At 43.3% G+C, this 70,829-nt stretch overlaps 3 protein-coding genes across 5 annotated transcripts in view; 2 read left to right on the forward strand and 1 right to left on the reverse strand.

Annotated features, from left to right (window-relative positions):
* The first annotated feature begins 2,216 nt into the window (after positions 1–2,216).
* Positions 2,217–30,433, forward strand: KHSRP (KH-type splicing regulatory protein). Of its 3 annotated transcripts, XM_032209865.1 has the most exons (20): positions 2,217–2,539; positions 9,289–9,385; positions 11,152–11,190; positions 11,354–11,399; positions 11,974–12,023; positions 13,130–13,201; positions 17,136–17,193; positions 18,146–18,317; positions 18,477–18,575; positions 19,549–19,647; positions 20,053–20,155; positions 21,024–21,124; positions 23,923–24,064; positions 24,146–24,306; positions 24,392–24,507; positions 25,807–25,895; positions 26,039–26,236; positions 27,461–27,538; positions 28,168–28,325; positions 29,656–30,433. In XM_032209865.1, exons 1-20 carry the CDS (start codon positions 2,333–2,335, stop codon positions 29,662–29,664), a joined length of 2,094 nt encoding a protein of 697 aa, XP_032065756.1. In that variant the 5' UTR covers positions 2,217–2,332; the 3' UTR covers positions 29,665–30,433. The 3 variants fall into 3 exon arrangements, with proteins under 3 accessions (XP_032065756.1, XP_032065757.1, XP_032065758.1); XM_032209866.1 differs by lacking the exon at positions 13,130–13,201; XM_032209867.1 differs by lacking the exons at positions 2,217–2,539; positions 11,974–12,023 and having other exon boundaries at positions 9,297–9,385.
* A 2,146-nt stretch (positions 30,434–32,579) lies between these two features.
* Positions 32,580–41,877, reverse strand: LOC116503871 (adenylate kinase isoenzyme 1). Its single transcript, XM_032210560.1, has 5 exons — positions 41,817–41,877; positions 38,575–38,774; positions 35,683–35,796; positions 34,470–34,664; positions 32,580–32,968 (listed from the first exon to the last, which is right to left on the reverse strand). Exons 1-5 carry the CDS (start codon positions 41,875–41,877, stop codon positions 32,879–32,881), a joined length of 660 nt encoding a protein of 219 aa, XP_032066451.1. The 3' UTR covers positions 32,580–32,878.
* A 3,720-nt stretch (positions 41,878–45,597) lies between these two features.
* Positions 45,598–70,829, forward strand: part of GTF2F1 (general transcription factor IIF subunit 1) — a 32,754-nt gene continuing 7,522 nt past the window's right edge. Inside the window, 10 exon segments of the mRNA XM_032211406.1 lie at positions 45,598–45,676; positions 50,913–50,977; positions 53,189–53,235; positions 56,947–57,019; positions 61,378–61,571; positions 62,340–62,510; positions 64,905–64,972; positions 64,975–65,088; positions 67,294–67,438; positions 69,122–69,180. Coding sequence (XP_032067297.1) covers positions 50,966–50,977; positions 53,189–53,235; positions 56,947–57,019; positions 61,378–61,571; positions 62,340–62,510; positions 64,905–64,972; positions 64,975–65,088; positions 67,294–67,438; positions 69,122–69,180 — 883 coding nt within the window. The 5' untranslated portion in view covers positions 45,598–45,676; positions 50,913–50,965.

Genomic DNA, 70,829 nt, shown 5'->3' on the forward strand with positions numbered 1-70,829 from the left:
AAAATCTTATATATCCAACATACTGCCCTTAGTACGATGTAGCTATATGTTATGTGGTTTAGAAGAATACTACAACATAAAAACCAAAATTGCTTGTGTGTTGTGTGTGTAAAAAGAAATTCTCTTGGGAGTTACAGCCTCAAACCATTATGTTTAGTCCGTTTAAAGTTACAATAGCAATGAAAAAAATGACTTTTACTGATTTATGACCATTGCAGAATTCCCATGGTCACATCATCAAAATTCAGGCGCTTGGCAATTGACAGTTTCACTGTGTCCCAGAGGGATGTGCGATCAGCATTTGTAACCTTTCCAGCTGGCGTCTTTGCAAGCAAAGTCAATTGGGGGAATCCAGGTGTGCTTAGCAGCCAGATGATTTCACTGAACAACTTGGCAGTGTTTTGCTTAACAATTGCAGCCAAAAGGTTGTAAAACGGGACAGAACTGGCACGACTGTCTCGCTTAGCAACAGAAATCTGGTTGCCAGTCAAGGTCTTACCTATACTGTGAGAAACATGGCTTTTATTAGAAGAAAATCTTTTTAAAATATACTTTTTTTAAATTTTCCATTTTCATAACATATAATCACATGTATACTATTACATAGCCAATATCCTATTGTATTAAGTAGTAATTACATCAGTTCCTCTTGTCATCAACGCCCAGAAAGATAAAAACCCATTATTAGCTCTTCTGCTCTCCATACACCTCTTTCTTCTACCTCTCTCCTACCTCCTTTCTTCCCTCCATCATCCTTTTCTACTCTTCTTCCCCTTCCTTTCTCCTTCTCCTCTCTCTACATTCCACTCCTCCTTATCCTCCTCATCTTCCCCCCCCTTACCCTCTCTCCTATCCCTCTCTTCCTATCTTTCTTCTCTCTTCTGTTTCCCGCTCTTATTAGAAGAAAATCTTAAAAGCACCCTATTCCCACTTCAGCAATATATAATGTATTCTAATTTTAAGTACAGCTAAACTTAAAAGGTGAATCAGGGGGAACGCCTCTATTTTTAGTTATTTATATACCCTGCCTTCATTTTTTTAAATAAATATCCTAAAGCAGTGTTTCTCAACCTTGGCGACTTTTAAGTCCCGTGGACTTCAACTCCCAGAATTCCCCAGCCAGCTATGCTGGCTGGGGAATTCTGGGAGTTGAAGTCCACGGGACTTAAAGTCGCCAAGGTTGAGAAACACTGTCCTAAAGGCAGCAAACTTCCTAATATTTTCTCCAGAACGTCTCACCGGTGAGCGGCGGGGCGAACAAAGTCACCCAGCCGGCTGTCTTCCATGCTTCTTGGTTTCTAGCCCAAACTTTCAAAACATTTCAAAAGCCTTTTAAAGTCTCCATTTACTTATCCGGCTCTCTTGAGGAACGTTCATAAAAATTAAGCGTGCAGATGCAACCGCAGCAGTTCATCCTAAATACGCCGGTTCGATTCCCGGTGACTTTATATGCCCGGCGTGTCGTTTCCATCTCTTCGCAAAAGGATCAGCCAGAGCGGGGGAAGTCTCCCTGCCACGCCTCTAGTCGGAATAGCCAATCACAAGAGGCCTCGCCCACCTCCCTGAATTCTCGACCAATGGGGTTTAGACCTCCGGGGAAATAAAGCGGAAGTGTACTCTGCCTTCAACTCGGTGGTTCCGGTCTCTTGGATCGACGAGCGGGTGTGTGCTGCGCGTTTTCCTCGCTGCGATTGTCGGAAGGCGCGTTTCAGTTCTCCCGCGGCCCCTTCGCAAATTGGTGTTGAGGAGCCTTTTTTAAGAGTTGCCGAATAGGAGAGGCCAGCTTTAGCATCAATCATACTTTAATCCCGCCCTTCAACCTTCAGAGGAATCCCGCCCCCTCTCACCAACCGCAAGATAAGACTGGAACCGCCTGATTGGTTGTCTCCGTTTGATAGCAATGACGTATGCGCGAGTTCTCCAATTGGAGACTCGGGATTGAGCTACCGTCCCACCCCTATAGGTTCATAAGACCACTCATTCCCCCCCATCTCAATTTCCAATTGGTACAGATCCTGCAAAGCACCGCCTTCCTCCTTTGCAATTCGAGTAGCCTTCTGACACTCAAGTGGTAGATCCCGCCTGTCACCGCTTCTGATAGACCGGGCATCCGAGCCGCCTGCTTCTCTTCATATCCAGTGGCTTTTGGGCGCTGTCGCTCATCTCGATGTCGCGGGTGACTGGCTGACACAGGAGGCGGGGATAATGCCGCGGAGTCCCGCCTCCTGGACTCCCGGCGTGCAGTGCGGGCGGGCGTGCGCAGGGGGGTTGAGAGCGTTCGGCCTGGTTCCCGCGTTGAGCCCTCGTTGCCGCCGCGTTCATCTCCGCCGCCATGTCGGACTATAGCACCGGCGGTCCTCCGCCACCTTCCGCCGGGCCGCCGGGAGCCGGTGGAGGAACCGGAACCGCCGGGCCTCCAAATCAAGCCGGAGGAGGAGGCAACTCTGTCGGTTCCGGACAGGCTGCGGGAGCGGCAGGTCCAGGACCCGGCGGGATCCGTAAGGACGCTTTCGCCGATGCTGTTCAGCGCGCCCGGCAGGTGAGGAGCTGAGGCGGATGGGGGAAGCGGAGGAACCCGATCGCTTGGGGGGGAGGAGGAGGGCCGGTTGAGCGTGGCATCCCTAACCCGGCTAGCCCTGGGAAAGGGCCCAGCGCGCTGTAGGGGAAGCTGGAGATGGGCCCGAGGCTGAGGTACTCGGCAGTCCTGAGGTGAACGGAGTTCTGGACCGTACCACCCAACGCGCCGCGGGGGGGGGAAGGAGGAGGCCGAAAGCCAAGAGCGTCGTGGTGGGGGGGGGGGAAGCAGTTGGTTTCTTCCTGCGGGAAGGTGACTTGAAAGGAAGGGGAAGCCCGGCGCACGTGGGTCGTCGGTTCTGACTGGGAAACCCAGCCGGGAAATAGAAGGCTTGCTTAAAATAAAAAAAGTTTGGGTTTCCCTCCGCTGAAAGTGAGGAGGTAACCGTCTTAATTTTATTTTTTATTTGCCAATCGCTCTCACGGTGGCCCGCAAAAGCCCCTCCTGGGCCTTTTATTACATGAAGGTGTGTGGGGGGGTGTTTCCTTGGGCTAAATGGGGGTGTTGGTTTCTTATGGTCAGCATCGCTTCACGTGGCAGAAGGGACCGATATTTTAAACTGCATTTTGGTATTGGGCCAGCACCGCTATTATCTTATTTTTGATGGGTTAGAGACTCGTTCTCAAACATTTCCAGAGGTCATGGTTCACTTCTAATGTTTTGGATCCCCCTTTGAAAATATCCACCCAGGAAGGGAGAGAAAGAGAAGGAGAGGAGGGTGGAAGGGAGAGATAGTAGGAAAGGAAGAGGAAGAGTGGAGGAGAGGTAAGGGAAGAAGGAAGAGGTAAGGAGAGGAGGGTGGAAGGGAGAGAAAGAGAAGGAGAGATGGAAAGGAAGAGGAAGAGTGGAGAAGAGGTAAGTGAAGAAGAAAGATAAGAGGAGGGTGGAAGGGAGAGAAAGAGAAGGAGAGATAGTAGGAAATGAAGAGGAAGAGTGGAGGAGAGGTAAGGGAAGAAGAAACAGATAAGAGGTGGGTGGAAGGGAGAGAAAGAGAAGGAGAGATAGTAGGAAAGGAAGAGTGAAGAAGAGGTAAGGGAAGAGGTAAGGAGAGGCGGGTGGAAGGGAGAGAAAGAGAAGGAGAGATAATAGGAAAGGAAGAGGAAGAGTGGAGGAGAGGTAAGGGAAGAAGAAAGAGGTAAGGAGAGGTGGGTGGAAGGGAGAGAAAGAGAAGGAGAGATAGTAGGAAAGGAAGAGTGAAGAAGTGGTAAGGGAAGAAGAAAGAGGTAAGGAGAGGTGGGTGGAAGGGAGAGAAAGAGAAGGAGAGATAATAGGAAAGGAAGAGAAAGAGTGGAGGAGAGGTAAGGGAAGAAGGAAGACGTAAGGAGAGGTGGGTGGAAGAGAGAAAGAGAAGGAGAGAGGGCAGGAAGGGGAAGAGAGAGGGTATGAGTAGGGGAAAGGTAAGGGAAGAAGGAAGGGGAAGGAGAGGAGGAAGGAAGGAAGTAGGGGAGGGAGGGAGAAAAGAAAGGGAAAATAAGGTGGTGTTACAACTGGCGCTAGGGATGGTAAACAAAGCAACTCAAACTATATATTATAATCTTTTAAATGGAATAACAAAAGTATAAGAATGGCAAAGAAAAAGAATAACTATGTGAATGTACACCTATAACTGTATGTAAGAGAATAAATAACAGTAAGAATATAAAACACAATACAGGTAAACAATATTTTGTTATAAATGGCTAAGTATAAATAAATATAGAATTGTACATAAAAATGGATAACGAATAAAGGGACCATGAATGCAAGATAGAAATGTATAGAAGGGAAAACACTAACTGTAAAGAAACCGATACGGAACTGCTGTATGATATATGATGGAACTTCTTGTTCCTATGTTGTTTTAAGTCATGTGTTTGTTTTTGTTGATGTGTTTATGTGTTTAAAATAAAATTTTAAAATGAAAATATCCACCTTGTACCCTGGAATTTAAGTACAGTACATGTTTGCCTAATGTGTGCATTAGAAAGACGTTGGAGAATGAATTTTATCTTATTTGGGAAGCAGAAGGATTGAAAATTCATTTGAATTGTTTTGAGAAATGTTTTAGTTTTGAGATCGCCCATTATGTCCTAATGCTCTCTTTGCATCGTGTTTTTTTTTGCACAGGACAATAAAATACAGTTCTACTTGCAATCTAGATTACAGTGATGCAATCCATATTTTCTAACTATGAATTTCTTAGCTTGTCCTCAAAGAAGAGTGGAGAAGTGTCTCAGTGCACATCCAATATATGCAGGGTTGAAGATAAATTATAAGAAGATTGTTGATGAATCAAATATTTGTGCCTTTTTTGCTTTCCTGCAGGAGTGAAAGCAATTGGAAACGTCTCATGATTTAATTGAATTCTTTGATTTTTCACAAAGAATAAGTGATAGGAGTAACTCTAGCTGTTGTTGCTCTTGTAATTGTCTTTTGTTTCTACATTTCTATCATTGATCTATTTTTTCCTTAACACATATTTGCAAGTAGAAAACCTAGCATACTCAGGAAGACCCTGTGTTGATTGATTGTGCCTTGCTTATTGCATTGGGAAGGTTGAGTGGTTTTATAATTTTATTTACGCAAAACATTTTAGCTTATTTGTGGAACATTGTTTATATTGTTAGCTTAGGGCTTCATGTTTTGGTGCATCTGTAGATCAGTTGTAGCTTTTTAAGGCTAAGGAAGAAAACTGATGTTTTAAGGAAAATAGAATAGTTCAACAGTAACAAAATGATTTTATGGAAACTGATTTATTTAAAACCAGTTTCATTCTTGAAATACTTGTATGCTGAGGTTTCTTCCTTATTGTTATATTAAGGGGCTCTTTATGTATAATGTGTTTTGAATCAAAAGTCCCATCCTAGATAAAATTGTTACTAATTTTTTTCTGGGCTGCTTGTTCTAAGAAGGAAGGAGAGGGACATTGTGAAGTATTTGAAGAATTATCCATTCATTCATTCAATTTTTATAGCCACCCATGTCAACCAATGAGTCTGTGCATCTTATAATTCCAAAAGTATAAAAACATCCAAAATAATTGTTTGGCTGTTGTATGTATTTAATCAGTTAACAGTAAAGCCAAACGGGATATGTAGCACATTCTGAGCCCCTGGCTCAGGTATACAGCCAAGTTTTTTAAAGCCTTATGAAAGGCTAGCACAGTTGGGGCTAACTTCTGGGGGAGGGATATTCCACAGAGCAGGGATGACTGCAGAAAAGGCCTGTCTTCTAGTCCCCACCACTCAACATTCTTTGCAGAGTGCCCCAATCTGCTAGATTGGGTTGGACAGGTGGAGTCTCTTGGAAAAAAGTCCCTCGGGTAACCCATTCCCAAGCCATATAGGGTTTTAAAAGTGACAACCAGCACCTTCAATTGCATCTGGAATCATACTGGTAGTCATTGCAGCTGACATATTCGTGGTGTTGCATCTTCTGTACATCTGACATCATTTATTGTCTGTGCAGCTCCATTCTGTCTGTTTCTGAATGCTCTTCAGGGGCAGCCCATGTAGAAAACATTGCCTTAATCTAAACATGAGGGCATGAGTTGGGGTAAGCAGGGTTTTCTGGTCCAGGAGCGGGTGTAACTAGCATACCACCTGAAGGTGTGCAAAGGCTTTCCTGCCTATACTATCATCTGTCTGCGCTTCAAGGAGTCTAGGGGGACCCCGATTGCATATTGGGTGTGTCTCGGGTAATGCAACTCTTATCTAGAACTAAAAATGGAATAACCTTGTCTTAGGAAGTTTCCAATACCCACAGCCACTTAGTCTTCCTAGTGTTGCATTGGAACCCATTTCATCCCATCCTGTCTCCAGCGTCTCCAGACACTGGAATAGGGGCTTCTATAGTATTGGTGAGAGGGCCTTGGTTGTTATTCAGGAAATACAGAATAGGGGGGCAGGGAATCGCTCGTGATCATTAAAGCCTATTGAAGAAATATTAGCCAGAGGGAGAAAAATTACCTTGAGATCATCTGTGAAGTTCTGTGTCAGTCACTGTTGCTTACGGACTAACATAAATTATATTACTTTATATTTCAATAGGAAAATGATTGCCAATAATTTTTAAGTGAATAGCAGCTGGTTACTGTGTAACTGGTTGATTTTCTGAATTGATTGGCAAACTTTCAAAATTCTTAGGCATGTGGGCATTGTGGGCAAATAGGCTATCGTGCCCTATGCATTGTTTCTTAAAAAAGGATGGAAGTACTTTATTCCAGGATTTTAGTACAATTAATGAGATTGCAACATTTTTTTTAAAAAAAAGCCCAGATTTGAATTTCATTTATTTAACTATTGCTACAAGTCACAGAGCAGTAAAAATGGAGTCAGTCATTGTTCGTTTGTTTAATTAATTAATTTCTTCGCTACTCATCTCACCACAAAGTTATGATTGGATATTGCGAAAAAACCAAAATGTAATCATTTGAATGTCTTTCTTTTTTTAAAAAAAGGAAGGTGCAGAATAAAATATAAAACATTTAAATTATTTGAAATTGGACTTTCTTAAGCAAAAAGGAAATGACCTGTGTTTTAGAGATCTCTGCAACTAGATCTTGATTATATTATATCCTGACTTAGCTGAATTTCAAGAAAGCATTGAAATTAATGGCAAACTAGCTGGATGTGCCATATGTCAATGTAGAAACTAAACTGAACTCAGGCATTTATAATATATGTTTTCATCTATGTAGGTGCTAATCTAATGTGTCCAATTAATGCATAAACATTTGGGTCGGTTAGGAATACGCCATTGCAATCATTTAGAATTACCTGAGTTTGATAATCTTTATGAAATATAGGGTTTAGTTTTTTATAATTCCTTTCTTGAAGAAGAAATTGTTCATTATTTTTCAGAATTTGCATTCCTGCTACCACTTTTTTCTTTTCTGTGTGTGTGTGTTACCAGGTTTCATTCTTACTCATTACTTCCAAGGTACAAAATCAATGCAACCTATTTCTTCTTTGTCCTTTGAAGTGCCTTGCCAACTTACTTATTTCAGACTCTGCCCTCTAGGTTTACAATAGCCTTTCTTAGTTAAGAATTCACCATAGTCTGGTCTTTACTTTGGGCTTACTATTATTTTTAAGATTATACTGGGACAAGTGAGACAAGTCAGGGATATGGAACCAATAGTCATTTCCAGATTTGACATTTAAAACAGTGGCCCCCAGCCTTTTGGGCACCAGGGACTGGTTCCATGGAGAGAGGTTTTTCCACAAACCAGAGGGGTTTGCATGCTGCCTGCATCCCGCAGATGGGGCTTCACTTCACTTGTTTGCATGGATCAGTTTCCGGCATGCTTTGCACCAATGCTGGTCCATGAATAAGAACCCCTGATTTACAGTGTCAAAATCTAGTATACCTTCCCAAGAAGGATACCCCACAATGTGTTGTAAATTTAATTTAAATAATTGCTGAAGATTCTGTAATTATTGTGTATGGTTTTTTTAAAGCATTTTTCCTCCCATAATTCAAATATGTACTATTTTATATTGAGAGAAAGTTAGAATTTCATTGTTTATGAGATGCATATGAAAGCAACTATTTAATGTTTTTCAGGTTTAGAATAATTATAGCACATATACACTCATGAAGTCATCGGAGCTAGTACAGTTACTTTTGAGTTAATTCTCCTCTATTTCAAGTGGAGTTATTTTAGGGGCCCCAAAAAATGCCCAGCCCAGAAGATCTGAGAGCCAAACATCTATAGTAAACTTCCATAGCGGGCATTATTTATATTTATTGTAATCACTTCAGTAAAACATGAAAAAAGAAGCAGGAACTTGTCAAGAGCTCTGTTCTAGGAACCTGTTTAATTTTAATCATGCAGTCTGTTCCTATAGTTGGCCAGCCAAATCCCTTGATATTTCTGATAGTGTACAGAAAAATGCCATACTGTACTGTAAAAGTGTTGAGAGTCTTAACATCCACAGTCTGTTTTATGAAACTTCCCTGTTTCCAGTCTGATTTTCCACTATTCCTTTTCCTTACTTTTTCTTCATTCGTTTTCTCTGCCATCCTGAATTTCAGCTGTCTAGCTCAACAAAAACCCACAATAACCAGGGGTCCCTTTTAATCCGTTCCTTGGAAGTGACTTTTCTCCTTAAAAAAAAAATGGCTGCAGAGTTGGATGGGCTCAGGCCATTCGCTCGGCCAATAACAGTAGAATTTACTGATCTTTTCTTCAACTGCTATTGCACTTGATGACTGGACTTTGCCTTATTTTGACTTTTTAAATTTCTGTGCGGCAGTGTTAAAGCCAAAAAAGATAAAGCTGTAACTGACCACAATTGGGAAGGGAAATTCTGGGGACAGAAATGGATTTAAGTAAGAGGGTGTCTGTTTTAAATCTTCCTTGCTGCAGGGTCAAATAACTGGGGAGAAGAAAAACTGAGAGGGGCCTGGACTAGCAACAAAAAATGCCTGATGCGAGCAAGTCAATGTATAAAATGTTGCTGCCTAGTTAAATTTCTAACTGTATTAGCAGGGCCACGTAAAGTACATACTTTGCAGTAAGAATTAAAAGTTTGAATTGTGTAAGTTTTTTTCAGCTTAACTTGTTTAAGCCCCTTTGTATTTTATTCAGTAAATAGGCTTGGGATATATTTTTAATTACTTGAAGTTTCTTGTCTTTCAAACACTTTTGTTTTAACAGTTTTATTTTTAATTCTTTCTTTGGCTTACAGCTTATTCTGTTGTAATCATAGTGTCAATTTTACTTTTAGATAGCAGCAAAAATTGGGGGTGATTCAGCCACAACTGTGAATAACACTACACCTGATTTTGGATTTGGTGGTCAGAAGAGACAACTAGAAGATGGAGGTACTGTGTGCCTACTCTGAGTAGATCCAAGTCAAGAGCAATGTCTATTGAAGTTGGGTAGCTACAAATTTAAATAAATACAATCCTAACTTAATAACAGTACTTGGGGATGAGAATTGCTGTCTTTAAGTGATGCAGTCATACAGCATGAAGTTGGGTGACTACATCCTTAGCAACAGAAATTCCAGCACTTCTGGTTGCCATTAAGCAAATATCATTGGGGTTCATTAAACAAGAACATCACGTGATTTCCATTTGCAATCTCCTGCCAGCTCTCCCATTGACTCCGTTTATAGAAGCTATCAAAGAAAGTTGCAAATGGCAATTATGACTGTGGGGAAACTGCAGTTAATTTAAGTACAAAAACCAGTTGTAAGTACCACTTGTTCATTGTCATCATAAATTCAAAGGGTCACTGGAATAGTGTCATTAAACAAGGTTGCCTCGGAAGAGCCGAGGTGGCACAGTGGTTAAATGCAGCACTGCAGGCTACTTCAGCTGACTGCAGTTCTGCAGTTCGGCTGTTCAAATCTCACCGGCTCAGGGTTGACTCAGCCTTCCATCCTTCCGAGGTGGGTAAAATGAGGACACGGATTGTTGTTGGGGGCGATAGGCTGACTCTGTAAACTGCTTCAGAGGGCTGAAAGCCCTATGAAGCGGTATATAAGTCTGCTATTGCCATTGCCTGATCCCTTTTTTTAAACAGTTATTCGGCCTCACATACCACGAGAGACACAGTTAAAAGGATGTGGGGGTGTCCTTATTTGTGCAGCAGATTTCGGTAAAGATTCCATAAAAATGGATGGAGGTGGCTAGACAAATACAACTAGTCCTCAACTTAAGACCATTCATTTAATGATGGTTCAAAGATAAACGGTGGCCTCAGAAAACTCCATTTACAACTTGCTCTCACACTTGTGACCATCGTATCACCACACATCCACACATAATAGATATTTCAAAATGGAAACGGTGCAGGGGAACTGATGCTTCTCTGTGCAAGGACATGTTCTCCCAACGACCAACAAGATCGCACAGATTGGGCCTCCTCCGGGTGCCGTCGACCAGACAATGTTGTCTGGCAGCTCCTCGGGGGAGAGCCTTCTCTGTAGCTGCACCGGCCCTGTGGAACGATCTACCCATTGAGATCCGGACCCTTCCCACTCTCCTGGCCTTCCGTAAAGCCGTCAAGACCTGGCTGTTCCGGCAGGCCTGGGGCTGTTCATTCATATCCAGCCCCACTAGATGGTATGGATGATGTGGAATTTTAATATTGTATTTTCTGTTTTTAAATTTTAAATGTTTCTTTGTCTTGTTGTGAGCCACCCAGAGTCCCAATGGGAGTGGGCGGCATACAAATTTTATTAAACTTGGAAACTTCTGAGCCAAGGCTCATCACTTAAACCTGCCAAAGTGAGTTTGTTGGCTCCTTATAACCAGCTTACATAGGAATGTTTTATTCTTGATGATACAGTAGCCTGTTTTCTCAGGCGTAAGGGAAAAAAAAAACATAAATCGCATCAAGGACTGGGCTTTTGAGCAAGGGCATCCCCTTCCAGCCTCATCTCCTGAAATACCTGGACTGATGAAGGTTCATTTCTGTCCATTTCCCTATCTCTGGTTGATAAGTCATGTGAATGCTACCGCCTCCAGAATGGGACTTCCTTGTAGCTGCAATCGTGAAGCTTCATTCTGAATAGCAGAATATAAGGGAGATTATCCTAATCTATGTCCATTTTCTTTCCTTTGTTTTTGTTTTTTAATAGACCAGCCAGAAAGCAAAAAAATGGCTCCCCAGCCAGAACGTGAGTACAATGTTTTTGTTTTTTTAAAAAATTGCTAGGGGAAGATTAATGTATTAATTACATACAAAGTCATATTATAATTATCTTAGGGTTTCCATCGACTGGCTTACAAATTTCTTTTTAGAATATAACTTTATAATCAGACTCTCCCTTTCCCTTTCAGCCATGCCTCCGCCACCTCAGCTCGGGCCGATCCATCCTCCCTCAAGGTAACTTAGTTATGGGCCTTTTTTTTTTTCTTTCTCCATCAGTATTTGAGCTGGAATGCTTAAGCCAATATCCAGGGTTGAGATTGTGGGTTCAGATTACCTCTTGAGGGGGATAGCATTTCCCTGCCCTAAAGAGAGAAGGCTGTCTTGTTTAGGTGGAGATCAGCGTCCAAATTAGTGAAGAGATGTGACTTCCAGGCACATGGATGCCTTGTTAGGTAGCGAAGCGTTGTGCTCTTTGGCCATGACTGAGTCTTACAAGTCTTTGTGTAGCTTCAGTTTTCATAGCTTTTGTTTCTGAAACTTGTCTGAAGATCCTTGTTTTGCAAATGCAATGCTGGAGTGGTCTCTGGGCCACTTAAGTTGCTCGTGAGTCCTGCCAGGCAGTGCAGGAAAATCACTTGGTGATTTCCACAAAAGCGGTGCTTAATTGTTCAGCCACCTTCCTTTCTGCTCTCTTGGGAGGAGGAAAGCTCTCCTTTTTTTGTTTCTTTGATGGATGCTGGTGAACCCCAGATCCATGTCTATAACTCTCCCACTCCTCACTTTAAGCTGCTGACCGTTTTCCTTGCAGGTCTACAGTGACTGAAGAGTACAGAGTACCTGATGGCATGGTGGGACTCAGTGAGTATTAGACAGGGAGCAGAGAAACCTGCTGTTGCCATAGTTGAAAGACTGCTACTTCACCTTTACTAACCAGTGCTGCTTTGGCTTCTCGATGGCCAGTTGGCTGAGCTTCCTACAGGGAAGGCTCAGGCAGGTTTGTTTCTTTGTAGCCCTATTTGTGTGGGTTTTTATTTTTTTTTGGAGAGATGACAGGCATTATGCGTTTCTTTGTAATGCTACTCAGAGCTATGTGGAAGATTTCTCCAGCAATGCCGGGTGGGTATTCTGTTCTACAAAAGTCTCAGCAAGTTTTACATTCATCAAATGGTTGAGGGCTGGATTCTAAGGAGAACTCGAGGTAGACATCATGTAAGCCTTTCCCATCATAGCAGGAATTGGGTGGGGTGGGGTGCTGTCAATCAACAATACAGGTTCCCTTTGGACACTCAGGCTAGGAAGTTGCAACAGGCATTCAGAATTCCGTGTTGGATTGCTTGTGGCTTTGGCTTTGGATTCATCAACTTTCTGTGAGTGATCATAGTTCCCTTTTGCCAGAAGGAATGGTGGCTGCAAAACACTGCCTGAAGTTGAGTTTTAGCTAAGCAAGGGAGAATTGATTCGCAGTAGGCAATTTGTTCAAAAGCCCTAGCTTTAAATTGGCCTGGCATTCACGCTCTGAAAGCTAGAGATTGTCTGAATGGGTGCTGAGGTACTTTTTTCTGTTGCTTCTGAGACCTTTCTTTCAATACTATTGTTTGAATTGGGCATTTAGGAGAATCACTTATCCTCCATTATTCCTTCTGTAAATGGTGAATTGAAGGAATCTTGAAATAATATTCCAACTACTTTTTCCATGCACACAATGCAGTCTTAAGCTTAACTGTGCTAATGCAGTTTGTACAGTGGAAAAGTTATACACTTGAAATAGAAAAAAATATATTTACAATGGGTTTGCCTGTTTCTGCTGAAGATTTGTCTGTTTCTGCTTTTCCAATATATTCGAAAGCTCTCCTATCCGTTTTGAGGAAGGATGAAAAAGTGTTCTATTTAAACTTACCTGCTAGAAGATAAGTTTTCTACTTTTATCTCAAGATTTTCTCAGCATTATTCTCCTTGCTTTACAGTCATAGGAAGAGGTGGAGAGCAGATTAACAAAATACAGCAGGACTCTGGATGCAAAGTACAGATCTCACCAGGTAGGCGTGAAATTGTAGAGCAGAGTATGAGGTGGATTTGGTTATCACTTTCTGGTATAGAGCCACAAGTGTAGAGAGATTAATCCCACCTTATCCTTTAGCTTTTTTGGTGTCTCATTCCCAATCAATCAAAGAAGGATTTGCAGCTGCAGGGTTTATGGAATACACAGGACGTGTTTCCTCTAAGTCTCGTTCATGATAATAACATTTCAAATCAGTCATGAACACTGATCATGTAAATTTCTGAAGACTTGTTTCAAAAATCTGTGGCATGTACAGTCATGTGCACATAATTAACCAGCAGCCTCGTGCAAATAAATCAAATTTTAGTGTCAAAAACAGTATAAGAAAGGGTCAATTAAAAAGCATAGAAAGTATATCAAAAGGCTAAAAAATATTTGAAGAGCAAACATCTAAAAGAAGGGGAAAGAAGCATTAGATGGGTGTAGGGGAGCATAAAGTCTATTGTGCAGCAAAGTAAATCTTTCTCAATACACAGAGCATTCTAGAATGAAAAACTAGATGTCCATCAAGACTAGTTTGTGGCAGATGTTAAGCATTGCTATGCACAATCTGGCAACATTCTATATTGTAGCAAGGTTAGTATCTGAGAGAGTATCTGTCAGGAGATAAGAGAATTGTTCTATGAGGAATGGACTTCGATGCCACAACAGAGAGATGAGGCTGTGGAAGTATTTTTGTAGAAGTACATTCGGTGTGGAGTTACAAGCATTGTATCTGTGGATAGAGAATCTTCCTGTATCGGCCTTCATGACAGCTTACGGGTGGGAATGACATCATGCCAGAATAAACACCCTCCAGTGGTTAGGTTCTTTAAGATTAGTTAAGTATGTCATAGGGTAGAGTAGCTCTTGGATTCATTGGCAATAAAGGTTGGAAGCCTGGCTAGATCCAGTTGCTACATGTTGTTTAATGGCTGCTTTAGCCCGATCAGGTCCCATGCGGAGTAGAAGACCTGGAGAGAAGGCCATGGGTGGGATTTTAGTTACCACTATCTTTTTCCATGTGGACTTAAAGTCATCCCTCATTAATGAGACGTTGGTGGGGGGGGGGGGTGAGCCAATAGTTGAGTATAGTTACCCACACTCTAGCCTCCACTTTCATGAGACCTGTCTCCAGTCTCAGGATAGTGTTAGAGACACATTTTTGGATTTGAAGAGTCATTCTTAGACATTTGAATTAAGCAAGTCGTAATGGTGAAAAATTGGAAAGGGGCCCAGCTGGACACCATAAAATAGTTTCACTATTCACTTTGGCTTTGCATATTGCAGGGAGTATAGTGTCCACCTCTTGTCTTGAGGGATTTGAGGATGACAGGTGAGCTTCTCTGCATCTTCAGAAATGTGGTGTTCATTGAGCTTTCTTCTGTTGGCAAAACGAAGGAGTACTCTTAGATATTTGAAACAGAACACCTGTTTCAATCTTGTGGACTATCTGTCTTCCAGGAATGGTTCTTGGGCCTTTTGGCAAATGCCATTGGGTTTTCTGATAATTGAATTCTAGTTCGTCTTTCTTAAAAGACAGTATTAGTACTCTCAGTGCTCATTTAAGACCAGAAACAGCAGCCCTTGTCTGCTATTTAAACTCATTGTGGATTTTCTCAGAATTATATAGCTGTTGTGTTATTCTGAGAAAAGATATTGTCGCTTTGAAAAATTGCAGAAATGTGCAATTTTTGTGCATTCTCTCACTATTCCCACTTCAAAGCAATTTTGGGGAATCACATTGAAAGCACTGCCGTTCTAATAAATAGCAACATAGCTTGTAAAAAACCACAATGAACCGTTAGTTTGTTCTTGAAGTTTTGAGTAGTAACATTAAGCAGTCATTCTATTGTCTCTTTGATTTTCATGAGAAAATACAATATTTTCATCTGAGTTTTGAGACATCTCAAAAGCTTGTTTCTTAGCATTTGTCCTTTTTTGTTAAACTGCATAGAGAATAAGTCACTATATGGTTAAACATAGCTGTTGTTTAAGACTATGATGAGCAATCATTCACTGGATTGAGGCCACAGTTGTACTTTTCCTTTGGACTGCCAGAGGAGTGTTGGTGTGTAGAGCAATGATCTAATAGTATCTCTGACTGGAACTCAGCCATGAGTTTGGATCAGGAAATAAATATAAACAGTGGGGCCAGATAATGTGGTGGATTTTGCATCAGGGGAGAGCTTCAGATAAGTGGGGAATTACACCTAACTAAACATAACTGGTGCAGTTTCAGGGACCTGCAACAGTGTTCAGAGGCTGTGGGATGTCCTTGTTTGAAAGATTGAGAAAGCGTTGCTATTTGCCAGTCTCGTCTGGGCTGGGAAGCTGGGCAATCCTTCAATGGAAGACAGCAGGGAATTCCAGTGTTAGTAATATAACTGGTACTCTGATATTCTTAATGATTACATGTTTACATACTACCAGGAGCAGGACATCTTTGCATAGAATAGAATAGAATTGAATTTTATTATTTGTATGCCGCCCTTCTCCGGGAGGACTCAGGACAGCAAACAATTCAAGGGGGAAAAAGGGGGAACATAAAAGACAAAATTCAAATAATAAAAGTAGACAACAGTCGCACAACCATACATGTCGAGAGGGGAGGGAACTCATCACCCCCAGGCCTGCCGGCAAAGCCAGGTTTTGACGGCTTTTCGGAAGGCCTGGAGAGAGGTGAGGGTCCGAATCCCTGCGGGGAGTTCATTCCAGAGGGCCGGAGCTGCCACAGAGAAGGCCCTCCCCCGGGTAATAGCCAGATGGCATTGGCTGGTAGATGGCACCCGGAGGAGGCCAACCCTGTGAGATCTAATGGGTCTGTGGGAGGTAATTGGCAGCAGGCGGTCTCTCAAGTACCCAGATCCAATACCATGAAGGGCTTTATAAGTTACGACTAGCACCTTGAAGCGTATCCGGAGACTGATCGGTAACCAGTGCAGCTCGCGGAGGATAGGTGTAACGTGGGTGTACCGAGGTGCACCCACAATCGCTCGCGCGGCTGCGTTCTGGACGAGTTGAAGTCTCCGAATACTCTTCAAGGGCTGCCCCATGTAGAGCGCATGGCGGAAAGTTGTACTTAAAAGGAACTGAGGTCTCCAAAACAGGAGGAGCCCCATCACAGATGTGGGAATGGGTTTTGGAGGTCATGATTAATTGTGATAAGCCTATTTTTATTTCTCAAGGATCACTTGGGTCTTTGGAGCCATAGAAATTGCCTTGCCTTGTGCTAATTTAGGTTTGCTCAAAACCCAAATTAGCCTAAGCTACGTTGGTTGCTAAGCTATTTGAAATATTTATGCTGAGTCTTAAACCATGATAATGAACCATGATATCTGTTTCCACATCATTGCTAAACCAAAATCAAATCAGTTACATTATGGCTTACCATGCTGTATAAACCCATAGAGAAAAATAAATGGAAACACACTTGCAGTATTCTTACACAGCACAGCTAAAAAGCTTTTTTTAAAAAAAAAAAAAAAAAAAAAAGAAGTGAGGATTGACTTAATGCAGCCTTAAATACCGTTCTGTTCTTGTCAAGTTGATTTTTATGTAGGTTGGCTGTCAGGTTGACGCATATGTAAACATAGGAACCACTATGTCTTCTATTCCTTTCATCCAATCAAATTCACAGAAGTCTGGTCTTGTGTAACCCGTGAACTGCTTGCAATTATGCGGTAGATTTTTCAGCTGTTAAGAATCCTACTTTTTCTCTCTGATTGCCGTTTCCTTTTAATACCAAGCTAGTCAAGTACATCCAGAACCCTGTTTGTAGAGAGTGCAAGCTGGGTTTTGTAGACCCACCCAACTATCCCAGCTCCTTTAGACGATACACGATTGGTGGAAGGCTCAAATTCTTTGGGAAAATGTCTTGCTGTAGAAAGAAGTTGACAACTGTCTTCTGATGGCTTTCCTTTCTCTTACAGACAGTGGAGGACTACCAGAACGGAGCGTCTCTCTGACGGGATCGCCAGAATCTGTGCAGTGAGTAGTTTTTAGTCTTTGTCAGTGTTTTCAAGAAGATCAGAGGCATCCAGAGGTGGTATTAAGCACCAGTTCTGAAGAACCAGTAGCGAAAATTTTGAGTACTTCAGAAAACCGGTAAATACCACCTCTGAATGGCCTCGCCCCCATCTATTCTCTGCCTCCTGAGTCCCAGCTGATCGGGAGGAAATGGGGATTTTGCAGTAATCTTCCCCTGGAGTGTGGAGGGAATGGAGATTTTTACAGTATCCTTCCCCTGCCACGCCCACCAAGCCACGCCCACAGAACGGGTAATAAAATAATTTGAATCCCACCTCTGGAGGCATCGCTTTTATTGCAAAAGTTTGGTTTGTTTCATGCTGTTGGGGGTTTGGCGGGGGGAGAGAGAATTATGCCAACTTCTGTTTGAACTGACCAAGTTTTATTTTTCCCCTTGCTTTTTTAACAATTCAGGGATTTGTTTTGTAAAGAGATGCTGGGTTTTTAATTAAGATGGTTGCCTTTCAGGACAAAGACACAGTAATAATTTGGGCATGCAATACCTAAAAGGCACAACTGGCTGCTGACTTTGGTCTTGCATATACATAAGCGTTTTACTTAACACAAATGTTTTGCTAGGCTAGCATGGGACTAAAATCTTCATTGAACATTGCGGTTATAGCACATCTGTACTTACGAAAGAAGCCCAGATAAAACTGAAAGAAATGCAGTATGTAAATTCAAAAATACAAATGATTGCAAAAATAACGCGATTGGTTTTGCAACTGGAATAAATTCTATTAACCATTATGCAGGAAGCCGTGGAACAAACATGGAACATGCTGATTTCTAGGTTTTTCAGGCTTGAAAGCACTGCTGGGAATTCCATTTCAAATCTTTGTCATCGGAGAGGAAATGTTGAGAATCTTGTAACTTGCCCTCATTCAGAGTTGATTCTTTCTCCTCTTTGTAGAAAGGCAAAGATGATGCTTGACGATATTGTGTCTCGAGGGCGTGGTGGGCCACCCGGTCAGTTCCACGATAATGCCAACGGGCAGAATGGTACAGTCCAGGAAATCATGATCCCAGCCGGGAAAGCGGGCCTGGTGATCGGCAAAGGAGGAGAGACCATTAAACAGTTACAGGTGAGCGTGAAGTATTACGATCATCCATATCACCATCAAAATCATTTTCTCCTCTGCTTCCCCTTCTACTATTGGCTTGGTTTAAGTTACATATAAGGAGGAAGAACGTACCGGAATTTTTGACTGTTATGCAACCCTTTTCATTTCTTGTTTATGTAGGAGCGGGCTGGAGTGAAAATGATTCTAATTCAGGACGGTTCACAAAACACAAATGTAGACAAGCCTCTTCGAATAATTGGGGACCCATACAAAGTGCAGGTAAGGCCGACTCTTCGTTTTGCTTATTGATTTCATCATTTTGCATTTGGGTGGGCTCGAGAGCAATTTAATTTTCCCTTTTACTGTGATGGATTTTCAGTAGCTCCCTATATCACTATCCTTTTTTTATTAAAAGGCCTCAATTCAACCCTGCCAGTTAGAGTTTTCGATTATATTTGATTTAGAAAAGTATGATTATTCCGTTCAGATATACTGGAAAGCTATAGCTCTCTAGCCAGAAAGTGCACTGGAGAAGGAAGGTATTTGGTTCATGAGTTATGAGTTATGAAAGTTTATTTATATGCCGCCCTTTTCCCTGGGGGGACTCAGGGCGGCTTACAACTCAAGGGGGGGGGGGACACATTTAACACGTAAGAACAATACATAATTAAAAAACACAACATTCATACCATTCGGGCGGGTTACAGTCTTAGCCCCAGGCCTGACGGGATAGCCAGATTCTGAGGGCTGTGCGCAAGGTCTGGAGGGTGGTGAGGGTACGAATCTCCTCGGGGAGATCGTTCCATAGGGTCGGAGCTACCACCGAGAAGGCTCTCCTCCACGTGGTTGCCAGTCGACACTGACCGGCAGATGGAACTCGGAGGAGGCCTAATCTATGTGATCTAATTGGTCGCGTGGAGGTGATTGGCAGTAGGCGGTCTCTCAAGTAAACTTCTTTGTTTTACTTCCTCAATATATGACAACTTGTTTTCTTTTAATTTCATTTCATTAAGATGTAGTTTATTAGCGGGAATGAGAACAGTTTACCCTCCAGTTCTGAGCCTTTCAGGAGCAAATCATCTGCCACTATTATCTGCAGCTTTACTCTACCAGTGATCTGGAATTGCTCAGCTTCCTTGATAACACTCAAGAGAAAGGCTTTCTTCGTTGGAAATTCTAACGTTTCTTAGGTGAAACGTTCTATGGCATGTTTCAAATCATTCCAAAAATTAATGCTGAGTTTTCTTTGCAGCAAGCCTGTGAAATGGTAATGGACATCTTAAGAGAGAGAGACCAGGGAGGCTTCGGTGATCGGAATGAATATGGTTCAAGGATTGGTGGAGGAATAGATGTGAGAACATTTTTGGTACTTTGCTGTGGTAGTGGAAAAAACAGCTTCAGTTGGACATTAATCCCCCTATTTCATTTATTTATTGGTTTTTTTTATATTGTGGTATTTATACTTTGTAACAGCTCTCTTAGAAACCAGTCCTTCCATTAGCTTTCCCCTTGGTCATTGATAGGTTATCGGCTGTGTTTATTACTTTCATTGGATAATGTTCTCTGTAACTTTTGTATATAAAAAGCATAATTGTAGTTCAATTCATATATATATATATATATAAACACTGTGTGTATATACACATATGCACACATGTTTAATTGAATTTTATTGTTATAAATTGCCACACATCTGAGAAGATTTAGCAACATATAGATCTAGTAAATAAAATAAGATGTTTATTCATTTGCTTAGGTCCCAGTCCCCCGGCATTCTGTTGGAGTGGTCATTGGGCGGAGTGGAGAGATGATTAAGAAAATACAGAATGATGCTGGAGTTCGAATCCAGTTCAAGCAAGGTGAGAACCCCAAATCTCTCACCTTCAGAGCCTGTATTCATATCGCAGGGTAAAAGGCTTATGCCGACATCTGCTTTTGTTCCTTTGTGTAAAATTATTTTCCCCAGCGCTCTTTTCTGAAATTGGGTGTGTGTGTGTGTGTGTGCAGCTTTCTCAGTTGTGGTCTAAGGCAAAATCTCTAAGAAACATTTTAGATAATTGAAAATCTGTAGAACATTTTATTCTTTGTTCAAACTTGGCACAATCCAGGTTTTTCAGGCAGTTGTGACGGAAACTTGGCAAGTTCCCCTATAAAAACCTGGGTCTGTCAAGTTTGTTGTAGTTCCACTGCCTTGGAATGGGCCTTCTGAATTTTGGACAGAAGTTTTTCCTCTCCTGGAATTGTATGCATCCCGTATCTACTTTTAGCAATAGCAATAGCAGTTAGACTTATATACCGCTTCATGGGGCTTTCAGCCCTCTCTAAGCGGTTTACAGAGTCAGCATATCGCCCCCAACAACAATCCGGGTCCTCATTTTACCCACCTCGGAAGGATGGAAGGCTGAGTCAACCTTGAGCCGGTGAGATTTGAACAGCCGAACTGCTGAACTGCAGTCAGCTGAAGTAGCCTGCAGTGCTGCATTTAACCACTGCGCCACCTCGGCTCTTGTGTGTGTTTGTGTGTACACTGTACATGTCCTCCCATGAAATCAGAGGGCCTTTTTGCTGCTGAGGAGGAAATCATTAATTGGATGGATGATTGTTGAATGTGAATGCTATTTGGTGTACACACACACACACACACACCACACACACACTAGTTCACAGATAAGGGTCCTAATTTTTAAACTCCAGTTGACTGTAGAACTTGTTTGGCTGTCATTTCAGATGACGGGACAGGTCCTGAAAAAATTGCCCATATCATGGGCCCTCCTGATAGATGTGAACATGCTGCCAGGATCATCAATGACCTTCTCCAGAGTCTTCGGGTATGACCTTCCTTTGGGAGTTTATCTCATCCGTCAGAGTGCTGAAATCGCCATTTAGTTGAGTTGATCTAATCTTTGAAAGAAAAAAAATTGCAAAGAATTAATTAATCAACTCATAGTTTTTTTGTAGATTGCTATATAAATTGTATGTATGTATGTATGTATGTATGTATGTATGTATGAACTACCGTGATTTTCAGAAAATAAGACCGAGTCTTATTTTCTTTTAGACTTGAAAATAAACACTTGGGCTTCAAGGCGGTCTTACTTTTTTTGAGGTGCAGCAGGCCAGACTTGGTGACCTGGACACACCATTGCCTCCATTCCGAACCCTCAGCATTCAGAATGGAAGCTTTCTGGCGAATGGGAGGAAAATGGAGAGGGGGATTTTCCTGCCTGCCATCCTTCCCTCAGTCTGTGGAGCTTGAAGAATATAGCAATAGCAGCTAGACTTATATACCACTTCATAGGGCTTTCAGCCCTCTCTAAGCGGTTTACAGAGTCAGCTTATTGCCCCCAACAACAATCTGGGTCCTCATTTCACCCACCTCGGAAGGATGGAAGGCTGGGTCAACCCTGAGCCGGTGAGATTTGAACAGCCGAACTGCAGAACTGCAGTCAGCTGAAGCAGCCTGCAGTGCTGCATTTAACCACTGCGCCACCTCGGCTCTTCAAGGAATGGATGACAGGCAGAAAAATCCCCCTTCCCATTTTCCTCCCATTCGCCAAAAAGCCTCCATTTCAAACGCTGAAGGTTCAGAATGGAGGCGATGGTGCGTCCAGTTCACCGAGTTCACCAAAAAGCCTCCCGCGAGCCTCCCAAAAAGGGGGGGGGGAGCAGCGGGCTGCGGAGCTGCTGGCTTCGGAGAAATGGCCCAATGAGCAGAAGCGCTGCGCCCAGAAAGAGCAAAAGCGGTATTTGCGTTGCCCCAAGGGTCCAGCAGGCTGCAGTTGCAGCCAGACAGTTAGCCACCCCCATGCCGCCACTTGTGCTGACCACCCACCCCCGGCTTATTTTTGGGCTAGGGGTTATATTAGGCCCACCCCCCAAAAAATTAGGGTTGGGCTTCTTACTGGAGTGGGTCATGTTTTCAGAGAAACATGGTATATAATGTTTGTATTGTTTAAAATATGTAAGTTATATACAGGTAATTCTCGACTTAAATCCTTTTGTGTAGTGGCCATCCAAAGTTATAATGGCACTGAAAAAAGTAACTTAAAACCATTTCCCACACTTAACAACCATGGTGGCATCTCCATTGTCATCTGATCAGATTTGGGCACTTGACAACCGGCTCCTATTTATGATGGTTTCAGTGTCTTTAAGGTCACATCATCTTTTGAAACCTTCTGTCAAGCAAAGTCAGTAGAAAAGCCAGATTCACTTTACAACCTCATTACTAACTTAACAATTGCAATGATTCACTTAGCAATGGTGATAAGAAAGATCATAAAATGGAGCAAAACTCAATTGACTATCTCACTTAGCAACAGGAATTTTGGGCTCTGTTTTGGTCATAAGTAGAGGACTGCCTGTATATAATTTAATATTACTGAGGGGGGGTTGGTTTTAAGTTTTGTGCAGTCAACTCAGTGAAATGGATGACTTTATAAGTTTAAAAAACAATTTTAAGGTATTGTCACTCCCGTTTGACGAAAGAGATACTAAAACATCCTAATAAACATAATCAGAACCTTAATAGTACATTTGACAACCTCTGGAATTTAATTTGAACTTGGTTATTAACATTCCCCCCCCCCCCCCAATTATATTTCAATTCTGTCATATATGACTGAGAAAGGTATAATACCTCGTCAGATTTTCAAATATAATCCCTTCAAGGATTTTCATTTTTCGGTGGTTTAGAATTTCTGCCCCGTTGCATTTTCATTTGATTCAGCATAACAAGCAGCTTTTGTTGTCGAACAAACTAACAGTGAGCAACATTTCTTAGTGGAAATGTATTGAATCAGTTTGGGGACCTTGCTGTCAGTGAGGCTTACCTGCAAAGTGGGTGGAGTTGTGTTGTTACAAATATAAATAGAATTATATTCTTTCAAACGGAAGCCCAAGTGAACCTACCGTTATCATTACTGAAATTGCATCAGAAGATGAAATTTATTATTGCCAAGATAATGCAAAGCATACTGATTTAAAACCACTGTTCAAAACAAGGTAGATGTAGATTTGGCTGTGATTTTGAGAGAAAGCATGTTGGTTTTGCTCTGCTTTTCGAAGACAAAACTTTTGGACATTCTGAGTGTTGCGATTGTTGTGTTGCCAGTTGTAATTGCTTTGTTTTTTAAAGTTTTCGGCTTAAGCAGTACAGCAGTGGGGATCAGGGCAGAGAGCAGAAACAAGGGGATGTCTTGTTCCAAGCTATGTGTGCATACCTGCTTATTTTCATCATTTGGTAGCGTTGTTATTTTAAGTGAACCCTACTTTAAATTAAAGGCTGGCATTGCCAGAGTAGTTTAGGAAAGAGCATTGGGGGGTTCCACCAAGTTTTTGATTAACACCACGCAGTCCATGGAACATGTGTCACTGTCCATCCTTGTCCTAGAATGTGCTCAGGATCCTTTTGCAGAACACACTGCAGGAGAAATATCAAGCTGCCTTCCAGGACAGTCTGAGCACTCTGGTGATCTCATTCAGGGAAATAACATCGTTACTGTAATTCTTAAATGCACCATTTGACAACATAATGAGAGAGCTCTCCCTTCTGGAAACGTCTGGTAGAATATTTTATCCTGCTTTCCCCAATATCGTTCCAGTTAATTGTATTCTTGTCTTGTAGAGTGGCCCACCAGGCCCTCCAGGTTCGGGAATGCCTCCTGGAGGCAGAGGTAGGGGCAGAGGGCAGGGCAACTGGGGGCCTCCAGGAGGAGAGATGACCTTCTCTATACCTACGCACAAATGTGGTCTGGTCATTGGCAGAGGTGAGCATCTCCTGTTTCCTTTAGTCGTCCCAAGCGGGGTTGCATCAAGCATTCTGTTGCTACCTTTTCTTCATTTTTTAGGTGGGGAAAATGTAAAGGCCATAAACCAGCAGACAGGAGCCTTTGTAGAAATATCTCGGCAGCTACCACCCAACGGAGACCCCAATTTTAAATTATTCATTATTCGTGGCTCACCTCAGCAGATTGATCATGCCAAGCAACTGATTGAGGAGAAGATTGAGGTAACTACCCACCTTCTAGTTGCACAAGAAATCTCCAGGTTTGATATGGCAGTTGTCACTAACAGATTACATGTTTCTTTCGTAGGGTCCCCTCTGCCCAGTTGGGCCAGGGCCTGGGCCTGGTGGGCCTCCTGGACCAGCACCCATGGGTCCCTTCAATCCTGGGCCGTTCAATCAAGGACCACCCAGTGCACCCCCTCAGTAAGTACCACTTCCTTCTATCTGGGGAGTCTCTTAGCTGCAGCCAAGATGCTGACCTCAGAAAAGCATCTGCTGAGCTGAACCAGGAAGCCCCTTTTGACAAAACCTTCGTGAAAAGGTCTTCCCTTGTTTGAGGGTTTTTTTCAAGGATTACGTGTAATGGAGAAAAAAAGAATTGCATCCAAAGAGTTATGTAATAATGCTGTTGAGGGAAAGAAACATGGTTTATGCTGGGCATCCTAATTTTATTGCTTTGTTATCTGTACAAACGTTTTCGAAAGGGATTTGGGCTTTTGGCTGATTGTGCCAGCAACCATTCTGGCCATGACCTATTCTAGACAGAAATAGAAAGAACCATTGATATGGAAACATAAAAACAAACTGCCATTTCATTTTTGTTATGGTCTATTGTTGGTAGCTTGCAAGTTCAAAGTTCTTAAAAAGTAACTTCCCGGCTTCCTTCTAGAAACTTACTTATCTTTAATGTTTATAGATTGCTTGATTTCTATCCCAACTTTTATTTTGTGCAATTCAAGCTGCCGTGCACGATGCTTCTACCTATTTTCCTTACAAAAGGAAGGGAAATTGGGCTGAGAGAGAGGGATTTAGCCAGAGTCTCCCCAGTCAGCTTTCATGTCTAAGGGAGGACTAGAACTCTCAGTCTCTAGCCTAGAAGCTTTATCACTACACCAAACTGTCTCTCTTGGCCACTGGCAATTTATTTTAATCCATGATAGCAAATTGGATTAATGGCAGTCCAGCCCCCTCTTCAGCAAGGGAAGCTGGCTTGAAATCCTGTGCTATATGGGGCAAGAAGGAGAGCTCTCCAGTTTCTCCAAGCAGTAGTGCTATTTCTCTAGAGCAGTGTTTCTCAACCTTGGTCACTTGAAGATGTCTGGACTTCAACTCCCAGAATTCCCCAGCCAGCAAATGCTGGCTGGGGAATTCTGGGAGTTGAAGTCCGGACATCTTCAAGTGGCCAAGGTTGAGAAACACTGCTTTAAAGTCTTGTGTATTTGGGCACTCTTGCTTCATCAGTGATAACAAGACACCCAGTTTTCTATCTGTTAGCACCAGCAACCATCCATTGACAAGAAGGACAGGTATCTAAACTTAAATGAAGGTATCACCAGAGTTCACAATTCTGGGAATTGAAGTCCAGACATCTTCAAGTGGCCAAGGTTGAGAAACACTGCTCTAGAGTAACATCTTGGGCCATTTGCTACTTAGAAATCCCTATTGTACATCCTTACCTTTGATCAATTATGCCAATTTCCCCCCCCCCCTTTCTTCTTTCAGCCCGGGAGGACCACCACCACCTCAATATCCACCTCAAGGCTGGGGAAATGCCTACCCACAATGGCAACCTCCAGCTCCTCATGATCCAAGTAAGGCCTTGTTAGAATTTGTTGCTTTCTTTTTTTAAAAAAAACAACAACCCACTGCTAGTCCTCATCAGAGTGGATTACAAATTACAGTTGTGGATTCAGAGATGGCCAGGTTTGTATTCAGACTCTCATCTGATTTCCAGGTAAAGCAGCAGCAGCAGCAGACCCCAACGCTGCCTGGGCAGCTTACTACTCGCACTACTACCAGCAGCCTCCTGGCCCAGTACCAGGAGCACCCCCGGCCCCCACTGCCCCGCCAGTGCAAGGAGAGCCCCCGCAGCCGCCCCCCACCGGACAGTCGGACTACACGAAAGCATGGGAGGAGTACTACAAAAAGCTAGGTAACTCTACAGGTGGCTTCTTCTCTTTCACTGGAAGAGGGCATTAACGGAAAATGATTGCTAGGGTTATTATAGGTGACGACCTGATTCAGAACACTCCAGCACTTTTCTCTCTACCTGTTAATCTTTTCACTTTCTTTATTGGTATTCTGGATATTGGGTGCTTTGGATTTAAGCTGAAAGAACTTATTAATTAATTTACACGTTGCCTTAAACGCCAAGGCCCTGTTTTCAAGCAAGCAAAAGTTTCGATAAAGTACGCATTAGAAAACAAAGCAAAATTATTTGGTCCTCATAACTGGGTATCTTGACCATGTTTTTTTTTTTTAATGGAGCATCATAGTTGATTTTGTTATTTATTCCATATTTGTTGGAATATCTTTCAGGATAATTCTGTCTTGCCTGATGATTTCCACAATATTTTTTTGACTTAAGCTGGGCAGAGGATGATTGCATGCGGAAAACCTCTGCTTATATGAGTTTATAAACGATGAGCATCTCTCCCACAGTTCCAAAACTAGGATAAAATATAGCTGTCTTGCATTATTTAAAAAAAAAAATACTGAACACAAAACAAAATTATTCAAAGTCTTCAGCCTTTACTGTTTGGTTCTTGCACCTATTGTCAGCACTCCTCCATTAGATAATTAGGAAAGGAAAACCATGAGACTCCATTGATAGAAATCAAGTGTACTTTTACTAATTATAAATGATCAGAAGCGTTACTAATTATAAATGATCAGAAGCGTAGCAAAGCGAAGGCTGATTATTTAGGCGCAAAAGCAAATGATATATAGAATAAACCATTCCCCCACCCCTTGGCATCCCAGTTACAGTCCAGTCATAATTCTCCCAAGTGTCAGGTGTGAGATAACTTCGAAAGGCATCACCAAGATGGAATGTCGGTGCCGTTGGCCTTGGCGGGAAACCTCCTCCGCATGCGCCATAAGACAGGCAGCAGAAACTCCAGGATCTTCCTCGAGCACAATTAGTATTCCCCTCCCAAATCCCATGCCCCCCCTCCCCATTTCAATGGCAGCCGAAGCAGCAGCAAAGCAGAGGCTGACACCTATGCTTTTTGGCTGGCTGCTGGTATAATAATGCCGTTGGTAATTGAGACCCCTCCTTTTAAAGTTCCGGATCCTGTAAGACGATTATATCTCTTGGGTGGTCAAAATGCTCCTCGGGTGTAACCAAGTCCTCTTGCTCTTTGTTGTCCTACAGGCCAGCAGCCACAGCAGCCCGGAGCTCCTCCCCAGCAGGATTACACAAAAGCCTGGGAGGAGTATTATAAGAAGCAAGGTGAGCTCAAATACCACTGGATGGCTTTGGAATGCCATTGCCCTGAATCAAGGGGGCGGGGTGTGCACACGGGCATCTGAGTAGGCGTGGATGGGATAGACTAGAGCAGTGTTTCTCAACCTTGGGGACTTTAAATCCTGTGGATTTCAACTCCCAGAATCCCCCAGCCAGCTATGCTGCCAATTACCTCCCAAAGACCCATTAGATCACACAGATTAGGCCTCCTCCGGGTTCCGTCTACTAGCCAATGTCATCTGGCTACTACCCGGGGGAGGGCCTTCTCTGTGGCGGCTCCGGCCCTTTGGAACGAGCTCCCCGCAGAGATTCAGACCCTCACCTCTCTCCAGGCCTTCCGAAAAGCCATTAAAACCTGGCTGTGTCGGCAGGCCTGGGGTCGATGAGTTCCCTTCCCCTCTCGAACCGTGTGGCTGTTGGTCGTTTTAAATTCCCTTGTACTTTTTGTTGTAGTTCTTGTGTTTCCCTTCCCCTCCTTTGGGTTTGTGCGCCGCCCTGAGTCCCCCCGGGAATAGGGTGGCATATAAATAAAATGGACCTCGAACCTCGAACTTAAAGTCGCCAAGGTTAAGAAACATTGGACTAGAGAGAGACTCTTTTCTGTTTGAAAGCAGCTCAAGTAGCGACCGGTGCAGGGCCAGCAGCGCCACCAGGACCTCAACCCGACTATAGCGCAGCATGGGCAGAATACTACAGACAACAAGCTGCCTATTACGGACAGACACCTGGTGCTGGCGGACCAGTGCCACCCCCCACACAGCAGGGACAGCAGGTGAGTGAAGGAGGGGATTGACTTAGCCACTGATTCCTGTGATGTAATCTCTGCTCTCTGGGGGTTTGTTATGCATATGCTTTTAAGTTTAGCTGTAAAGCAGTGTTTCTCAACCTTGGCAACTTGAAGATGTCCGGACTTCAACTCCCAGAATTCCCCAGCCAGCATTCGCTGGCTGGGGGATTCTGGGAGTTGAAGTCCGGACATCTTCAAGTTGCCAAGGTTGAGAAACACTGCTTTAAAGTATTATGTATTTGGGCACTCTTGCTTCATCAGTGATAACAAGACACCCAGTTTTCTGTTAGCACCAGCAACCATCCATTGACAAGAAGGATAGGTATCTAAACTTAAATGAAGGTATCACCGGAGTTCACATTGAGACAGTAGGATGTAAACATTCTTACCATCGGACTAAGTTGCCAGTGTAGATTGCACCAGGAAAAGAGTGACCGTATGCATCATTTCTAACATTTCCTTCATGGCTGAAATTACTGAGAAGGAGCCAGTTTGGTCGAATGTTTAAGGCTCCAGGCTAGAAACCACTTGATTTCCAAGCACACCTTAGGAATGAAAGCCTGCTGTGTGGACGGGTGATGAACAGGAAGTACTGTCGGACACCAGTTTCATTTTGTTCCCATGCTATTGAACTGCTTGCTAAATGGAATGCTGGTGACATTAGGGGTGAGACCAAACGATGAGCAAGAAATAGGCTAGACGGACAGAATTCCATGTATATTACGTGAAAACCGCGGTCCACGAAAGCGCGCATTTGACGTCATCACAGCACGACGAAAAAAATTAAAAATTGAAATAAAAATAAAATTAAAGCAAGCCGATTCACATAAAGGTAAGGGTTAGGGTTAGGTTAAGGGTTAGGGTTAGGTTTAGAGCGTTAGGGTTACGTTTAGCGTTAGGTTAAGGGTTAGCGTTAGGTTTAGCGTTAGGTTAAGGGTTATGTTTAGGGTTAGATTTAGGCTTGGGTTAGGGTTAGGTTTGGGGGGGTTAGGGTAAGGTTTTTGCTTTATTTTTACATTTTTCGATCACAGCGCGATGTTTTCGTCGCGCTGTGATGACGTCAAATGCGCGCTTTCGTCGACCGCGATTTTGTCCTCCGCGGTTTTGTGGTGGAACCGTATATTAAGCATATATTGCCTGTTTTATTGTCTGTTTTTATTTCTCTTTCGTATTACTGTGCCTGGAAAAACAGTCGCGTTCAAGGGTGCTCTGAGCTTTAGCAAATGAGGTTTCCCTTCCTAAAACCACGGGATGAACACCTTCTCTTATTTCCTTTCTCAATGACGGACTCCTTCGTGTTTTCTCCTTTCCACAGGCTCAGTGAGCTGAATGGGACCCTCCCCATCTCCGAGAACCTTTTGTTTTGGAGAGAGAGGCGGCGGCTGCTGCTGCTGCTTCTGCCACTGGAGGAAGTGGCAGGGTGGGAAGGGAGCCGGCCTGTGGCTCTGATCGCTGGGTTTCTTCTGGGAATCTTGGCCAATGCCGCCTTCGCATCTCTCTCGAAATAAATCCAGATCTCCAAACCTAATGTTGAGCCAGCAGCCGTAGAAGATAGCCGACTAAAAACCGCCTCCAGACCCCCATCCTGCCTGACACGCACCTCAGTTTTCAGGGTAACACTTCTTCTTTTTCTTTTCTGTTTTGTTTTACAAATAAACTCTACAAGGAAAAGTCGCTCTGCTTTTTAGTTAGAGTTGGAACATTCCTCGGACAAAGGTGTTGGTGTTTCAGACAACCCCATCCCTGCCCTCTTCCATTTTCTCCACTGCTGGGACTGATCGTGTTTTTGTCTGTTCAAGAGGAAATTGGAACAAACAATTATATGCTCAAAATTTTTACTTTTTACCGCTCGTTTTTAACTTCACAAATAAATGATAACAAAACATCCCCCCGTGTCTGCTGGGTGGTGTCTGTCTTTCTCTCTCTCTCTCTCTCTCTGTCTATAGGGTTTTTTGAAGCTGATGTTTGTTCACAATATAGCTGTTGTAAAAGCCTGGTAAAACGGTCATGAATTAAGAGCTTCCTGTGTTTTTATAGTTTGAGCAGGCATTTGTGCATTTTTGTTGAATAAAATGCTTTTTTGTTTTAAAGTCTCTGATGCAAATGTGTATGTTTCCAAAACAAAACAGGTCTCAAAAAGTTTGAATGTTGCCCGGGCAGTGGGAACAGATACTTGATGTGAGCCAGGGGGCAGGTTGTTTCTCAGCGATGTCCCATAGACTGAATTGTGCTTTAGCTTGCGATGATCTTGAAATTCCATGTATGTAAAGTTTTAAAACAGCTTCATTCCTCAGTATCATCAGCATATGGGAAGGGTACATTATAAAAGTGGGCTTTCCAGCTTCTTGCACCCAAAGGCTGGAACCCTCTACCGGATTATTCATCATTAAATCTAGTTAGATTTCCAATTTAATAAAATTTCCAATTTAATAAAATTTGTATGCCGCCCACTCCCTTGGGACTCTGGGCGGCTTACAGGCAAGGTAAAAGAAGCATTTAAAATTTAAAATAAAGATACAATTATTAAAATTACACCATCCATTCTGTCTAAGTGGGGCTGGATATCAATCAACAGCCCCAGGCCTGCCGGAACAGCCAGGTCTTGGTGGCTTTACGGAAGGCCGGGAGAGTGGTAAGAGTCCAGATCTCTACGGGTAGATCATTCCACAGGGCCGGCGCAGCTACAGAGAAGGCTCTCCCCCTGGGAGTCGCCAGCCGGCATTGTCCGGTCGATGGCACCCGGAGGAGACCCAACCTGTAAGATCTTGTTGGTCGTTGGGAGGTAAGTGGCAGGAGGCAGTCTCTCAGATAGCCAGGTCCTAAACCATGTAGGGCTTTAAAAGTAACGACTAGCACCTTGAAGCGCGTCCGGAGACCAATAGGGAGCCAGTGCAGCTCGCGGAGGATGGGTGTAACATGGGTGTATCTAGGTACACCCAATATCGCTCGCGCGGCTGCGTTCTGGACCAACTGCAGTCTCCGAACACTCTTCAGGGGCAGCCTGATAATTTGGTCTAAAATGCTTTGCAGGATCTGAGAAGGTACTTGGAATGAGGGGACTCATTCCACTAAAGAATAATTTTCTTCAGCATTTGGCCTCCTTCCCTGCTCCCCATCTCCCCATCCTGTCATGATGGGCTGGGATAAATTAAATAAAGTCTCCGTTGGTATTACAGAGGGATTTTAAAACAAACCAAGGACTGTATACAGCTAAAGAATGAGGTTTTTTTAATTTTGATTTGAAAGGGAAAGAAGTGTGAAGTGTCCTTTAATGCAAGGCATTCACATACCTCCTGACATGGGCAATACAGGTAGTCCCCCACAGTTGGGTCCAGAATTTCAGTCACTGAGAGATGCAGTCATTAAAACGAACCATCACGTGACCCGACTTGATTTTACAACTATTTTTACTGCTGCCTTTAAGCAAATCCATTCTCCCCAGTTGAGGTTGTTTGCTGGAAACCTATCAAACTGGCTTTGAAAGGCCACGAATTGCAATTGCATGACCCCCCCCAGGAGGTTGCAACAGGTAAATGTAAGCCAGTTCCTAAGTGCCTGATTTGCGATCAGGTGACTTGGGGGCGGGGGCAGTCGGAACTTTGAGGACATGTCACAAGTCACTCTTGAGACTGTCGTAGCTTTGAACCATCTTAACAGTTACTAATCAGGGACTACCTTGTAGTCATAACTTAAATGGAAATAATGGGTTAATATGCAGTTGTTTTTCAAATGTCGCTGCACCTCTGGCTGATGCTCCTTTGTGGCCTCAGATCTGTGAAAAGTATATATTACAGTTCAAAAACGTTGTGCCCAATTTTCCCAAGTTCATCTTCTCATGTTCCTGATATGCATCATCGCCAGCTGAAAATCTTTATGGCTACTTTAGTGATCGCCAGAATGTCTTGGCCTGGGATTTTGCTACCCCAGACATGACTTGGTGATAAGACACTTTGCAAATACAAAGTGTTACTTCTAGACCGGTGTTTCTCAACCTTGGCCACTTGAAGATGTCTGGACTTCAACTCCCAGAATTCCCCAGCCAGCATTCGCTGGCTGGGGAATTCTGAGAGTTTAAGTCCAGACATCTTCAAGTGACCAAGGTTGAGAAACACTGTTCTAGATATAAATTAAACAAGGGGGGGATGTACCCTTGATTAAAGAATTCCAGAAAGAGCATCCCAGATAAGGGAATGAACTAAAACTACTGTTGCAGCATACATTTCCCCCTTTATTCTGTGATTTTTTTTTTCCACTCGGAAAGTGATCTTTCACTCTTACGTTTTTGGCCAGCAGTAAATTTTGCTCACAAGAGAGAACCATTTGCAATCAGGGCTTCCTTTGGGGGATTGCAGGATGTAGTTTAACCTAGATTTCTGAATACATCGTCATAGACTACGCTTCAGATTATTAGGTGAGGTTGATGCAATTGTGAACTAAAATGGAGGGTTTTTTTAATAAAAAAAAAGAGTTCTGAGGAAGGCATGGTAATAGACCAGAGCTTAATTTTTTTATTATTATTTTTCTGTAGAACTAAATAGCTATACCACAGAGGTAGCTGCTTTTATCACATCATCAACAACACTGCAGCACTTGGCAAAGACTACTTCTGGGGGTTCCTCTCCAAGGATCTGCAAATATAAAAACAGGGATGGGGTTCTTAGATGCCTCTTCTAGAATGCTCCAGCCTCTCTAAGCTCTATTGAATAACACCCAGGTTTAGAAACAGGATTGCCTTAGCTCCTAGAGTTACAGTTACGGGGATATGTCTAAACAAGTCTAAATACAGCAAAATGTTCTTAAATAAACTACTGCTATCTATTCAGATGCTGCTGGGAAGGATTGAAATAAGCCCTTTCCCATTATGGGAGAACTGACAAATATGTTCCTCTGAATACTGAAATTTTCCCAAGATGTTATAGCCAAACTTTAAAAAAAAACAAAAACCTAAATATGTAGTCTTTTTTTCATCTTATGACAGTTAATTTACTATGCAAAATGTGATTTCAGTGAAGAAATGTGTTATGCACTTTATTTATTGTGAAGTTATTTTCTGTCAATTTTGTTGGGTGACAGAGGGGAAAAAAAACATGAAAATTGTAAGAGCTAGTTAGCCTGCAATATCAATGCATTCTTCCATATTTCATTTCATGCTAAAATAGCCTTGTAGGGTATACTTGTAATAATTTTTGTTTAAGAAATGATGAAATTAACTGATTTGGGGATATATTCATGTGGAATGCTATGCTCTCAAGACAGCAACATTATGAGACTGGATAGATTATTTTAGCTATTCTTAGGGGAAAAAATAAATACTCTTTTCATACTTTTAAGAATTCTATGTAGCTCTTTTCCTTTATTGGATCAAAAGCAACATGCTTAAAAAAACAGAACGTGATTTGAACATTTAGGATTCATGCTGCCGGTGAATAGAGGGAGCCAAAATACAAGTTAAATATTTGCAACACTACCACAAATTTACTCTATATACACAGTATTAGGAAAAGTAAATTAGGCATTGCTTCTAATACAATATCCTTAATGAAGCAAATTTAAATTTTCCCTTGGGAGGGATTTTTTGTGTGTGCACTTTATCCAAACCAAATATAAATTTGTGCACCTTAATGTGAGTATAAGAGTAACTTGTATATCGATGTGATAGCAACCATTGTCTTGGTATACGTTCTACTTTTTGTATTTTAACTGTCACATACTCCTTCTCCCCCCACCCCTTACCACTATCATTATATATCATTTATATTTATCATTGCTTCATAAGTGAAGCTTAATGGGAAAGAGTTGGAAATCTTAGTTGGAAGTTGGAATCTTAGTTGGAAAGATTGGAAATCTTTCCAATCTTAGTTGGAAAGTGTTGCTTTAGTCCAGTGGTTCCCAAACTTGGCAACTTTAAGACTTGTGGACTTCAACTCCCAGAATTCAGCTCTGATGGCTCTGATGGCTGGAGAATTCTGGGAGTTGAAGTCCACAAGTCTTAAAGTTGCCAAGTTTGGGAACCACTGCTTTAGTCCAAAACAGAATCAAACTGGACATAGTTCCCCCATCCCAAGCAGCTATGATTTCTTTGCCCAGGATGGAGGGGCGGGGGGGGAGGGCAAACGATAAGAGACCTACATTCCGGAGTATACTTTTCTGCAGGTAGTAGGTGAGGACAGGATCACACAGTGTGTAGTAAGTGTCAAGCTGCTGCCGTATCATTCTCTCATGGTCATTCACACTCTGGCCCAGCTGGCTTCTGATCATCAGCCGCTGGATCATAGTCTCTGTAGAACAGTCAAACACTATAACGATGTTGGGCAGACGTCCCACCTGCAATGGGAATGGCATTAAGTTGGTCAGTTCATCGCTTGGCCTGAAAGTCGTCTAGTTGGGAATGGAGAAGCTCAGAGGTCAATGCTTAAAAATATCAGAGCATACTTATATTTCAGGAGGAAGTTACTAAGTGTGGCAAAAGGGTATTGAAAAGCAAGCCACTTGAAGAAAAGCTAACTCAAAACTCTGCAAAAAGACTGTTGGTATTGGGGAAACCTCACATAACGGGAATATCGTGTTTAAAAATGCAGATCTGGGCAGTATGAAGAAAATGGACCACCTTTAGCTCATACATAGCTTAATAACTGAAAAATTGCGTTGAATATCCAGATGTTTGTGAACAAACCAAAATATTACTGTAAGTAAAAGTTTTCAGAAGACTTGTGTCTCACAATTTAAAAATTGAGATGGTATTCTCTTTCTAACCTAGAAATGGCAATACGGAAAGAAGATATTAGTAAGGGAGAGGAATGCGATAATTAATTGAATTGAACAGAACTACATCTCTTACTCTATAGCAGTGTTTCTCAACCTTGGCAACTTGAAGATGTCCGGATTTCAACTCCCAGAATTCTGGGAGTTGAAGTCCAGACATCTTCCAAGTTGCCAAGGTTGAGAAACACTGCTCTATAGACTTTCACACAGCAGGATCAGCATCTCTTAACATCCTTGCTTCACCCTTAGCTTAAATCTATATCTAATATAGATTTAATTTGGTCTAAACTAAAACGGAACAGTCCTATGTTTAGCCAACCGATATACCTCCCAGTATTTACTTCCATATTCTTCAATGTCTCCTGTTCCAATTCAACAACACCCTATGGCGAGTATAGGCAAGACAGTGTCAGTTTCTCAATCTACCAACTTTTGACTAACAGCTAGGAATGATGCAGACTGACGTCTGGACATTGGAAAGCAAAGGCTACAGGTTGCCTGCATCTGCTGTAAACTAAACCATCCTTACACACACACACACACACACACACACACACACACACACACGGAGTATACTTACAACTTCCTCAAACAGCCTGGCTTGATTGATTTCTCGGGGGAAGCCTTCAATAAAGAATCCTTTGAAATTTTCAGCTTTTAACATCTTGTCGGTCAGCAGTTCCAAGATGTAACCCTAGAGAGAAAAGTGCAATGAATCTCTTAAAGACCCTAATTTTGCAAGTCATCCTGCTCCGTTCTTTCCATTTCAGGATATGGGCGGCTGTTTTAACCATCTTGATATCCAAAATGTTATGGCAGCAAAGTCAAGAGAAAAAGTTCATCCCCTTTATTCAAAATGATAAAAACAGAGTTCAGCTTTCTTGGACTTTGAGAAACAGCAAAAGGGGATTAAAAAGAAAAGCTGAGAAATGGCTGTCATTGTTTCTAAAGGCTGCTATTGCCTCAAAAATGCAACGTTCATATAATTTTTTTCCCCCCAGCAGTCCTAGAAAACCAGAACCAGAAAGTGGCTGAACAGGATCACAGAAACAGATCCTTATCTTAGAGGGTGCCTACTTGCATGATACCCCATCCCCCAAAAGCCCTAGAACTGGCTTATACATCTCTGTTCTGTCCCCCTCTTCCTCGCTCGTTAACAGACGACAGGCAGACAAACTTAAAAGGAACTCACTTTATCAGTTCTCGGCTCAGACTGGCTGCGAGCCCAAAAATAAACATAAACAAAGTCTCTGACGAGAAGATACAGAATACAAAACGAAACTCTTACAAAACAATTCACTTCTCCAAGTGTCTCCTCGAATCAGGGTTACAGAAAGCCAATCACTTCTCCAAGTGTCTCTCACAAAGAAACCAGGACCGATGAATGCTGAACGAATGAATGAACGTTGACTCCTGCAACCATGGCGTGGCATCATCCATCCTTTTATCACCAGAAGACACCACTAACGAGCCCCAGCTGCATTGTTAAACTTGCATCCCGAAAAGAGTCACAGGGGACGTCTGCTGAGTCACAACACATCTCTAGTTAGCCTTTTGGAAAACTAGAAGTTTAACGGGAAAACTGAAAGTTTTAAACTTTATTTTCAGCAATATTCCCATTGTAAGCAGCCAAATCTTTCCAGGAAATTCACAATCTGGGTATGCAAAGTATTTCCAGTATTGCTCCTTAATGGCTCTATACTCAGCCATGCACTTTTGATTCTAGAAGTCCCATTTGCCTATCGTCTTTCTGAAAAGCTGTGAGAGATGGAACTATTTCTTAAAACCTGTTTTGATTTTTGGCTGAAGTCAACGAGATCTTAAATACATCATAATTGTGTCATGTTTTGTACTTCTAGTTTGGTGATTATTACAGCAAGAATGGGCAGTGCTGGGCTCACATCTCCCTTTTTGTACCATTCCTCCAGTGTTCGCACCTCTTAAATCCGGTAAAGAGGTACCCGATCACAGAGCACAATTTTTAAAAAGCCTTTAAAAGCCCGCTGGTGTTATAACCAATTTGCCACTGTGTGACATCATTGTCTCTGTCCCAGTTACGGTCTTTATTTAAGCCTGGAATGTTAAATACTTCCATTTAATAACAAAACTTCTGTGGGAGACCCACCTGCTATATCCTAATTAAGAAAAGATAGCACATGACTGCAAAGAAATTTATTATTGACAACTATTGCTGGACTGATTAAAAAAATAAAGAAAATTATAATCGGCCATCCTTTGCTAACCCAAATTCTGCCACGGAATATGCTGAATTATTTCAAAGGTTTCATCTAATTCAAAATTTGACATGTCAAACAATATGGTAAATGATTCTAAATAATCTCAGTTAACATCCAAATAAAAAGTAAATTCTCAATGGCAACAACTGAATTTAAAATAGTAGAAAAAGTAAACTCAATGGCAATAATAGAACTGAAGAAGCTTGGGTGAGAAACAAAATTGACTTCAAAGAAAAACGAAGTCCAATTGCCTTTTGGAAAAAAAAAAGCATCTTTGGGGCAACCAAATTGATTGAGAATCTCCAGATTCTCAATGGCAATAAGCATGTTGACTGACAGTGGAATGAACACATGTGGATAGCTTCACTGAACACATCAAAACACCCCTCCATCTTCAGGATGAGAATGAAAGCGATGAACTGAATATTAGCTCAGATATATTGCGTATGTAATTATAATCATGCTGTCATTTACTATTTCAGAAATCCTTTTCTTCTTCTGAAAATAGGTTCCACCACAAATGCACGAACGACAAAAGCGCGCCTGACTAAACCGCGGTGACAAAAGCGCGCCGACGAATGAGCGCTGAAGTGCGCCGACAACAGCGCACCGACAGAAGCGCGCTGTAACCCTAACCCTAAACCAAACCCTAAACCTAACCCTAAACCTTACCTTAACTTAAATCGCGCTTCTGTCGGCACGCTGTTGTCGGTGCGCTTTTGACATCACGGTTTTAGCGCCGCGGTTTTGTTGGCGCGCTTATGACGTTCGTGCATTTGTCGGGTCACGTGAAAATACGGAACTGCTTTAAAATGCAACTAACAGAGTGGACTAAACCCACGTTATACCAGTCTCACTAAAATAAATAGTCCTTAATTTAATAATAAGTAATTTGTATTCATTTCCGTAGGAAGAAAGCGCGGCCTTCATCTAGTCCAGGGTTTTAAAAATAAGATCTCTCTGGATAATAAGCCCAATTGGGATTTTGAGCGCATGCGCTAAAATAAACCCTCCCCCCCCAAATAAGCCCGCCCCAAAAATATTGCAAGACAGCAGCAGCCGTGAGGTAACCACGCTCGCCACCTCCTGCACCTCAAAAATAATAAGACCTCACCAAAAAATAAGGCCACGTGCTTATTTAGGGGGGTCAAAACAAAATAAGACCCGGTCTTATTTTCAGGGAAACACAATAAAAAATAGATTCTGCCCAGAGTAGATCTACTGTAGGGCCTTACCGAGGGCACCAGAGCTCCTTTCAGCAGGATCTCCCTAATGGCTTTGCCTTTGCTAGTATTTCTGCTGGCTTCTTCCCGCAACATCTCTCCAATAGCCACGTGGGAGAAATCGTATTTACTAGCTAGCCGGATACTCTGCACGTCTTTCCCGGAGCCGGGGCCTCCTATCATAAAGATGATGACCGAGTCTTTCAACTTTTCTGCAGCAAAAGAAGAGACAGTCACATGGAAGGATGCGTTCCTCAGGCGGTTATTATTAAACTTTACACTTTATAAAGTGGGACCCTTAATAGCTTGCAAAGGACAGAGTCTTACAGATTTTCAGTACAATTAAATGTAGATAACAGCTGCTAAGCCGAGTGAGCAATCAGATGGAATGTCCTTTTTTTTGCACATAAAGCTACCTTAAAGTGAGGCAATCTGTCAATCACTCTCACCCAGTAATTTATATTCCCACAATAGCAATTCTTCAAGGTTTGGGGTGTAGCTGCTGATACTGGGGCGTGTGTTACACCACGAATGGTCCTGAGCAAGAGCCGAGGTGGCGCAGTGGGTAGAGTGCAGCACTGCAGGCCACTTCAGCTGATGGCTAGATCAGCAGTTCGGCGGTTCAAATCTCACCGGCTCAGGGTTGACTCAGCCTTCCCTCCTTCCGAGGTGGGTAAAATGAGGACCCAGATTGTTGTTGGGGGCAATATACTGACTCTGTAAACCGCTTAGAGAGGGCTGAAAGCCCTATGAAGCGGTATATAAGTCTAACTGCTATTGCTATTGCTATGTCAGTTTTCCTTTACCTCAGTGGTTCCCAAACTTGGCAACTTTAAGACTTGTGGACTTCAACTCCCAGAATTCTCCAGCCAGCAGGCTGGAGAATTCTGGGAGTTGAAGTCCACAAGTCTTAAAGTTGCCAAGTTTGGGAACCACTGCTTTACCTGAATGCTAAGTGAAATCTTACTAACCACTGACATGTTCAGTCTACCGGTCTTCTATCAGGGCTTAAATTTCAATTCCAAATCTCAAGGGCGGAACATCTGGTCTAATTTTAGCACTCTGTTGCTTCTTCCTCTGTCCTGAATTTCGCAGTTTCCAACGCAATTCTGAAGAGTTTGAATATACGCACATTCTGGTTTCATTTCGGTTAGTTACAAGTTGACCAAAAATGCGATTTAAAAGCTCCACGGAAGGGGAGAATTGGTTGCTGTTATTTTCCAGGCTTTTTTCTTCTTTGTTCACCTGTCATTAAGCAGGTGGAACAGAACTGTTCCAAAACAGCCGTTCCGAGAATGGCTGAGAATGATCTGAGTCCTCCTCTTAACACATCTGGATTTGGATTTCTCCAATCAGAGACATTCAGATCCAGCTCTCTCTCTCTAAATCAGTGGTGGGTTTCAAAAATTGTTCGAACCTACTCTGTGGGCGTGGCCTCCTTTGTGGGAGTGGCTTGCCACCCATGTGACCGGATGGGAGTGGCTTGCCGCCCATGCGACCGGATATGAAGATGCCGACGACACTTGTCAGAACCACCTTAAATTACCCCACACACAGCACTGGCATGCATAAGAATAGGATGTAAACTTGTTTTTTAAAAGGCATCTTTGGTTTGCGTTAAAACAACCTCAACACACGCAATGTTCTGATTGCACCACAAACGCAGTAGTCATCCTTACCTTTCACAGAGGCACTGAGTTTTATAAATATGAGCATGATAGTGTAGAATAATCCTATCCAAGGACCAGTGGTGGGTTTCAAAAAAGTTTGGAACCTCTCCTGTAGGTGTGGCCTGCTTTCCGGGTCCACTGGTGGAACCTCTTCTAACCGGTTCGGTAGATTTGACAAACCGGTTCTACCGAATAGGTGCGAACTGGTAGGAACCCACCTCTGCTCTAAATATACTGAGTCACACTCCACTATGCCATTTATTTTGAATTAGAAGCGACAGACAGGCAGTTACTTCACATATAAATGTTTGCTAAAGAACCAATGTTGGAGAGGCAGCAGAATCAAGTGGCAGACAGAAGACCCAAATGGGAGACAGGCCAGCTTCACTCATGAAGTCCCTGAGATTCCCTGGAAGTTTTATCAAGCCCTACTGAATGAACTAGAACAGTGATGGCAAACGTTTTCAACACTTGAGTGCCAAAAAGGGAGAGCGTGCGCGTGTTTGTCAGGGACGCAACCCAGACTTCTGGTTTCCAGTGCACGCATGCACCCCAGGCAGCTCCTCTTCTGGTTTCCAGCACACGTGTGCACAACGATCAGATGGCTGGCACGCATGTGCACACAGAAACCGGAAGACCAGCTCTTCCACTTTCCAGCACTGTCCCTCTCACGAAGGCCAGTTGCTCATCGCACACACGTGCATACCAGAAACTCAGAACAGCAGCGGGCGAAGCCGCACACATGCCGTGCGACACGGCTCTGCGTGCCATTTTGGGCACGTGTGCCATAGGTTCGCCATCACATAACTAGAACGTGCATATTTATTCTGCTGAAGCTTACATAAATTCCTTGGGTGTTGGGGAATAGCAATAGCACTTAGACTTATATACTGCTTCATAGGGCTTTCAGCCCTCTCTAAGCGGTTTACAGAGTCAGCATATCGCCCCCACAGTCTGGGTCCTCATTTCACCCACCTCGGAAGGATGGAAGGCTGAGTCAACCCTGAGCCGGTGAGATTTGAACCGCTGAATTGCAGATAACAGTCAGCTGAAGTGGCCTGCAGTACTGCACTCTAACCACTGCGCCACCTTGGCTCTATTAATGTGCTTAAATAGTCAGGCTCTCTAGGAATTCTGGGAGTTGCAGTCCAATCTCCCTGAAGGGCTCAAATCCTGGGAAACTCCCAGGCAATATCTCAAGGGGATTCTCCCTTAGCAATAGCAATAGCAGTTAGACTTATCTACCGCTTCATAAGGCTTCCAGCCCTCTCTAAGTGGTTTACAGAGTCAGCATATCGCCCCCAACAATCCGGGTCCTCATTTCACCCACTTCAGAAGGATGGAAGGCTGAGTCAACCTTGAGCCGGTGAGATTAGAACCGCTGAACTGCAGATAGCAGTCAGCTGAAGTGGCCTGCAGTACTGCACCCTAACCACTGCGCCATCTCGGGGAAGGTTTCAAGCTAACAGCCGTCCCCATCCCGAAGTCAGGAGATTCAATCGAAGGAAGCCCGATGACTAAAAATCTTTCTGAGATACGAATCTAAATATTACGGCGTCGGCAGAAAGGAAGGAAGTGGGATACCTTTTAGTTCATGCTTCAAGGGCTTGGTGGATTTTGGAAGGCTGCCCTGGCAAATCCCCATTCTGAAGACTCATCCCAGGATCACAAGGCACAAGATTGCGAACCGATGTACAAAACTATTTTGGCCATTTCAGCTTGGCTGACATGTGACTCCCCTGGGATCTCTTTCTGATGTCACAGACATCTGATGTCATGGCTAAGCAAAGCTTTCATGGTTGATAACCTGTTGCAACTAAACCTCTCTTCTTGGCTCAACTCTCAAGAAACAAAGGATGCGAACTACGGTTGTTCAATTTTCTATTCGCAGGTCTTTTGTTATTTTGTGATTTTCGCCATTTCCTTCTCTTCTGCTGTCTCCAGGTAGTGCCACACCAACTAGGCCAGTGTTTCTCAACCTTGGCCACTTGAAGATGTCCGGACTGCGAATGCTGGCTGGGGAATTCTGGGAGTTGAAGTCTGGACATCTTCAAGTGACCAAGGTTGAGAAACACTGTACTAGCCACTTTTTTTTTTTTTTTTTGCTTTAAACAGTTAAGTGTGTGAGATATTATGTGTGTGCTTGTCTGTTTGAAGCCACAGAGCACTTCAGTTTCATTTTCGATTGCTTTATCTATTTTTCCCAGTTCCACCAGCTCTTATATGTGAACTGTTTTGTATAGGTCTGTAAATGATTAGGAGGTCTACCTAGAAACATGCATAGTTAAAATATAAGTCCTGAGTTCTAATTCTCTACTGCAGAGGTCTCCAACCTTGGCAACTTTAAGACTTGTGGACTTCAATTCCCAGAATTCCTCAGCCAGCAGTCTCCAACTTTGGCAACTTTATGACTTGTGGACTTCAACTCCCAGAATTCCTCAGCCAGCAGTCTCCAACTTTGGCAACTTTAAGACTTGTGGACTTCAATTCCCAGAATTCCTCGGCCAGCAGTCTCTAACCTTGGTAACTTTATGACTTGTGGACTTCAACTCCCAGAATTCCTCAGCCAGCAGTCTCCAACTTTGGCAACTTTATGACTTGTGGACTTCAACTCCCAGAATTCCTCAGCCAGCAGTCTCCAACTTTGGCAACTTTAAGACTTGTGGACTTCAATTCCCAGAATTCCTCGGCCAGCAGTCTCTAACCTTGGTAACTTTATGACTTGTGGACTTCAACTCCCAGAATTCCTTGGCCAGCAGTCTCCAACTTTGGCAACTTTAAGACTTGTGGACTTCAACTCCCAGAATTCCTCAGCCAGCAGTCGCTAAACTTGGCGACTTTAAGACTTGTGGACTTCAACTCCCAGAATTCCTCGGCCAGCAGTCTCTAACCTTGGCGACTTTAAGACTTGTGGACTTCAACTCCCAGAATTCCTCAGCCAGCAGTCTCCAACCTTGGCAACTTTATGACTTGTGGACTTCAACTCCCAGAATTCCTCGGCCAGCAGTCTCTAACCTTGGCAACTTTAAGACTTGTGGACTTCAACTCCCAGAATTCCTCGGCCAGCAGTCTCCAACTTTGGCAACTTTAAGACTTGTGGACTTCAACTCCCAGAATTCCTCAGCCAGCAGTCGCTAAACTTGGCGACTTTAAGACTTGTGGACTTCAACTCCCAGAATTCCTCGGCCAGCAGTCTCTAACCTTGGCGACTTTAAGACTTGTGGACTTCAACTCCCAGAATTCCTCAGCCAGCAGTCTCCAACCTTGGCAACTTTAAGACTTGTGGACTTCAACTCCCAGAATTCCTCGGCCAGCAGTCTCTAACCTTGGCGACTTTAAGACTTGTGGACTTCAACTCCCAGAATTCCTCAGCCAGCAGTCTCCAACCTTGGCAACTTTAAGACTTGTGGACTTCAACTCCCAGAATTCCTCGGCCAGCAGTCGCTAAACTTGGCAAATTTAAGACTTGTGGACTTCAACTCCCAGAATTCCTCAGCCAGCAGTCTCTAACCTTGGCAACTTTAAGACCTGTGCTTTGCTGGCTGAGGAATTCTGGGAGTTGAAGTCCACAAGTCTTAAAGTTGCCAAGGTTGGAGACCCCTGCTTTACTGGATAGGGGATTACACTCAGCGGAGTCTAAAAATGTCCTTTGAAAGGGAGCTATTCTTGACCTATATATATATATATCATGAATAAGTTGTTCCCATCTCCCCATCTTGCTTGCCAACCGAGCCTACCGCCCGCTAACTCAAAAAGCGCTCCTAAGACCCACCCCGCAACTTCCGCTGAGAGGGTCAGGCGCTTCCGGGCTCGTACTCCCGACCATAGATGGAAACCAAAGAGGCTTTCCGGTTCAAACGGGAGAAAACCGCAACTTCAGGCTGCAAAACCTCCACGGAACAAGAGCAAGAGTTGATGCACGAATCAATCAGAAGGGCGCGTTTGCGCGGAACGGGCAAAAGTGCCGCTTCTCGCTCTCTTAAAGCCAGCCGTACATACCCCGTGTGGCTGATCTGAAAACCGTTGTGTCCTCGGAGATACGACCGGCAGCTGCGGCAAGATCCGGGCTTCTCCCTGACCTTGCCGGTCGTATCTCCGAGGACGACCGGCAGCTGCGGCAAGATCAGGGCTTCTCCCTGACCTTGCCGGTCGTATCTCCGAGGACGACCGGCAGCTGCGGCAAGATCCGGGCTTCTCCCTGACCTTGCCGGTCGTATCTCCGAGGACGACCGGCAGCTGCGGCAAGATCAGGGCTTCTCCCTGATCTTGCCGGTCGTATCTCCGAGGACGACCGGCAGCTGCGGCAAGATCAGGGCTTCTCCCTGACCTTGCCGGTCGTATCTCCGAGGACGACCGGCAGCTGCAGCAAGATCAGGGCTTCTCCCTGATCTTGCCGGTCGTATCTCCGAGGACGACCGGCAGCTGCAGCAAGATCAGGGCTTCTCCCTGATCTTGCCGGTGGTATCTCCGAGGACGACCGGCAGCTGCAGCAAGATCAGGGCTTCTCCCTGACCTTGCCGGTGGTATCTCCGAGGACGACCGGCAGCTGCAGCAAGATCAGGGCTTCTCCCTGATCTTGCCGGTCGTATCTCCGAGGACGACGGGCAGCTGCAGCAAGATCAGGGCTTCTCCCTGATTTTGCCGGTCGTATCTCCGAGGACATAACACATTGCATAGAATCTCGACTAGGCTTGCAAGAAAAAACCAAGTTAACCTTGTGTTATAAAGCAAGGGTTGAACTCCACCCCGCCAAGGGGTATTTATTTATCTATTTGTTTAAGCCCCCCCCCCTCCACCTCCTCTTACACCGGGTTGTAAAAGAAGCCGTGAGTGATGCCTTGGGCATAAAGCTAAACTGGGCGGCTCCTGGGAGAGTCACACTCAGCTTTAGGAAGAAGGCAAAGGCAGAAACCAGTGCAAACTGCGAAGATTGTCTCCGGGAATCAACACTGAAGCCCCTTAAACCCAGATTGCATTCCTGGGGGGAGGCTGTATAGCGTCCATCTGACATGAAAGGGTTTTTTTTTAGGACGCTCTGAAGACTCAACTCAGCATTTATTTATTTTGAAATATTTTTTTATTAGTTTTATTACAGAAAAAGCACCCCCCAAAAAGAATCATCTTTCATTACATCTTGTACAAAAGCGTACCCATTGGTCACAAGTACATTTCGTGCGTTCCGTCCACAATCACACCTATATTCCATTCGGTTCGAGTTGTATATGTTAAAAATTTATATATTTTAGCTGATGAAAGAAATGTTTCAAAACGAAAGCAAACGCTCAGCGCAGCCTGCTGGGCTCCTTATAGGGAGGTTCGCCCCGCAACCGCGATGCGATGCGATGCCGGAAGTTTGTTTAGCAACCAAAGCGCCTACTTCCCCCTCTTAGCCGCTGCCAGGGTTTGCGCATGCGGGTTTTGAGGATCTGCCGGACGCTGCTTAGGTAAGAACCGGGGCTCCGCGGAGAAGGGAAGGGAGCGGGGGGAACCCGGTCGATCCCGCTCTCGCCTGCGGTCGATGGAGACCTTCTGAATCCTGGATCTCTTTTCCTCTCCGCGATGGATCCCGACATCCTTCCAGCGCCTGCTTTCTGTCTCTAGGCGCTCCGGGGCCAGGAAGGAGGAGGGTCCCCGAGCTGGGTTTGGTTCGTATAGACCAACGTTGGCAGCTTTAAGACCTGTGGACTTCAACTCCCAGAGTTCCTCAGCCAGCTTTGCTGTGTGCTCTGGTGCTTTGCTGGCTGAGGAACTCTGGGAGTTGAAGTCCACAGGTCTTAAAGTGGCCAAGGTTGGAGACCATTGGTATTAGACCTATTTTAAGTTATCTGCTTCTTAAGGGAAATGCTCCCTAAAGAGAGAAGGAGAAGGAGAGGAGGGTGGAAGGGAGAGAAAGAGAAGGAGAGAAGGCAGGAAGGGGAAGAGAGAGGGGAGGAGTAGGGGAGATGTGGATAACACATCTGCCTAAGATGCAATACAGCCCAGGTTCGAATCCCAGGAAGGGTATGGCTAGCTGATGAGAGCTAAATAGCTTGAAATTGATCTATACTAGTCTCCCTTTATTTATTTATCAGCACAAATACAACACAAATGTAACAAAAAGGCAACAGTAAAAATATTGGGTTTCTGTCTGGAGGGTCTCTTGTGACGAGCCGATAGACAGAGATAGGAAGTAGTGAGCTTCCTCCCATATTTGGGCATACCAGAGGTTGTGACACTAAATACATACATACATACATACATACATAAAAAGAAAATGCTCCCTAAAGTAAGTAAAATCATCATTATGGTCAAAGACCAGCGATACCCATTAGTTTCTACGCTATATTAAAAAAAATACTAACCATTAAAATATAATTTAAAAGTATTGACATTAAAAGTGGATAATAACTCTTGTTAGGTATAATCATAGAACTCTGGGAGTTGAAGTCCACAGGTCTTAAAGTTGCCAAGGTTGGAGACCACTGGTATTAGACCTATTTTTAAGTTATTTGCTTCTTAACGAAAATGCTCCCTAAAGAGAGAAAGAGAAGGAGAGGAGGATGGAAGGGAGAGAAAGAGAAGGAGAGGAGGGTGGAAGGGAGAGAAAGAGAAGGAGAGGAGGATGGAAAGGAGAGAAAGAGAAGGAGAGAGGGCAGGAAGGGGAAGACAGAGAGTAGGAGTAGTGGAGAGGTAAGGGAAGAAAGAAGGGGAGGGAGAGGAGGAAGGAAGGAAGTAGAGAAGGGAGGGAGGGAGAAAAGAAAGGGAAAATAAGGTGGTGTTACAACAGGCGCTAGGGATGGTAAACAAAGCTATCCAAACTATACCTTATAACCTTTTAAATGGAATAACAAAAGTATAAGAATGGCAAAGGAAAAGAATAACCATGTGAATGTACACCTATAATTGTATGTAAGAGAATAAATGACAGTAAGAATATAAAACATAATATAGGTAGACAATATTTTGTTATAAATAGCTAAGTATAAATAAATATAGAATTGTATATAAAAAAGAATAACGAATAAGGAGATTATGAATGCAAGATGGAAATGTATAGAAGGGAAAACACTAACTGTAAAGAAACCGATACGGAACTGCGGTATGATATACGATGGAACTTCTTGTTCCTATGTTGTGTTAAGTCATGTGTTTGTTTTTGTTGATGTGTTTATGTGTTTAAAATAAAAATTTATACATACATACATACATACATACATACATACATACATACATACATATATATATATATATATATATATATATATATATATATTTACAACCCCTGGTAAGCCCCAATTATGGGAGGAAGCTAACTGCTTCCATCATCCGTCAATCGGCTCTTCACAAGAGTCCATCACGACAGAAACCCAATATTTTTACTGTTGCCTTTGTTATATTTGTGTTTTTTTATTTGTGCTGATAAATAAATAAAGGGAGACTAGCAATGTTCCCTCTAATTTTTTTTCAGTGTGAGCAGAAAAGTATAGTGTTTGAGCGGCATATTTTCTTGCCTGAGCACCTGAATTTTTTTCACAGATGTCACCGAAGACAACAACGAAATCAGTGTTATTTGAAACTCAAAGCTATATTTATTCAAGGTACCCGCTTAATTAAAAGTGTTATATAATATCAGTATCACTTAACAACGGTCCTGCTTAGCAACCAAAATGTTGGCTCAGAAACTTTGGCATTTGAAGTGTGCAAGTCTTAAAGCTGTCAAGTTACAAGACCTTTGCACCCCTAATCCTTTAGGAAAAAAAAACCCCAGGGGTCTTCAAACCTGACAGCTTTAAGCCTTGTGGACTTCAACTCCCAGAATTTCTCCTCCAGTCATGTTGCAGCAATGTCATCTGCGTGGATCTGCTCCATCTTCGGGTTTTTTCACAGAGGCAGGGCTGCCGCTGAAGATGCCAATGAGCCCCCACAGCCACTAGAATATGCATTTGTTTAGCATGACATAGAATAGTCTTTCAACCAGAAGTATGGAATAAAAGAGAGACTGATAAATATTAAAAAAAATAAAACCAAAAAGCAGCTATTTATTTGAGTTCTAGATAAACATTTAGTTCAGATTTAATAGTGTTTCAGAGATGTGGCTGTCAGCTATTTGTGTACGTATGTTATTATTATGGAAGGTTAGATGAGATTTCACCAACATTATTCACCCCTGATTAATGCATTCATTCTAATAATCGAGTCTGACTCTGAATTACAAATCTATGTCTGAAGAATCTGGGTTGAGTTTTGGATTGGAAATTTGGGGAACATGAAAGTTTATGCATAATTTTTGTAATTTTTTCATTGGGTCTTAATAACGATTTTATTCATTTGGGATTTGGGGGTCTTTTTTCATAGGCTTAACACAGCTGTAATTTTGTCATTAGGAGCAATGTAATATTGGCCACTAATGTATTGTTTACAGGTTGCCTTAGAAGGTAATACCTTTTGTATAGTAGGAACTTAAGATAGGCAGACTTCATACAGATACACAATTGAGAAATATTGTTCTTTTTAAAAAGCAGTGTTAATTGCTGCACCTTTCTCATATTAAGTATATTAGCTCAAGTTCATGTTAGGAAAAACTTTCAGTCTTAAAGGTTTGGTGAGGAGAAATCCAAAAATTCTTTTAAAGAATTTAAATTAAATTTGAGGCTGCCTCTGCTTTCGCTCTCCCTCCCTCAGCTGTGCAGCAGCGGCAGCGGCAGCTCTCAGCCTACGGCGGCAGCGTCACGCAGGCTGTGGAAGGAGGAGGAGGAGGAGGAGGAGGGAACCAAAGAGAGGCTTTTACCGGGCGTGCGCCCCACAGCCAGGACCGTCCTTGCGCCTCAAGCCGCGTTTCTTCCTGCAAAGCCCTTCGGGCAACCCGAGAGTTCTGCCTGACGCCCGAAGGGCTTTGCAGGAAGAAACGTGGCTTGAGGCGCAAGGACGGTCCTGGCTGTGGGGCGCAGACCCCTAAAATCCTCTCTTTGGTTCCCTCCTCCTCCCCCTCCTTCCACAGCCTGCGTGACGCCCTAGGCTGAGAGCTGCTGCTGCTGCACAGCTGAGGGAGGGAGAGCGAAAGCAGAGGCAGGGCGCCAAGCTTTGGTTAAGGCAGGCAAGGGAAACCGCGAGCCGAAAGGAAGTCTTGCTGGGAAGACGCGGCAGCAGGGCTTTAAAGGGCTCCCCCCTCCCCAGCCAGCCAGCCCACCCAGCCCATTCTTCCCCCGCCACAACTGTATCCAACAGGCCAAGTTGCTGGGAGGAGAACGTTTGGGCTGCAGGACATGAGATTCCTCTGGGGAGGTCCTTTGCGGGCGGCCAGTTCTAGCCGCCTGCAAAGGACTTCCCCGCGTTTGCTTTGAAAGAAATCTCTGTGCGGCAGTTAGAAACTGCTGCGCGGGGTTTTCTTGCCATGTGCGCGGCCGCGCAGCCGCGCACCTTAGAGAGAACAGTGGAGACTAGTATAGATCTATTTCAAGCTATTTAGTTCTCATCAGCTAGCCATCGAATCCCAGTAAGGGTATTTCTAGCTGATGAGAGCTAAATAGCTTGAAATAGATCTATACTAGTCTCCCTTTATTTATTTATCAGCACAAATAAAAAAACATATATATATATATATATATATATATATATATATATACACACACACACACACACACACACACACACACACACACACACACCAGAGGTTGTGACACTAAATATATACCTTCTTCCCTGGCTTCAGCTGATAAGGAGGAGACCTGTGGCTTAATGGCTAAGACGTTTGCCTAAGATGCAATACAGCACAGGTTCGAATATGGCTAGCTGATGAGAGCTAAATAGCTTGAAATAGATCTATACTAGTCTCCCTTTATTTATTTATCAGCACAAATTAAAAAACATATAATAAATAAATAAATAAATATATATATATATATATATAATATATATATATATATATATATATATATATATATATACACACACACACACACACACACACACACACACACACACATACATAAAAAAGAAAATGCTCCCTAAAGTAAGTAAAATCTTCAGTACGGTCAAAGACGAGTGATACCCATTAGTATCTACACTATATATAAAAAAAATACTAACCATTAAAATATAATTAAAAGTATTGACATTAAAAGTGGATAATAACTTAATGGTCCAGAGAGAGTTAGAGGCATGTCCAGATAATTGGTACAAGATGACAACTATCCTTCTGTAGCCAATTTTTTTTTCTTATGGACATTGCAGCCGCACAGAACTTTGCCCCTGCAGACGTGGTAACCGGGTTAGTGTCCTGGAGGAGGAAGCCTAGATAAAAATTGTCTGCCCTCCCTGGCAATCTCTCTAATAAGGGGAGAATATGTGCAGACCTACAAGCTCTGTATAGCTCGCAGTGTTTTCTTTTCCCTAAAAGGAAAAATGGAAATGTTATCTTTCGGTGCAAGAAGCTTCCTACACACCATCACCGTCCATCTGCGGTGTGTAACCTTAGAGGAAAAGAGAAAAGAAAAAACAGAAGCTTTGCTTCTTTTTCAGAGGTTTTTTTTTCTGAACATACCCAGCCTCGGTTTAAAGGCAATCCACCCTCCAGGCAATCCCAGCTAAAGCCTCCCTCTGCTTTTCTCTGCTCACCTGGCATTTGAGACTTTTTCTGCTACTGCAGCTAACTTGTTCTCCTGGGCTTTTCATAAAACTGACTGTTGCCTCTTTCTTCTATAGAATCCACCATTGAAAAAGAAACTCTGGTTGAATAACCAGTCCCAACTTCAGAAATGACTTCTTTGGTAAGTTCTTATTATCAAAAGTCAGATATGGCTAGAAAAAGAAAGGGAAGGAAGGAGAGGAGAGGAGGAAGGAAGTAGAGAAAGGAGGGAAGAAGGAAGGGAAAGGAGAGGAGGATGGAAGGGAGAGAAAGAGAAGGAGAGATAGTAGGAAAGGAAGAGGAAGAGTGGAGGAGAGGTAAGGGAAGAAGAAAGAGATTAGGAAGGTGGGTGGAAGGGAGAGAAAGAAGGAGAGGAGGGAGGGAGGGAGAAAAAGAGAAGGAGAGAGGGCAGGAAGGGGAAGAGAGAGAGTAAGAGTAGGGGAGAGGTAAGGGAAGAAAAAAGGGGAAGGAAGGAAGGAAGTAGAGGAGGAAGGGAGAGAGAAAAGAAAAGAAAGAGAAAATAAAGTGTTGTCATAACAGACGCTAGGGATGGTAAACAATACTATCCAAACTGTACCCTATAATCTCTTAAATGGAATAACAATAGTATAAAATTGGCAAAGAAAAAGAATAACCATGTGAATGTATACCTAGAATTGTATGTAAGAGAATAAATGATAGTAAGAATAGATAGCACATTATAGATAAACAATATTTGGTTATAAATAGCTAAGTATAAATAAATATAGAATTGTACATAAAAATGGATAACGAATAAGGGGACCATGAATGTAAGATAGAAACGTATAGAAGGGAAAACACTAACTGCAAAGAAACCGATTCGGAACTGCTGTATGATATACGATGGAACTTATTGTTCCTATGTTGTTTTAAGTCATGTGTTTGTTTTTGTTGATGTATTTATGTGTGTAAAATAAAAACTTAAAAAAAAAGAGTCAGATATGGCTAAACTACATTTGAGGCTAGGATTATCTTGATTCCTTCTTACCTTATTTTTGAGTAAGCCTTGGATGGGGAGGAGGTTGGAATCCTTGAATGGATTCCTGAATACTGTAAAGCCACGAAGGCTATTCATAATTAGAATTTCGCTCTCCGAAATCCCACTCGGAACTTCATCTGGTTTAGCCTTCCCAACCAGGTGTTTTACTGCAGTGCCATGATCCACAGCCCTTGGCCATTTCATTGAAAAAGAATGGGGGAACATTGCTCAAAGTATCTGGAGGATATTAGGTCAGGGAAACTGAACAAATCTTTTGCTCGCCTCTCTGATGTGTCCTGGCAAGGTAACTCACGGTAAGAAGTAGCTGTATTTGTTACTTGTTGTTTTGATTTCTTGATTTGATGCCAGCCTTTTACATTGTTGATGCAGGGAAAATGGAAAGATGTGTTGGATATGTTCACCACTTTGAGGGTTCCACCACAAAACCGCGGTAGACAAAAGCGCGGTCGATGAAAGCGCGTATGTGACGTCATCACAGCGCGACGAAAAAGATCGAAAAATGTAAAAATAAAGCGAAAACCTTACCCTAACCCCCCCAAACCTAACCCTTAACCTAACCCTAAACCTAACCCTAAACCTAACCCTTAACCTAACCCTAAACCTAACCCTAAACCTAACCCTAAATCTAACCCTAAACCTAACGAAAAACCTAACACTAACCCTTAACCTAACACTAAACGTAACGCTAACGCTCTAAACCTAACCCTAACCCTTAACCTAACCCTAACCCTAAACCTAACCCTTACCTTTATGTGAATCGGCTTGCTGTAATTTAATTTTTATTTCAATTTTTCGATCTTTTTCGTCGCGCTGTGATGACGTCACATACGCGCTTTCGTCGACCGCACTTTTGTGGAACACGGTTTTGACGGGTCACGCACTTTGAGTTGTTTGTAAAAATAATAAAGGGATACAAATAAATAAATGATATTTCATGGTGAATCCATATCTGTTTGTCTATGGGGTGAGCCACCGACCTTCCTCGGCACAAGTCTGTTTCTCTTTCCATGCATTTCTGAGATTGTTAAAAACAGCCATCAGGTCAATCTTAGTCATTGATAAGTGGGTGGGCTTGTTGTTGGGATGGGAATATATTGTCTTAATCCTTGGACATTTTATATTATTTTTCAATTGTGTGACCTTCCATACTGCTGTTTACTTTCTATAGGACGGAATATATTGGGTAAATAACCACATATTTTGTATTCACAATGCTAAACTCTGTGCCTTTAATACCCAGGTATCAGTCCTACGGACATTCATTGACGTAACTTGGCCTCTTTTCTCTACTCCCTCTTGTATTTATGTAGTTTCTTTTCTTTCTCTTTCCAGGGAACCAGCAACCAGGGAGTAACTGAATATGTCGTCCGAGTTCCCAAGTCAGTACACATTTTTATCTCTCAGCATTTCATTTCATTCCTATTCTTTTAACTTTTTATTTATTTATAATTTTAATGTTTTGTAATAATCCAGTCAGGTGTAACTTAACATTAAACAGGACTGCAAGTAATAGCAATAATAGCAATAGCAATAACAGTAGACTTATATACCGCTTCATAGGGCTTTCAGCCCTCTCTAAGCGGTTTCCAGAGTCAGCATATCGCCCCCAACAACAATCCGGGTCCTCATTTTACCCACCTCGGAAGGATGGAAGGCTGAGTCAACCCTGAGCCGGTGAGATTTGAACAGCCAAACTGCTGATCTAGCAGTCAGCCTGCAGTGCTGCATTTAACCACTGCGCCACCTTGGCTCTAATAGAAAGGTTGCTTGGTGCTTTTGCCATTTCAAGTATAAATCTGTTGTCCACACTGGCCAATTAATTAAGCAACCTTGAACAAACTGCTACTTACAGCTCTGGTTTTGAAATGATGAGGGGTTGGGGCAGTGGTGGGTTTCAAAAATTGTTGGAACCTACTCTGTGGGTGTGGCCTCCTTTGTGGGAGTGGCTTTCCACCCATGTGACCGGATGGGAGTGGCTTGCCGCCCATGTGACCGGATATGAAATTATGAATTAGTACGTAGGTCGGTCCAAGTAGCTATTCAGAAACTCTGGCATTGAAGCACGCAAGTCTTAAAGCTGCCAAGTTACAAGATCCTTGCACCCCTAACCCTTTAGAAAGAAAAAACTAGGGGTCTTCAAACCTGACAGCTTTAAGACTTGTGGACTTCAACTCCCAGAATTCCTCCTCTAGTCATGTTGGCTCAGGAACTCTGGCATTGAAGCAGACAAGTCTTAAAGCTGTCAAGTTACAAGACCCTCGCACCCCTAACCCTTTAAAAAAAAACCCAGGGGTGTTCAAACTTGACAGCTTTAAGACTTGTGGACTTCAACTCCCAGAATTCCTCCTCTAGTCACGTTGGCTCAGGAACTCTGGCATTGAAGCATGCAAGTCTTAAAGCTGTCAAGTTACAAGATCCTTGCACCCCTAACCCTTTAGCAGTGGTGGGTTTCAAAAAATGTTGGAACCTCTTCTGCAGGAGTGGCCTGCTTTCCGGGTCCACTGGTGGAACCTCTTCTAACCTGTTCGGTAGATTTGACGAACCGGTTCTACCGAATAGGTGCGAACTGGTAGGAACCCACCTCTGGGTTGGGGTGATGAAAAGTCAAGACAGAAAAGGATTCTGCAATGAGGAGCAGTTAAATGAACTGGAAGGCTCTGCATAGCATCACAGCTTAGGACAAAAGGATGACTCTCAAACTCATATATGGCAGTGTGGGGGGGCATACAGGTGTAACTAACGTTTTCTCTGACAGGCATTTTAGCCAGCAGCTGTGACCTGTATCACAGAAACACAACGTTGACAATAGCAATAGCAATAGCAGTTAGACTTATATACCGCTTCATAGAGCTTTCAGCCCTCTCTAAGCGGTTTACAGAGTCAGCATATTGCCCACAACAATCCGGGTCCTCATTTCATCCACCTCGGAAGGATGGAAGGCTGAGTCAACCTTGAGCCGGTGAGATTTGAACCGCTGAACTGCAGATAACAGTCAGCTGAAGTGGCCTGCAGTATTGCACCCTAACCACTGCACAACCTCGGCTCTAGTATGCCTATACTGCAAATAACGGTCAGTCAGCCAACTCCTGCAGGGGGAACCAAGGCTACAGCTCCGGCTACACTCCTCCGGGAGTGGGCAGCATACAAGACAAATAAAGAAATAAATAAATACAGCTGATGCAGAAGCAACTGAGGTCATGCAGTTTGCTTGGGGGCGTTAAACACAGTTTGCCGCTGCTTCTTCTGGATTGTGTTTTGACTTCCCCCACTCTGGTCATGGCGTCTATAATTCTCAAGTACTACTCAGGGCCAGCTCTGCTTAGCTTCTGGGAGATCAACCATGATCTGCTCAGTATAAAGACCACCAGACAAACCCCTGCCCAAAGCAGCTTTTTTTGAGAAATAGAACATAGATAAGTGTTCTGACCCCCCTCGTCCCACACCAACACACTCCGAGTCAAAGATACTTTCCGGAATTTATTAACAGACGGACAGGTCCGTGGCAGCAAGCCGGCACAGATAAGCCGTGGCAGCAATCCAACACAGAAGTCTTGGCAGCAATCCAGCCTGCCAAGCTCACAATTCTATTCCCCAACATTAGTTCCTGCGTTGACTTCTGCAAGAGGGGCGTGTGCACAAGCAGTCCTTATTATAGTCTGGAGAGGAGCCTAATGACCACCAGCTGAGTGCTATACCTCCTGTAACTGCGCAACTGTTCCTGACGCCTAGTAGCTCTTTTGATGGCGTGCATCCAGGAACAACTCACTGCTGGCGTCCGGCTCACTCTCCCTTGTCTCCTCCCCACTGGTCCAAGGCTCAGCCGCCTCCTGGTGGCCAACCAGCCTCTCTGTGCCCTGCTCGGAGTCGGAACCCTGTCCAGGGTCCTCCACATCCTCCAGAGCCGACTCAGAGGGCCCCTCGCTGTCGGAGTCTGGTGGCAGCTCCAACGGCACCTGCTGGACCACAACAGATAAGTGTCTTACATGTGGTGGTCAACACCCTGCAAAGGCCAGACTCAGTGGCCTTTATATGTAACAATTGGGCTGCTAAGAAGTATTGTGTTGGGTAAGGCCAAAGATGATTTAGTCCACATTTGCCCCTTATAATTAGCTGGATGCCTTTGGAAAGCCCATAACCAAGACATAAAATGCAACAATGTGATTTCTCCCATAGATTATCAGAGATAATATATAAGTGTTGTAGCCCAGCAGGAGCTGTTGGAGCTGCCACCAGACTCCGACAGCGAGGGGCCCTGTGAGTCGGCTCTGGAGGATTGGAGGGACCCTGGACAGGGTTCCGACTCTGAGCAGGGCGCAGAGAGGCTGGTTGGCCACCAGGAGGCGCGTGAGCCTTGGACCAGTGGGGAGGAGACAAGGGAGTGTGATCCGGATGTCAGCAGTGGGGAGGAGCCAAGGGAGTTGTTCCTGGATGCCCGGAGAGCTAATAGGGGTAAGGAACAATTATGCAATTACAGGGGGTAAATGCACTCAGCTGGTGGTCATTAGGCTCCTCTCTAGACTATAAAAGGAATGCTTGTGCACATACCCCTCTTGCAGAAGTCAACACATTTACGAAAGTTGAAGAACTGTGGGGTTAGCTTGGCAGGCTGGATTGCTGCCAAGGCTTTTCTGTGCTGGATTGCTGCCAAGGCTTGTCTGTGCTGGATTGCTGCCAAGGACCTGTCTGTCTGTTAATAAATTCCGTAAAGTATCTTTGGCTCCGCGTGCTTTGGTGTGGGACGAGTGGGTTCAGAATATATAACTATCAAAACTAACCATAGCCCTTAGTAGTCTTATTGTTTATTGATTTAAATCTTGGCTCATTACTCAACCCCTACAACCTGTTGGAGGAAACTTATCAATTCTATGCTCTGTATTTAAACTGAAAGAGTTTCTTCCTTGCAAAAGGTCAGGGAAAATTACGTAGCATTTCCTTCTACGGTTCTGTCCCCGTAACAATTTTGTTAGATGGGCTGAGCTAAAAAGATGATTATTGGCCCAAAGTCATCATCACGGGAATTCATGTGGCTGAATGAAGGAGTTGCCACCAATCTTAAATCTAACCTTCATTTCCCTTTTCTGTTTCCAAAGAACCACCTCTAAGAAATATAATATTATGGCCTTCAATGCTGCCGACAAGGTCAACTTCGCCACCTGGCACCAGGTAGGAACCTGTATTTTGTGCATAAAGTTTTTACAGTAAGAAACAACATCTTGTATGCTATAAATCCAGCATTAAGATTTTGGCCACAATGACCTGTCTTTAGTATCTCCTGCATGCTTCTACATCATTATGGCTTGCAGCCTCAGAAACTTTGCTGGTTGAAAAGATCAGACGCTACTATAGAAGACACTCTTTCAATAGTGGCTGTCTCTTCCTGTGATCATTTTAATAGAATAGAATAGAATAGAATAGAATAGAATAGAATTTTATTATTTGTATGCCGCCCTTCTCCGGGAGGACTCAGGGCGGCGAACAATTCAAGGGGGAAAAATAGGGGAACATAAAAAACAAAATACAAATAATAAAAGTAGACAACAGTCGCACAACCATACATGTCAAGAGGGGAGGGAACTCATCACCCCCAGGCCTGCCGGCAAAGCCAGGTTTTGACAGCTTTTCGGAAGGCCTGGAGAGAGGTGAGGGTCCGAATCCCTGCGGGGAGTTCATTCCAGAGGGCCAGAGCTGCCACAGAGAAGGCCCTCCCCCGGGTAGTAGCCAGGTGGCATTGGCTGGTAGATGGCACCCGGAGGAGGCCAACCCTGTGAGATCTAATGGGTCTGTGGGAGGTAATTGGCAGCAGGCGGTCTCTCAAGTACCCAGATCCAATACCATGAAGGGCTTTATAAGTTACGACTAGCACCTTGAAGCGTATCCGGAGACCGATCGGAAGCCAGTGCAGCTCGCGGAGGATAGGTGTAACGTGGGTGTACTGAGGTGCACCCACAATCGCTTGTGCGGTATGAAGTGAGGGCTTCATATCAGTGGTGAGTTCCAGATCTGGTTGCAACTGGTACGCTGCAACGGAGCCGGGTGCCCACTATGCGCAGGCACCGTACGCTCCGGGCGCGTGAGCAAATGCCCCGATTGGCTCAAATAGCGGTAAGGGGAGCAGGCAGGCGGGTGGGCCCTCCGGAGCACCGTACCGGAACGGTACCTAGTGTTCCCAGTAGGCACCGGTATCCCCGTACTGGGGCGTATCCCACCACAGCTTCATATATTTAATAATTACAAATAATACAGGTGAAAGTCAAAAAATTAGAATATCGTGCAAAAGTTCATTTATTTCAGTAATGCAATTTAAAGGGTGAAACTAATATATGAGATAAGACTCATTACACGCAAAGCAAGATAGTTCAAGCCATGATTTGTCATAATTGTGGTGATTAGGGCTTACAGCTCATGAAAACCCCAAATCAACAATCTCAGAAAATTAGAATATTACATGCAATCAATGAAACAAGGATTGTACATAGAACAATATCGGACCTCTGAAAAGTATAAGCATGCATAGGTACTCAGTACGTGGTTTGGGCCCCTTTTGCAGCAATTACTGACTCAATGCGGTCTGGCATGGAAGCTATCAGCCTGTGGCACTGCTGAGGTGTTATGGAAGACCAGGATGCTTCAATAGCGGCCTTCATCTCTTCTGCATTGTTCGGCCTCATGTCTCTCATCTTTCTCTTGGCAATGCCCCATAGATTCTCTATGGGGTTCGGGTCAGGCGAGTTTGCTAGCCAATCAAGCACAGTAATCTCATGGTCATTGAACCAGGTTTTGGTGCTTTTGCAGTGTGGCCAAGTCCTGCTGGAAAATGAAGTCAGCATCCCCATAAAGCTCATCTGCAGAAGGAAGCATGAAGTGCTCCAAAATCTCCTGGTAGACGGCTGCGTTGACCCTGGTCTTAATGAAGCACAGTGGACCAACACCACCAGATGACATGGCTCCCCAAATCAACACAGACTGTGGAAACTTCACACTGGACTTCAAGCGGCTTGCAGTGTGTGCCTCTCCATTCTTCCTCCATACTCTGGGTCCTTGGTTTCCAAACGAGATGCAAAAGTTGCTCTCATCAGAAAAGAGGACTTTGGACCACTGAGCAACAGACCAGGTCTGTTTTTCTTTAGCCCAGGTAAGACGCTTCTGACGTTGTTTGTTGTTCAGGAGCGGCTTGACAAGAGGAATATAACATTTGAAGCCCATATCCAGGATCCGTCTGTGTGTGGTGGCTCTTGATGCACTGACTCCAGCCTCAGTCCACTCCTTGTGAAAGTCCCCAACACTTTTGAATGGCCTTTTCCTGACAATCCTCTCCAGGCTGCGGTCATCCCTGCTGCTTGTGCACCTCTTTCTTCCACACATTTCCCTTCCACATAACTTTCGATTAATGATACAGCACTTTGGGAACATCCAAGTTCTTTTGCAATTACATTTTGAGGCTTTCCCTCCTTATGGAGGGTGTCAATGATGGTTTTCTGCACAACTGTCAGGTCAGCAGTCTTCCCCATGATTGTGATTCCTACTGAACCAGACTGAGAGACCATTTAAAGGCTCAGGAACCCTTTGCAGGTGTTATGGCTTCATTAGCTGATTAGAGTGGGACACTTTGAGCCTAGAATATTGCACCTTTTCACAATATTCTAATTTTCTGAGATGGTGGATTTGGGGTTTTCATGAGCTGTAAGCCATAATCATCACAATTAGGTTTATTAGATTTAGTTTTATTAGATTTAATTATGACAAATCACAGCTTGAACTAGCTTGCTTTGCATGTAATGAGTCTTATCTCATATATTACTTTCACCTTTTAAGTTGCACTACTGAAATAAACGAACTTTTGCACGATATTCTAATTTTTCGAGTTTTACCTGTAGATGCGAGTATTACCTGTAATGAGCCGAGGTGGCGCAGTGGTTAGGGTGCAGTACTGCAGGCCACTTCAGCTGACTGTTATCTGCAGTTCAGCGGTTCTAATCTCACCGGCTGAAGGTTGACTCAGCCTTCCATCCTTCCGAGGTGGGTGAAATGAGGACCCAGACTGTGGGGGCGATATGCTGACTCTGTAAACCGCTTAGAGAGGGCTGAAAGCCCTATGAAGCGGTATATAAGTCTAACTGCTATTGCTATATTGCTATGCATGGCAACCTATTATTTGACCTCGAGAGGCAGTTTGGTGTAATGATTAAGGAAGGCAGTGGTTCCCAAACCTGGGCAAATTTCCAAAATTAGGAAAAAGTGCTTTTTCTTTGGATAATGACATGCAATCACAACAGACATTTAAATGAGGACTTTCTGATAAGAGCTAAAAAGAACTTTCTGATGCAGAGTTTTGGGTAATGGAAGAAGAAATTTGGGAAGCACTGAGTTAGGACATCTTGCTAGAAACCAGAAGAGTGGTGAGTTCTGATCCTGCCTAGGGAACAAAGCAAATTGGGTGATCTTGAGCCAGTCACTTCCTCTTAACCATAGGAAGAAGGCCCAGGAAACCACTTCTGAAAATCTTGCCAAGAAAACGGCGCAGACTAATCCGAGCAGCCCCCCCAAAAACAAAAAACTTTCATTTGCATATCTTATTTGGCAAGTTTGGCAAGTCTCCTGTGGAAGAATGACAGAGACTTATGAAAGGCTACAATTAAAAAAGAATCTAGTGCTGCTGCATTATGCATTTATTAAATGTGTGCCTTTAGGAATCTTTGCCGTAATCAGGATTACAGATTGTGATGGATGTGTGTGAAAAAAGGCATTTGGAAGCCACATAAGTCTTAAATTGGGGCACCGCGAGAAAACATGTTAGATTTGTTAACAAACATCTCATTAGCCCAGGTCCTTGGCCTTCATAGCAATGGAGATGGTTCCACCACAAAACTGCGGTAGACTAAAGCGCGCTCGACGAAAGCGCGTACGTGACGTCATCACAGCGCGACGAAAACATCGCGCTGTGAGCGGTAAATTTAAAATTAAAGTGAAAACCTTACCCTAACCCCCCCAAACCTAACCCTAAACCTAACCCTTAACCTAACCCTAAACCTAACGCTAAACCTAACGCTAACCCTTAACCTAACGCTAACCCTAACCCTAACGCTTAACGTAACCCTAAACCTAACCCTAACCCTTAACCTAACCCTAAGCCTAACCCTTACCTTTATGTGAATCGGCTTGCTTTAATTTTATTTTAATTTTAATTTAATTTATTTTTAATTTTTTTCATCACGCTGCTGATGATGTCAGGTACGCGCTTTCGTCGAGCGTGCTTTAGTGGACCGCGGTTTTGACGGGTCACGATGGAGATTCCTGTTGCACATACATGTTCCTTCAGTAGAATGCTTTTCATCATTTTTCAGAATTAACTGATCGCAGCCGAATTCTTTAAAGTACATATATATTTCAGGGAACTAAAAGTTTTTGGGAATCCATACTTCATGGGAAAATGGTATTAATGTGCTGAGAAATAGTTTTATCCCCCCATTTCCTTTTGAGGAAATGCTACTTTCCTGGTCCCTTTACTTCCTGATCTTCCTCAGGCAAAGATGGAGCGAGATCTCAGTAATAAGAAGATCTATCAGGAGGAAGAGATGCCGGAATCTGGAGCCGGCAGCGAGTTCAACCGCAAGCTGCGTGAGGAAGCCAGGCGCAAGAAATACGGCATTGTTCTGAAGGAATTCAAACTTGAGGATCAGCCTTGGATCCTGAAAGTCAATGGGAAGGCTGGACGGAAGTGAGTGGTTGATATTACAAAGATTTTGTTAGACTACCATTAACTATAATTTGTGCTGTTTGTTTCTGGTATATTGCCTTAATAGATTGTGTAAAATACTCTCCAAACTGCATCTTTTGTATTATTTTCATTAGAAATTGCCAATTCACTCGGTCAAATGCTTTCTCCGCATCCAAGAATATAAGCACCAAATCTAGTGCTGCTGCGTTATGCATTTATTAAATGTGTGCATTTAAGAATCTTTGTTGTAATCAAGATTACAGATTGTGATGGATGTGTGTGAAAAAGGCATTTGGAAGCCACCTTTGCTTTAGAATGTGGGCTATTTTTTCCCCCCTCTACTCCTTGCTGGGAAAAGGGTTAGGACCACTCCAGATTATGAATAGGGAAATTACTCAGAGAAGATGGAAGAACGCATGAAGGAGCCAAGGTGGCGCAGTGGTTAGAGTGCAGTACTGCAGGCCACTTCAGCTGACTGCTATCTGCAGTTCAGCGGTTCAAATCTCACCGGCTCAATGGTTGACTCAGCCTTCCATCCTTCCGAGGTGGGTAAAATGAGGACCCAGACTGTGGGGGCGATATGCTGACTCTGTAAACCGCTTAGAGAGGGCTGGAAGCCCTACGAAGCGGTATATAAGTCTAACTGCTATTGCTATTGCTAAGTTGTCTGTGCAAAACAATTGTCTGCCTCTCTTCCTGGCCTTCTCATACAGTTTCAACTTTAAACCCTGAAGTTACCGCGTGTGGATTTTTTTCCCCCCCACTCAGGTTCAAAGGAGTGAAAAAGGGCGGTGTGACTGAAAACACATCCTATTACATCTTTACTCAGTGTCCAGATGGTGCTTTTGAAGCCTTCCCAGTCAACAATTGGTATAATTTTACACCTGTTGCCAAGCATCGCACCTTGACTGCAGAGGAAGCGGAGGAGGAATGGGAAAGGTGAGAGAGTTGAAAGATCATATTCCTGCCTAGTTTCCATCAGGAACTAATCCCACAAGGCTAGTACTCCCTTCCTCAACCCGATCCCCACCTGTAAAATAGACCTTCCTGTTTCTAGCAAGGAATTGCAATGAGAAACCTTACTTCAAGTACTGTGATTGTGGCAGGTAAATTTAAATCCGAGCTTTTGCTTTTAGCTGCAATGCAAACACCAGCTCTTTCTAATTCTTCTTTTTGATTTGTAGTCATATTTTTAACTATCATCTTTGTTTCCCCTAGATTTATTTTAAACCCAGATACTTGACCATATTGATTAATTATGTTCATTAAGCCTATAGCTGATTTCCCCAGTTGGGTTAAAGTTATAACCAAGTCGTCCGCAAATGCTCGTACTCTGTATTCATAATGCCTAATCTTAATTCCCCGTACATCATCTGAATCACTTATTCTCTTCAGCAATAATTCCAAAGTTAAAATAAACAATAATGGAGACAGGGGACACCTCTGTCTTGTCGTGACCCATCAAAACCACGCTCGACTAAACCGCGCCCAATTAAACCGCGTCGCTGACGTCATCAACAGGGCAACAACAGCCAGCACGGAGAAAGAAGGGCGCTTTAAATAGCGCTTTGAAAGCAAGCCGATTCAACTTAAGGTAAGGGTTAGGTTTAGGGTTAGGGTTAGCTTTAGGGTTAAGTTAAGGGTTAGTGTTAGGGTTAGGTTTAGGGTTAGGTTTAGGGTTAGGCTTAGGATTAGGTTTAGGGGGTTAGGTTTAGGTTTAGGGGTTAATTTTAGGTTTAGGGTTTACAGCGTGCTTCGACGCGGTTTAGTCGAGCGCGGTTTTGTCGGTGAACCCTGTCTTGTTCCTTTTTCGATGTTAAAAGATTTTGTTAGACTACCATTAACTATAATTTGTGCTGTTTGTTTCTGGTATATTGCCTTAATAGATTGTGTAAAATACTCTCCAAACTGCATCTTTTGTATTATTTTCATTAGAAATTGCCAATTCACTCGGTCAAATGCTTTCTCCGCATCCAAGAATATAAGCATTGCAGGGACTTGGTTATTCTTCCCCAAATACTCCAATATATTAACCATTTGTCTTACGTTACTTTTCATTTGTCTCCCATGTATAAAACCAGATTGATCATTGTGAATCATTTGTTGCATAACTGACATCAACCTAGTATTTTAGCAAAAATTTTATAATCTGTATTAAGTAGTGATATAGGCCTATAGTTTTTTGGCTGAAGCTCTTTGCAATGCAGATTCTTTTAGAGAATCACCCTTACTGGCCTGGAATGCTGGGAGTTGCATTTTCAGAATATCTGGAGAGCAGCACGTAGAGAAAGGCTACTTGTAAACAAATCGGTAATATACTCAAAACACCGAGGATAGATAGGACACTTTTGTATAGATTTTATGGTTCATACAGTATTTGTAAACCAATCAGAGTCACTTAAATGGTAAGATGGGAGATGTATACACTTGATTAACAAATTTTTAAAACAATAACCGCTACTAAAGATCCTTCTTCTATGGCGTGGAGTAAAATCAAGGTGTTTGAGGATGCCAGTTTCATCCTTCATCTTCTACAAGTTTATTATTCTTATTATTGTAACACGCTCTACATGGGGCTGCCCTTGAAGAGTGTTCGAAGACTCCAATTAGTCCAGAATGCAGCCGCGCGAGCGATTGTGGGTGCACCAAGGTACACCCACGTTACACCTATCCTCCGCGAGCTGCACTGGCTACCTATTAGTCTCCGAATCCGCTTCAAGGTGCTGGTCGCTACCTATAAAGCCCTACATGGCATCGGACCTGGGTACCTGAGAGACCGCCTCCTGCCGATTACCTCCCTCAGACCGATTAGATCGCACAGGTTGGGTCTCCTCCGGATTCCATCTGCCAGCCAATGTCGGCTGGCGACTCCCCAGGGGAGAGCCTTCTCTGCTGCAGCTCCGGCCCTCTGGAACGAGCTCCCTGTTGAGATCCGGACCCTTCCTACCCTCCCGGCCTTCCGCAAAGCCACCAAGTCCTGGCTGCTCCAGCAGGCTGTGGGGAGCTGAGAAGCATTTACCTCCACGGAAATTGTGAATGTTGGTTTTGTTTTTAATATGTTGTCTTTGTCTCATTCCCCCCTTTCCCTTGTCTATTGTGAGCCGCCTGGAGTCCTCCGGGAGTGGGCGGCATACAAGACAAACAAACAAACAAACAAACAAATAAACAAATAAATAAATAAATAAATAAATAAGCTAAAACAGAACCAGTTCCCGCACATCTAGGCCGCCGTATCAGTATGGTAGCTGGAAACAAGTTTTTTTGCAAGAGCTTTTGCAAGTGGTTCTTCTCTCCGAGTAGATTTAACATCTGGTTGACCCTCCTCTTCTGCAGGAGAAACAAAGTCCTAAACCACTTCAGCATCATGCAGCAACGCCGACTGAAAGATCAGGGGGAGGAAGAGAAGAGGAGGAGAAAGAGAAGAAAGGCAAAAAGAAAGGCAGCGACCTGAAAATCCATGACCTGGAAGATGAACTGGAGATGAGTTCGGATGACAGCGAGTTCAGCGATACTGATGGTGCGGCATGTGGGAGGGGAGGGGGGGGAGAGGTTGGGATCGGAAAAAATAGTTCCTATAATCCAGATGAGTGGATTATTTCCCAGAATTCATAGACAGTGCACCCAAATATATTGGGAAGAGGCATGGCACGACAAAACGCGGTCCACTAAAGCTTGCCCGATTAAAGCGCGTCGCTGACGTCATCAGCAACGCGACAACAGCGACCGCGGAGAAAAAAGGGCGCTTTAAAAAGCGCTTTGAAAGCAAGCCGATTCACATTAAGGTAAGGGTTAGGGTTAGGTTAAGGGTTAGGGTTAGGGTTAGGTTAAGGGTTAGGGTTAGGTTAGGGTTAGGTTAAGGGTTAGCGTTAGGTTTAGCGTTAGGTTAAGGGTTAGGTTTAGGGTTAGGTTAAGGGGTTAGGGTTAGGTTTAGGGTTAGGTTTCGGGGGGTTAGGTTTAGGTTTAGGGGTTAATTTTAGCTTTAGCGCTCACAGCGTGCTTTTTCGTCGCGCTGTGATGACGTCAGGTACGCGGTTTCGTCGAGCGCGCTTTAGTCGACCGCGGTTTTGTGGTGGAACCGGGAAGAGGCCCATTCTCGATTGCGGTTGAGATCCAGGAGCTGGTGGTCCTGGTGTGCATAAAGATAGGTTTATCTTTTGTGCCATTTTATTTTATAACAATTTTTTATTGTTTTTATTACGCACACAAAAAAAGAAAAAAAAATCTTTCGTTACACCTTGTACAAAAGCGTGTCCATTGGTTACGGATACATTTCGTGTGTTTCTTCCACAATCATTACCTATACTTCCTTCAAATTAAGTTGTACATTTTAAAATTTACGTATTTTTGCTCTCACTGTATTTAATTACAGTTACTTAAACTTGTTTTTTTCCCTAAGATCATTTATATTTAAAGACACAACCATCTACTGGCATACTTTCAGAATCTCATGAGCCTACCATAACTTTACATCTTATAACATATTATAAAAAAGATTCAATGAGTAGGATATCTAACATTCCCTCCCCTTTCCCCCCCCCCAAACTCACAAATAGCGCTTCTGTCCAAATTACTTTTAGTAGTACAACACACCTGTATATATTATTAAATATTATCCATCAACATTTCCTTATTATTATTTTTTTCAGGTTCCTGAAGGAGCAGATATTTTTTTAATGAAAATTTTTAAAAACAAACTTTTCCAAATATTTACTTCCCTCCCCCCAACCCCCCCAACCTTCCCCCCCCCCCGATTTCCCAGAACCAATACAAGGCATAAATCTTTAACAAAAACATTCTAAAATAAACTTAAAAAGAAAAAAAGTTAATAACATCTTTCACTTGAGCCTTGCTAGGCTAGCTCTAAACAATTTATATCATTCCTGGTTTCTTTAGTCATAAGCTATCTGAAATTTCTCAATCCCGTATTTATTTTGAGTATAATCAATCCATCTTTTCCACTCCAGTTTATATCTCTCGTTTGAATGGTCCTTGAGATATGCAGATATTTTGGCCATCTCGGCTAGGTTTGTTACTTTCAGTGTCCATTCTTGAATAGTAGGCAAATCTTCCTTCTTCCAATATTGCACCACCAACAGTCTAGCTGCGGTTATTAAATGCAAAATCAGAACATTTCCTTATTATTATTGTAGTTTAGCTAAAAATCGTTTACTATTCATCTCACCTCTCCTCAGGCCCAAAGGAGATTATACCTTTATAACCAGCTCTCAACAGAAATTTATTAATAAGATTTATAGGTCTTCTCCCTAACCCCCAAATTGCAATTTACATCCAGTTTATTTTACTAATTAAGGTTATCATTTCATTGTTATCATCTTGAATAATTAGATGTTAACAAACTAAACAGTTAGAATCTAGAAGTCTCTAAAAATGTTAACATTAATAATCACCAAAAGTATCCATTAACATTTCCTTATTGTTATTATAGTTGAAAAAAAGAAAAAGAAATGAATTGTTTACTATTTGTATCACATCTCCTCTCTTCTGACCCAGATTAGTTTACCTTCATAACAAGAACTAGACAAAGGTTTGTTAGTAATAATTATCTTTTATCTCGTGCCATTTTTGACCACCTCTTCTACAATAGCTTGGAATTTGGGTTTGCTGCCGTTTTCCCCTTGGGCAAAGTGGTTTAATAGATTTTGGCTTTGAAATGTTTTTTTTCATAAGAAAATAAATCGGTCCTGTGGGCATCCTTCCCTAGGTGAGAAGCCTGCCAAAACCAAGAAAAAAACACCGCTCACAAAGAAAAAGAAAAAGAAGAAAGGATCAGATGACGAAGCCTTTGAAGACAGTGATGATGGAGATTTTGGAGGGCCAGGAAGTGGACTACATGTCGATGGATCGAGGTACGTTCCCCTAAGAGGGCAGATAATTTCTGCCCAATTGCACGGTTACTCTTAGCAGTAGCAATAGCAGTTAGACTTATATACCGTTTCATAGGGCTTTCAGCCCTCTCTAAGCGGTTTACAGAATCAGCATATTGCCCCCAACAACAATCCGGGTCCTCATTTTACCCACCTCGGAAGGATGGAAGACTGAGTCAATCTTGAGCCGGTGAGATTAGAACAGCCGAACTGCAGATAACAGTCAGCTGAAGTGGCCTGCAGTGCTGCACCCTAACCACTGCGCCACCTCGGCTCTAGATAGATAGATAAATAAGAGATATGGATGGATGGATGGATGGATAGGTAGGTAGATAGATAGACAGACAGACGGACAGACAGACAGACGCATAGAGATATAGAGATATATACATATATAGTTTATAGATAGATAGATAGATAGATAGATAGATAGATAGATAGATAGATAGATAGATAGATAGCAATAGCAGTTAGACTTATATACCGCTTCATAGGGCTTTCAGCCCTCTCTAAGCGGTTTACAAAGTCAGCATATTGCCCCCAACAACAATCCGGGTCCTCATTTTACCCACCTCGGAAGGATGGAAGGCTGAGTCAACCTTGAGCCGGTGAGATTAGAACCGCCGAACTGCAGATAGCAGTCAGCTGAAGTGGCCTGCAGTCCTGCACCCTAACCACTGCCCCACCTCGGCTCTTCATGTGGCTTAGCTGCTGCTCCTCCAGCATCTGTTTTTGCGGTGTGGGTCTGGAGGATGCCTTATTACCAGGAGTAGTCAACCTTTTTATACCTACCGCCCACTTTTGTATCTCTGTTAGTAGTAAAATTTTCTAACCGCCCACCGATTCCACAGTAACGGTGATTTTGTGAAAACCTAATGAAAATGTTTTTAAACAATGCTATGATTTTTTTTAAAAAAAGTCAATTAAATTTAAAAAAAGGAAAGTGCTTCAGTATCGGACAAAACCCCTACTGCCCACCATGAAAGCTGGAACGCCCGGTTCACCGACAAAAGGGCGAATGACAAAACCGCGCCCGACTAAACCGCAGTGACAAAACCACGTGTTCTAAAGCGTTCTGATGAATGAGCGCTGAATTGCGCCGACAACAGTGCGGCGACAGAAGCGCGCTGTAAAACTAAACCTAACCCTAAACCTAACCCCTAAACCTAAAGGTAACGCTAAACGTAACGCTAAACGTAAAGCTAACCCTAAACCTAGCCCTAAACCTAACCCTAAAACTAACCCTAAAACTAACCCTAAACATAACGCTAACCCTAACCCTAAACGTAACGCTAAACCTAACCCTAAAACTAACCCTAAACCTAACCCTTACATTAAGTTAAATCGACTTTCTGTCAATGCGCAGTTGTAAAGCGCCCTTCTGTCTCCGTGCTGTTGTCGCCGCGCTGTTGTCGGCGCATTGATGTTGTCACGGTTTTAGCAACGCAGTTTAGTCGGGTGCGGTTTTGTCGTTCGCCCTTTTGTCGGGTCACAGGAACGCCCACTAGTGGGCGGTAGGGACCAGGTTGACTACCACTGCCTTGGGTATGCTGCTAATTCATGGTGGTTTTTTTTCTGGGAATAGATTGGGTTCCCTACTGCCAATTTATAGGGTGTTAATGTCTTGTTTTGCTTAGAATTGGGTTTTCTTCTGTCATTTTACAGCAGCTCAGCAGAGGAAGCCGTCGGCAAGCCAAAAGTCGCCAAAGAAGACACCCCGAAAGGTACGTGGCTGAACCAGACCAGCAGCAGTTATACAAATAGCCGAGGTGGCGCAGTGGTTAGAGTGCAGTACTGCAGGCCACTTCAGCTGACTGCTATCTGCAGTTCGGCATTCAAATCTCACCGGCTCAAGGTTGACTCAGCCTTCCATCCTTCCGAGGTGGGTGAAATGAGGACCCGGATTGTTGTTGGGGGCAATATGCTGACTCTGTAAACCGCTTAGAGAGGGCTGGAAGCCCTATGAAGCGGGATATAAGTCTAACTGCTATTGCTGTTGCTAAATGAGCAAAATTATTGACATAGTCTCCTATTTTCAAGTCATTATATCTTGGGAATCATTCTGTGGGTGCGATGTTACATCTGACCTGTTAGCCCTTTGGAGTTATTGTGCAGTTTTGCATATATGTGTCTGTCATACACATTAGGTTAGCTGATGAGTCACTTTTTGGGGGTGGGGTGGGAAAGACCTTGAGGATTGAATAAAATCCTGCCTAGGATCCTTTATTTAAAGATCCTTATATCTCTACTTCTATGCCTTAACTTACGTTTCCCTAGAAAATCTCAGGGAAGTAGCAGCATCCCTATTAGATCGTTGTTGACCTGTAAGGCTTATGTTTACAGCGAATGTTGGCCAGATGTGTGGTTGAGAGCTATTGCCAAAAGAAGCCACAGGTCAGTGGTGGGATTCAGCCGGTTCGCACCTATTCGGGAGAACCAGTTGGTAACTTTCTAAGCAGTTCAGAGAACCGGTTGTTAGAAGAAATCTCCTTTTGTTTTTTCCACTTTACAGGGCTAATCCTGTAAGGAAGGCAGGAAGGAGACATTCTGGTGTTGTTTGTAGTCTAATCTTTATTGCCCTGCTTACAGAAACTGCCTCTCCGGTTAACCCTGATTACCATTGGTAATTAACTAAGGCGAAGCGCCCATCGACCTGAGTGACATTGACTTGGCCACGCCCTCATGATCACATGACCTCCGAGCCCCGCCTACCCAGCTGGTCATTAGGGCAGAGAACCGGTTGTTAAATTATTTGAATCCCACCACTGCCACAGATGCTAATGAATGGAGAAGCGCATTCTTTTTTTTGTTTTTATAAATTTTTATTTTAAACACATAAATACATCAACAGAAACAAACACATGACTTAAAAACAACATGGGAATGAGAAGTTCCATCGTATATCATACAGCAGTTCCGTATCGGTTTCTTTTCTTTTCTCCCTCCCTTCCTTCCTCCTCTCCATCACCTTCTTCCTTCCCTTACCTCTCCCCTACTCCTACCCTCTTTTTCTCCTTCCTACCCTCTCTCCTTCTCTTTCTTTCTCTTCCTCCCTCCTCTCCTTTTTCTCTCCCTTCCTCCCACCTCTCCTTACCTCTTTCTTCTTCCCCTACCTCTCCTCCACACTTCTTCTTCCTACTATCTCTCCTTCTCTTTCTCTTCCACCCTCCACTCCTTTCCATTCCTTCGTCCCTCCATTCTCTACTTCCTCCCTTCCCTCCTTTCCTTCCTTCCTTCTTCCCTTCCTTTCTTTTTCTATTGTTATAGGTGTCTCTTTCAAATCCCAGTTTATGTTTTCTTGGGGATGGTATTTCCACAAAGAAGCGCATTCTTTATCCTGGGCAAAGGAAACCAATGGGGGGGGGGATGCGCT

The sequence above is a fragment of the Thamnophis elegans genome, chromosome 2, assembly GCF_009769535.1.
Source record: "Thamnophis elegans isolate rThaEle1 chromosome 2, rThaEle1.pri, whole genome shotgun sequence".
Taxonomy (NCBI): domain Eukaryota; kingdom Metazoa; phylum Chordata; class Lepidosauria; order Squamata; family Colubridae; genus Thamnophis; species Thamnophis elegans.

Coding starts and splice junctions, on each gene's coding strand:
- KHSRP (XM_032209865.1), top strand. CDS start 2,333: ATGTCGGACTATAGCACCGGCGGTCCTCCGCCACCTTCCGCCGGGCCG. Junction 13,202..17,135: donor CAAAGTACAGATCTCACCAG/GTAGGCGTGAAA, acceptor TTTCTCTTACAG/ACAGTGGAGGACTACCAGAA. Junction 25,896..26,038: donor TCCAGCTCCTCATGATCCAA/GTAAGGCCTTGT, acceptor TCTGATTTCCAG/GTAAAGCAGCAGCAGCAGCA.
- LOC116503871 (XM_032210560.1), bottom strand. CDS start 41,877: ATGGGGATTTGCCAGGGCAGCCTTCCAAAATCCACCAAGCCCTTGAAG. Junction 35,797..38,574: donor AAGGAGCTCTGGTGCCCTCG/GTAAGGCCCTAC, acceptor TTTTCTCTCTAG/GGTTACATCTTGGAACTGCT. Junction 34,665..35,682: donor CCAGGCTGTTTGAGGAAGTT/GTAAGTATACTC, acceptor TTCCCATTGCAG/GTGGGACGTCTGCCCAACAT.